Source organism: Anoplopoma fimbria, chromosome 8, assembly GCF_027596085.1.
Source record: "Anoplopoma fimbria isolate UVic2021 breed Golden Eagle Sablefish chromosome 8, Afim_UVic_2022, whole genome shotgun sequence".
Lineage (NCBI taxonomy): Eukaryota > Metazoa > Chordata > Actinopteri > Perciformes > Anoplopomatidae > Anoplopoma > Anoplopoma fimbria.
Genome location: NC_072456.1, coordinates 4,943,355 through 5,009,234, shown reverse-complemented (window position 1 = coordinate 5,009,234; position 65,880 = coordinate 4,943,355). Strand labels below are relative to the sequence as shown.

The 65,880-nt window shown below is 40.0% G+C and overlaps 1 protein-coding gene across 5 annotated transcripts; it reads left to right on the top strand.

Moving 5' to 3' along the window:
* Positions 1–6,747: 6,747 nt before the first annotated feature.
* LOC129094457 (solute carrier family 12 member 7-like) lies at positions 6,748–52,549 on the top strand. Of its 5 annotated transcripts, none has more exons than XM_054602636.1 (27): positions 6,748–6,808; positions 17,547–17,711; positions 26,226–26,317; positions 27,085–27,216; positions 31,865–32,011; positions 33,986–34,040; positions 34,760–34,890; positions 34,998–35,116; positions 35,225–35,329; positions 36,450–36,661; positions 36,795–36,962; positions 37,154–37,252; positions 37,444–37,501; positions 37,749–37,923; positions 38,846–38,964; positions 39,109–39,207; positions 39,328–39,447; positions 39,580–39,684; positions 43,389–43,557; positions 44,521–44,716; positions 44,818–44,987; positions 45,520–45,651; positions 45,826–45,933; positions 47,671–47,840; positions 48,431–48,445; positions 48,756–48,889; positions 49,989–52,549. In XM_054602636.1, exons 2-27 carry the CDS (start codon positions 17,564–17,566, stop codon positions 50,078–50,080), a joined length of 3,270 nt encoding a protein of 1,089 aa, XP_054458611.1. In that variant the 5' UTR covers positions 6,748–6,808; positions 17,547–17,563; the 3' UTR covers positions 50,081–52,549. The 5 variants fall into 5 exon arrangements, with proteins under 5 accessions (XP_054458611.1, XP_054458613.1, XP_054458612.1 ...); XM_054602638.1 differs by lacking the exon at positions 6,748–6,808 and adding an exon at positions 17,101–17,156; XM_054602637.1 differs by lacking the exon at positions 6,748–6,808 and adding an exon at positions 17,289–17,377.
* The last annotated feature ends 13,331 nt before the right edge of the window (positions 52,550–65,880 follow it).

The window sequence follows — 65,880 nt, the reverse complement described above, 5'->3', positions numbered from 1 at the left end:
AGTCATATTAATAAGTAAAATTACAAATATTAGTTTTCTTTGTACTGGCAGGATTTCTCTCTCCATCAGCAGAATGTATTGTTTTACTTTAACAGGATTGTTTTAATCTTTGTGACCTGATTTATTTGATCTTCCATTTGTAAAACAATTCATTTTCTTTGTTTACACAAACTATGAGTCCATATTCCTGCTTGACATCTGTTTATACATCTTATCACTATATTGATGTGCGATCGGGTAGTTTTACATTTAATTGATTTCTATAACATTTTGCAACAACAATAACCACCACTGTATTTAACATTTATTGGCATGAATTGTAATCTTCTGCTGTAGAAAAGATCTTTATGTCAAATCTTATTGCAGAAGTTGCAATTGGATGATTCTTTTTATGTTCACTGACAACTGGTTTTAAAGTTTAACTCAAACTTTTTTTTATTATTATCCATGCATTGGAACTAGAGTAAATGGTTTTGGTAAAGATATTGTAAATAAACTCTGGCTACGGTGAGGTTATAGTTAGGGATCTCGAATCCTTGGTCAAGGCTAGAGAAAGTTTACAGTTTCACATTTAACATTTATTGTTGGTCTGAAAGGGGACATCTCCGGTCTCTTGTAGTCAGGCCAACACGTAAATCATATCCCGTCACCAAACTTTGTTGGTTTTCACGCTTACCTGAGCTGTCTAGCAGCATCATTTGTGTTGAGAATGACCCATGGGGCCTAATTTCAAATGTTGGATATTGAAGATAGAAATAATTATATCATACCATTGTTTAACTATTAAATATGAGCTACCATAAATCAGGCCATGCACACAAGGAGAGGGATTTTTAAAATGTATTTAATTCCTATAAAGTCTGATTTTGGCCTCCATAAATCCTTTTCGTTACTGTGGTTATATAATATAGCAACAATGCAGGCAGTAAAATACAGATTGTATATTTTTGTACATAATAATGTTGTAAATTATATTGAACACTTTGCTATGTAATGCTTGCTACTGTTGCCTTTTTCATTAACATTTCTAACACATTGCCAGCCATACAAAGAGCAATATAAGCAATAAGCAGTAGATGCTAAAACAGATTCTGCATGCAAATCATATATTTTTCACTCAAGCTTCTATTTTTATAAAGGACAATGGTTATATTCATATGTTTGTAAATATTGTGTATGTAACATATTGTTTTATTTTATGCTGCATTTCCCAACTTTTGTTAATAGATTTATATAAATGGACCCTGGCTGGCCAGGAATGTGCATGGCAGAATCACAATTAAAATACTATATAAATTCAGATGTGTTCTTTTGTCATGTCTTATTGTTTTAAAGAGTCAGTTTTATAAAAACAATAAACTATATTCTCCTGCTCAGGATGTGTCAGAAAATTCTAAACCTAAATTCTACAAACCCCAAGTTACAGGCTTGACTCTGCTACTTAGTTTACATTGTATTATATTACACTTGTTTTCATTTTTTGCGGACATATGGTTACAGACATATGGCTGAGTGGCCACATTATTTTAATATTAGTCCCTACAGCTTCCAGATAGCCTGAGGAATCTGGGCATTAACATTTCAACAACGTCTCAAATTCAGCTGCGGATCAAACTTTCAAGCTAAATTTCTTTTTAGAAAGCTTTTTTCCAAGAACTGTGGGGAACACAGAGGAAGAGAAAGCTGCTGGTTTCAGGTCCAGGGAGATCTTATCTACCAGTGGGCTTTGAATGTTTCAAGTAAAAGGAAAAAACATTGTCAGTTCAGTCAAAACAGTAGATACAGCGGGTAAAATAAGTATTGAACACGTCACCATTTTTCTCAGTAAATATATTTCTAAAGGTGCTATTGACATGAAATGTTCACCAGATGTCAGTAACAACCCAAGTAATCCATACATACAAAGAAAACAAAACAAATAAGTTCAGAAATGAAGTTATGTGTAATAAAATGGAATGACAGGGAAAAAGTATTGAACACGCTTACTTAATTTAATGCTTCGTACAAAAGCCTTTGTTGGTAATGACAGCTTCAAGACGCCTCCTGTATGGAGAAACTAGTCGCATGCATTGCTCAGGTGTGATTTTGGCCCATTCTTCCTCACAAACAGTCTTCAAATCTTGAAGGTTCCGTGGGCCTCTTCTATGAACTCTGATCTTTAGTTCTTTCCATAGATTTTCTATTGGATTCAAGTCAGGTGATTGGCTGGGCCATTCTAGCAGCTTCATTTTCTTTCTCTGAAACCAATTTAGAGTTTCCTTGGCTGTGTGTTTGGGATCATTGTCTTGCTGAAATGTCCACCCTCGTTTCATCTTCATCATCCTGGTAGACGACAGCAGATTCTTATCCTTCCTTCAATTATATGAAGTTTGCCAGTGCCGTATGCTGAAAAACAGCCCCACACCATGACTATATTCTCCCAGTATTTCACAGGCTTGTCTAAATGTTGTGCAGCAAAATTTAAACAAGCTTCAACATGCTTTTTCTTCGGCAATGGAGTCTTGCGTGGTGAGCGTGCATACAGGCCACGGCGGTTGAGTGCATTACTTATTGTTTTCTTTGAAACAATTGTACCTGCTAATTCCAGGTCTTTCTGAAGCTCTGCATAAGTGGTCCTTTGCTCTTGGACAACTTATTTTCACTCCTCTGTCAGAAATCTTGCGAGGAGCACCTGGTCGTGGCCGACGTGTTCAATACTTATTTTACCCGCTGTATGTCATTGCAGTTTATGTCCTACCATTCCAACTTAAAGAAACAGTTTACCCCAAAATAAAAAATGACCTTATAGTTTTATATATCCATCTTCTGTGGGCACCTCAAGCGGAAAGATTTTGGATGGAGTGAAGAGCAGATTTTTTTTTTTTGCCTTTTGTCTGCACCCAACCCAGAATCTGTCCGTGTTATGCACATGGCAGTTGCGTAGGATTGTTTCCGACTTGTGTGATACAAACATTTCCAATAACTCCAGGGCTATGTAAAGTCCAAAAGCCAACATCTATTAAAAGATGTATTATTATTCCAAAAATCACATTTTATCCAGCAAAATATTCTGTTTTATTCAATATGTATTGGTGTTTAGCCTTTCAAAAACAATCAAATAAAATGAAACTATATGGTACATTTTTGTAAAACTCAACAGCAAAGTCTCTTTGCAGAAATCCTGACCCAGTTTACTCAAGATAGTAAGTAGACTTTTTTGTGAGCAGTATCATGTAGGAACTATTTTCTTTCTACTGCACTACACCCACCAACCGAATCACTGCGCACAAGGAAGCGTGCATCTACTCAGGGACGAGAGGTTTGTGTTAGTTTAAAGCTAACCGGAACTGCAATCTAGTCCTAGCACTGCTGAGACAGCTAACATTTCAGCTCAGCCAAGGATAGAGCCATTAATGTTCACATCTTGCGAAGTCACGATCAAAAGGATGAGAGCAAACAGTTTTTTGACTGCAGTGAAATTGTTTTTGAAAGGCTACACGCCAACAAATATTGACTAAAGCATAATTTGTTGTTAGATAAAAACATGTAATGTATTTTGGAATTGATTACATCTGTCTGTTTTCAATAAATGTTGACCTTTGGACTTGCTCTGGCGTTATTGAAAAGGTTTGGATCCCACAAGTCTGAAACAATCCTACGCAGCCACTGTGCACAATACACAGATACATTCTGGGTCGGCTCAGAGATACTGGAGATATAAATAAATATCACTACAGTAAAGAGGAAAAATATCTATTTCTAAATTTGGGGCGAACGGTTTCTTTATTTTCTGTTCATGCTGTACCCAAATGCCGAAAATAATATCACTGCGTTCAATTCAAGATTCACAACATTTAACCTTTTCGGAATAAAAGGGTCTTAAGTTACAAAGTTCAATGAGGAAAATAAGCAATTTTGATACAACCAGCCTGACCTGAACACGAAGGTTTAATCTTTCATTTTTCACCTCCTATCAATCAACGAGATATTTCAAGGCATTACCACATTTGTGTATGTTTTGTATCACTTCTCATTTTTCAGTTGAATCCCAGTGAAGTGAGTTAACTGATATGAAAGTGCTCAGGACCACTGACTGTGCCAGCGGCTGTACACACACAAAGACCGGCTCTGTGTTTCGCTGATCTCAACATCTCAGGATGCATTTCCGTTCCCTCATCTGGACGGGCACAGATGTGGTCAGGCTCCAGTTAAAAAGTCTCTGTCAGTCACCCCTTAAAGCTACATGTGGTCTTTTAATAAAAATAACTTTTTGTCATATTTGCTCAAAGTGTCCTGAACGTAGTACGAGACTGATATTCTGGGAATAATATCTGGTTCCGCTGCCTCATCTTAGTTTCTTAATATCATTTGCAAAATTCAATTGCACCTGAAGGAAACAACCAATCAGAGGTGAGTAATATCTAACGGTGCTGTCAATCACCTTTGGTTAAGTACAACAATTCCAATCAAACTGCTAAACTAGGCAGCGCTGATCAAATATTCATTAAGATTTTGTTACCGTATTGCCTATTGTTCACCTTTATTGTTTTCAGAATCAATTTTTTGTGTACTTTTAATTTGTAAAATCAGAAAGTTTGCTCCTGTTGGTGGGAGGGGCTTTGTGTGTGCTCGACTGCTTTCAACATGGCGGGCCGATCCCAAACTTACCAAAATAAACAATTTCCTTTTGTAGCTATTGATATTTTTGATGCTAATATTCAAAAGTATGACCATTTTAATGACTATAAGATACACAATTGGGAACATTTTACCCGAAATTGGCTTTAAACATGGTATAGTATCTTCTGAAACAGCATTTAATAAGTCATATGGTTCTGAAATGGACATGACCCTCTTCCCTGAATGTGTATCACATAAAGAAATTATGAGCCAAGATGAAATATGCTGGGTTTGGGCCGGGTCTCCTGGAGAGAAAGGGCAAGCATCGCAGTGCTGTCAAAATTCACACAACCCTGTTACAGAGGCGACCATTGGCGCAGGACTTCTGTGATCTGCTGCAGTCAGTTAGCCAGCATGTCAGTTAAAAAAGAGTCAGTCTACCATCATGCCAGCCAATTACAGTTTTTTCCAAGCATTTAGAGTAGGCAGGGAGCACTTCATCATCGTGAAATTCTGTTTGTACGCCATAACTCTCAGTCAGACAGGCAGCTAGTTTGGTCAGACATATAGCCACCCACTTAGCCAAAAAGTCCATTACAGTAAACAAGGCTGTCATTCAGGGAAAGGCTTTCCAGGGTTTTCAGAATACTGGTTTCTTAAAGGAATAGTTTGACATTTTTGGAAACCTGCCTATTCATTTTTTTACCGGGAGTAAGAGCGATCAAGATCGATACCACTCTGGTCTATATGTTTATTTGACAGGGACCACATATAATGAACATAGACTCATATACTTGAAATTCTATGTATAATATAGAGATATAGCTTAAAGTTAAGTTTCATCCCCAGGTCCCGGGAAGGTGAACAATAATACAAACAGTATATACAGAACATACAACAAGCACTATAAAATACTGTTCATACATAGTCACAGGATGAATATGGTATTTATAGAACAGTTGTGGTTGTTTGATTAGTAAATAATTTAAATGAATGATTGCATTCTTGATTCTCCTTCAACTACCTTTTTAGCATAATAAAAAAAGAATGGGCAGCTTCTAGAGAAAGGTAATGTAGAATGTGTCTTGAGTTTAACATTTTGAGTTTTAGATGTATTTTTAAAAGTTGAGGTTGGATCTAAATTAAATCTCAGATATTTAAATTGACAGTAACACATTTTTATCTTTAAATGTAACGATAGCATTGGATATTCTCTCTGATGGGAAAAAAAGCATGGTGATGAAGTCAATCTGCTACTTTCTCCATTACTGATGGGAGCTTGTTCATTATTCTCTACATATTGGCTTCTGTCCTATAAGTATGACTCCATCCACTTAATGGGATTTGAAGAAAAGTTAAAGTCAGAACTTTGGAAAATTAAGTGGTATCCATCTTCTCATCTAATATACGGCAAGAGAAAAATAAGCGTATTGAAGAAGACGGTTACAAACTGTTCCCCTAAAGTTAATTATTCAACTTTCAAGTTAGTTTCTCTGTTGTCTAAAAACTTCTACAGCGTTTCTCTCCTTTCTGTCCTTCTGTTATTACTGACATGTCTGAGCTAATCACGACGCCTGGCTAGACTCCATGCACTGGAGTTTTTGAGGAGCTATGACGTTTAGCCTATGAAACTCTATGGCTGATAGGACTGTACTGTGTTAATAGTACAATACATCACATATAATACATCACACGCATAGATTGCTGAGTCCTAAAACCTGCAAATGTGTTCCCGTTTTTCCTTTAGTTTCCCCAAACTCAAAGTCAATGTTTTTTTTGAATTTTTGGATAGATACCTGATATACTGTAAGGGCTGCGGTGAACACAAGCTCAAGAGTTTTGTTCTACGATATAAAATCAGTCAGTAAATACCCCACTCGTGAATTTGACTCTTCCAGTTTCTTAAAAAAGATGGTGGCTAAATACAGAGGTTGTCGAGGACATTAAATGTCATCACTCATTGTAATGTTACATGCATTCATTTTGTTTAAGTGTTTCTAGCACCCTCTATAGGCCAGTAAGTAAATGCAGCCTATTCCTGTTATGTTAGGTGTTTGCATTCTCATTGGTTGTTTAAAGTCACATTGATTGTTAGTCACATGATCAGAGTAGCCATTTTTCCTGTAAAACAAGCTAGAGAACAGCATGATTCAAGACCTCATTTATTCTTGCTCCATCTGCCTGTGTGATCCTTGGAGAAGCTTTGTTTGTGAGTAGATTAGTTCATCTATGTTTCTAGAAATTATTTCTGCTCATATTCATTGTATTTCTTAATATTTGTTTACATTATTTCATAGTCACTTTTGTATTATTTACAGTTTCACACTACAACAACTTGACCACATGGAAGTGCTATATCTTCATTAAACGGACGTACAAGTGAACGTTGACAACTTACTTTATGCTCCTTCATCATTGAAGCTACCTAGTGCTACTTCAGTCAAGTCAGTCAATAGTGTTTAGCTATCTGGTGATGTGTGCCTCGATACGCGCTCAGGTGCCAGAATACTCATATTAGTCCGCCTTCATAGCCTCGTTGTGTTAACTAGCGACCGTTGTTTGTTGGTAGCCTAATGTTAGCTTTTTTTTCTCTGGAAATTGCATTTAGCCTTTAAATTCTCTTAAAGTGGAGCCCCCTGACAAGAAAGGAAACATGGCCCCTTGACCTTGTTGTGTTGAGCTTAGCAGAGTATAACCTGGCATCTTTGAGAGGGCCCCTACCAAGTTCGAGGACGTAGACTCCACTCCGTGAGCCAAACTGCTCAGCAAGCCACCGCATACATTGAATGCTTCAGTAAATCTGCGTCAAGGCCAAAGTGTTCATAAAGTTCACTCACAAACCAAACTAAACTGGGTCACCCTACTTTGGTTCTATATTTTGCACCCATACTCGTAGCTGTCACCTCATGACTCTCTAAATGATGCTAGTTACAGGCCTTGAACGCTTAATCCATAACATCAGGCTGTAAGGGAAAGTATGAGTCTTTTCATAGCAAATGAATAAATAGTCATGGCGGGTATTTGTGTAAGTCTAACAGCACATTCATGTGTTGCCAGTTTTAGCATTAAAACCTTTTTGATTGTGTGTGTTGGTCAGTAAAATACAGAAACGTCAAATGGATGTAGCAATTATGGGGGTTTTTGAGATGTGTTTGAAATTTGGACACAGCTGCCTGTGCATGAAACACACCGTGCCTTTATGTGTGTGTGTGTGTGTGTGTGATCTTGTATGAATACACTTCTGTAGATGAATGTGTAGTTCTGCATTTGTCCGGTGTTGAAGCTAGGCTCTTTCTAAATATGCAATCACTCTCATGCTATATAGCTTGCTCCTCAGGCGGTTAACTACTGGGTGGACACACACTGTGCATGTGGGCGAACAATAACTCACAGGATGAGAAGCAATGTGTGTGTGTGTGTGTGTGTGCTGGTGTTTGAATGTGTGGTTGGACTTCCTCCTCTCAGCCCTCCGCCACTCATAGATTTAGACGTTATTATTTCAACATAGTTAGCAGCTGTGTTTTGGTGGCGAAACATGGTAATCATCTCCCCACTGCAGGCTTTTCTATCGGGTTGAGGTGTATTTATAACCGTGAACAGTTTCACTCCACTCTCTCATGACACAACACAGATGGGAAAGCTCTTCGAAGTCACAAAATCCTATTTGGTGGGCCTTTGTGTAAGTTAATTTGCCCTGATGGAATCATTTGGCATAACCCCTTCTGTTTGAGTGACGAGATCTATCTAGGGATTTTATGTCTTTTCTCTCTGATAGAAAGACAATATGGAAAATCCAAGAGACACTGTTTAAACCTGCAATTCACAAACAGATTAAAACGCTGCAGCTATATGCTGGTGCAGTTTAGAGAAAGTATATTCAAATATAGGTCATTCAAATTTTCTCGCGATTTACCGGGCTAAGAGTTAATTTATCATCAATTAACGTGTTAGCATTGCTAATTAGCACTAAACACAAAGTACTGCTGAGGCATATGTGGTAACTATAGCAGTGGACGAATTAAAATTTGATGGTGGTAGATGCAGAGTCTGTACAAAATTTCATCGGAATCCACCCAGTAGTTGCTATACAATGCATTAAACGTACAAACCTATACACATGCTACATGCAGATTGTAATTCTTATAAAAAATATTAAATTGGCGTAAAGGTGCTAAATTCACAATTCAGAGAATATCTCTTAACATGGTGTGTCAAGGGCGCTAACATTGCAAGCAACGGCAACAATGCTAACAGTGCTAACAGTGTTAACCTGAGGGGGAACCATATTGAGACACCTCCTTACTTTAGTTAAATCCATTTCCAAAACAACATGAGTGTTTTCGTTTTCGCGCCTACCGGTCGTCCCAGTGGGAAACATGGTTGCTGCCAATGCTCTGCCCCTCTGCAAGTGAGTGGGTGATGACAGGTGACAGAAATATATGCGAGACAGATATCTCACTCAGTCATACAGTTTCTGAGCTCCCTCTACAAACATTTCTGTTGGACTGCATACAGTAATCGGCCACAGTTTAACACAAGTCAGTACATCTGAAAGCTTGTCTTGCTTTAAACTGCCTAGCTTCTTCTTTGACCAATTATCTGTCTTCCTGGCACAAAAGGACTTCCCTTTTACCCACCAGGCTGTGATTCCAGTATCCTTTCCACCCATCTTGTTCTCCTTTCCTTTCCTTTCCTGGCACTTAATATTGCCCATCTAATAAGACTGAGCTGACTGATTACAGATGGAAGGTCGAAGTGTTAGAGGTTTAAATTCCCAAAGCACACTACGACTCTCAGATTCTGTCATTTGTAGTCATAGTGGTGCTTGTTTGTCTTAGGCTATAGGAAAAACTGGAGGTAAGCTCGCCCACCCTTTTAAATACTTTGTATACTGCTCATTCCTCATTTTCCACTGACAGACTTTCTCTGCATCGGTCTTTCATTCTCTTTGCCAGCAGCCCCTGTCTTTTCCTGTCCCCTCCTCCCTTTGATCCATCCCTTCTACACTTCTCAAGGGACAGTGTTTGATACAAGAGGAGTGGTCCATCATGTCTGTTTTATTTCAAGACGTTGACATAAACAATTTATTTGACACGATCTCACCCTTTGCAGATTGTACTACTTGTTTCTTGAAAATAAAAAGCATTTTGAAGGCGTTTAGAGGACGGGGAATTTTGGCTACACCAGAGTTCCACACCTACTACCCACCAAATACACACATACTGATCCCAAACTCAAATTATGGGCTTGGCAGCTCTCCCTCTCCTCCCGTTTTGTTGGTAACCCACATGCAGACCTCCAGTGCCAGCAGAGTGTGGCAGAGGGTCACTGTTTCCCACAGTCCCACAAGATTCACAGACTTTCTTCTTACCCCCCGATCCTCTGCTGTTGGTCCCCGCCACCATAGAATCCACGTAAAAATTTTCCACCCGCACCAAAAATAGTTGTCTGACTGCTGGCCACGCTAGCCTGGTGCCCTCCTGTCGCTTACGGCAGACTGAGCACACAGAACCGACGACCAAACTGTTTTCATCTTAATTATCAAATTGGTGAATTTGTGCATCATGAATTCGAATGATGAATGAGCATCCAGTTTTTGTAAGACGTGTGTGAAGAGCATTGAGAGTTGGAGAAAGAGGGATAAAAAATAAATGAAAATACTACTGGGTGTTCTGGGCATTGCTGTATGTAGAGTGGGCATCTCCCTAAAAAAAGATGAAGGGCGAGGACAAGGTAGGCACTGTATATGATCTTCAATGCTACTATACAGCATACTACTTTGGCCAAAATACCCAATTTATTATTAAATGAAAAGCTAGAGTTTTAGAATAATATGGTTGAAGGTTGCCCACATTGGTGTCTTTACAGCACTCTTTACAAATACTACACTCTTAAAAATGCTCTCACATCAACCTATGGGTTCTGGTCCCCAAACCAAATAATCTTGCCCAAAAAATGTTTAATATTAAATTTGTAGAGAAAACCGAGCCTGTTATGTTTAAGTGTTAGTTAGCCAACAAGACTAAACTGCTAGCTAAAACCAATAATTATCGGCAAATAACGTAACAACGTAATATAACTGAATGGGTCACCAAACAGCATGTGGTAAGCAATGTAGAATTGGCAACAAAGGTCACTCAGCGGAGTGCAATAACTTGTTAAGCTATATGCAAGGGCATTAACCACCAAAGATCGCAAATGCAACCTAAGCAAATTGACTCTGACAAATGTTGAACGACTCCATGTGCTATTATCAAGTTGGTAGAAGACATTAGCAAGGGACCTTATATTGAGTGGCTAGATATATTCATGTATTTGGTGGCGACACCCATTACACCAGATAGTCACTAGATGCTTACGTTATCTGACATGTAGGTTTCCTCTTGAAAGCCCTTGAATACATTTTAAAGACTCATTTGTGTTTATTATCTACATACTTTAATATGAGCAACCATGGACGCAATCAACTGGAAGTGACGAGTTAACACGGTGACTAGTTGAACTGGAATGTCTGTTGCTCAGGTCAATATCCAGTCGCGATTCTGAAGATGGGTCCGCTGTTTGAATATTGATTCTGACAATCAAACTTGCATCAACCAGACCTTTTGATGCTGCTGACTCATCTGGATGGCTGGGGCTCAGACGCCACGTCCGTTGTCAACAAGTGCATGCATATTTTTGATGATGTCGGCTGTAAAAGGGTTGATAAACCATTTTTTTACTTATCATTATGGAGTTAATGTTGGTTGCACAATGTAATGGCTATAGAAAAATGACATCATCAACGTTGAAATCGGTTCCCTATAATCCCCCCATCCACATAAATTAGCGTATATATGCAGGTTTTTTAAACATAAAAAAGGGGATGGACTCTTTTCCCATTGGCAGTAGACTGCAGGAATGCCGAACAGTTTATTATTTTCTTGTGTCACGTTTGACATAGAGAACTCAATGGAAAACAGGGTTGGTAAACAGTGAAATTGTAACGTTGGTTACTACTTTCAACCTTTATACAGCGGGTAAAATAAGTATTGAACATGTCACCATTTTTCTCAGTAAATATATTTCTAAAGGTGCTATTGACATGACATTTTCACCAGATGTCGGTAACAACTCAAGTAATCCATACATACAAAGAAAACAAAACAAATAAGTTCAGAAATTAAGTTATGTTTAATAAAATGGAATGACACAGGGAAAAAGTATTGAACACATGAAGAAAGGGAGGTGCAAAAAGGCATGGAAAGCCAAGACACCAGCTGAAATCTATCAGTAATTAGAAAGCAATCCTGCCCCTTGTCAGTGCAAATTAATATCAGCTGGTTCAGTCCCAACTGATGGCCTATAAAAAGGTGTCTCATTACCAAGGTGTCACACAAGAAACATCTCATGATGGGTAAAAGCAAAGAGCTCTCTCAAGACCTTCGCAACCTTATGGTTGCAAAACATACTGATGGCATTGGTTACAGAAGGATTTCTAAACTTCTGAATGTTCCAGTGAGCACTGTTGAGCTTCAGAAAGACCTGGAATTAGCAGGTACAATTGTTTCAAAGAAAACAATAAGTAATGCACTCAACCGCCGTGGCCTGTATGCACACTCACCACGCAAGACTCCATTGCTGAAGAAAAAGCATGTTGAAGCTTGTTTAAAGTTTGCTGCACAACATTTAGACAAGCCTGTGAAATACTGGGAGAATACAGTCTGGTCAGATGAGACCAAAATTTAACTCTTTGGATGCCATAATACACACCATGTTTGGAGGTCAAATGGCACTGCACATCACCCCAAAAACACCATACCAACAGTGAAGTTTGGAGGTGGGAACATTATGGTGTGGGGCTGTTTTTCAGCACACGGCACTGGCAAACTTCATATAATTGAAGGAAGGATGAATGGAAAAATGTACCGAGACATTCTTGATAAAAATCTGCTGCCATCTACCAGGATGATGAAGATGAAACGAGGGTGGACATTTCAGCAAGACAATGATCCCAAACACACAGCCAAGGAAACTCTCAATTGGTTTCAGAGAAAGAAAATAAAGCTGCTAGAATGGCCCAGCCAATCACCTGACTTGAATCCAATAGAAAATCTATGGAAAGAACTAAAGATCAGAGTTCATAGATGAGGCCCACGGAACCTTCAAGATTTGAAGACTGTTTGTGAGGAAGAATGGGCCAAAATCACACCTGAGCAATGCATGCGACTAGTTTCTCCATACAGGAGGCGTCTTGAAGATGTCATTACCAACAAAGGCTTTTGTAGGAAGTATTAAATAAATTTCAGTAAGCGTGTTCAATACTTTTTCCCTGTGTCATTCCATTTTATTACACATAACTTAATTTCTGAACTTATTTGTTTTGTTTTCTTTGTATGTATGGATTACTTGGGTTGTTACCGACATCTGGGGAAGATTTCATGTCAATAGCACCTTTAGAAATATATTTACTGAGTAAAATGGTGACGTGTTCAATACTTATTTTACCCGCTGTATATATATGTAACTTATTTGGTCTATCTTTTAAACTTGGTGCCGATGAAAAGAATATGTGGCTGAGATAAGAAAGAGGCACAGAACAGAAGTCACCGCATAGCATGCAGCATCAATTTGTTTTATATATTTGGAGTTTAAAAAATGTATTTCTTTAAATGAAGTGTATGAAACTACTACTACTTCTTAAAAATAGAAACTATAAATGTTGTGTACACAAAGAACTCACTACAGTTATTGGTCAGACGTTGACAAAACTAATTTGATAAAACTTTACCTTTTCATGTTTGTGTCTTTCTTAGATAATCCGAGTAATGCTGCACTTTTACTACTACCTGTGTTTTTTGTTACCTACCCATTTGACAATTTTGTCACCAACACCATTTACATATCATAATTTAATCAAATGGTGAATAAAAAAACTATATGAACTAGTAGAATGCTTATAAGACCTTAGGGTTATTATAAAAAACATAAAGAACCCAAATAGAAGAACCACTTGTTTCTATAGCTTGTTAGTTATGCATAGCTCAACAAAACACTGGAATATTGCTTTATCTAGAAGGAAACTGCAATTCATTTGCTATCAGTATTATTAATTCAAGGCTGGATTTTCATAGAAGATAATCAGGAGAAATGAGGATCCTGAAGCCAATCCACAGAGTGAATAAAGTGCACCCCAGCCCTGATAAACATGCGTCCTTTTACCCTGAAATTGTGTTTTGCGGTCTGACAGCACAGTGCAGGCAGTTAAAATGTATTCCCTGTGTGATGACACAAGAGGTCGTCCAAACCTTCCAGTATGTTTGCACAACTACCTGGTTTTGGACTGGGGGAGTCAGTAAACAGGTAAAAATGCTACAAATAGAACCTAGCCACTTAAGAATATAGTCTTGAGGGAGGGCAGCCTGTTCCCGTGTCTGCGTCAGCACTGACCTTTTGCTGTTTGCTAAAGGGATTTGATTTCAACTCGAACTCTCTCGCTTTCCCCTTTTTTTCTTTTTTTTTCTCCACATTCACACTTAAGCCATCTGAGAGGTATAAAATGGCAGTTTTGTCCACGGAGGAGAAGCTAGGATAGTTCAGTCGAGGGCCAAGTGATATCACGCCAATGACAAGCCGATTCCAGCAAATAATGGTTTGGCATTTTCAAGGTGTTCAGAGGTTTTGCATCTTGCAGAACACATCTACAAGCAAGCATGCATGCTTGTAAACATGCATGCGCTTCAGCGGGAGGTCAGTGGTCAGGGTCAGCAAAAAACATTGATTGAGTGCCTTCAACAGTGGCTTGAGGACTAGTTGTTGCAAGTCCTCAAGCCACTGTTTGATGTGACTTGTTTGACTACCTCCTGCTGTGAACCATTGCTAAAACATATTTGCACTCATCCTGCTATTGGTTGCTTACAAAGCTATAATTGTCCTTTCCTCTGAGTTGGACATTGCCCGAACGTCTCTCAGTCTCTATTATTCACTGTCAACTTAAATGTTTAGCCCTCCATGATCCGACAGCACCCTCTGCTGACATTACAGAGACAGACCTTGTCACTATCACTTGATGTTTGTCTGTGATAAAGCAAATTTAGAATTTCTTTAAAAACCTAAAGAGCTGGTTTAGAATAAGAGCTATACAACATTAGTCACAAAAGATTCATGGTTAAAGTGAAGATCAACAAGAATAAAAAAAAAAAGTAATCTGCAATCGTACACCACTTTTCTAAACAAAGCTGAACAAATAACTGTTTTCTTTTGTGGTATTCAGTATGGCTTTCGTGTCCGGGAGATTATCTGGTATTAGGCCAGCTGTAGAAGGGGTGTCTTTTGCTGCTGTTCTGATCCAATTCTGTCCATTCAGGTCTACATTTCGTGGCAGGCTATATTTCATGTTAACTATCACATGGCTCAGCAGTTTTAATATAGGCCTGGGGACGAATACTCATTCTGCAAAGGCAAACATCTGGTGAAACATCTGGGAGGCCTGCATTTTTTAAATTCAAGATCACTTTACACTGTGGTGTGTTTAATTAAGTTAGAGAATGTTGGGGAAGTGAAACACATATGATACAGATTCGAACTGTGTCTTGATTCCTCTGTCAAACAAAAGCGCTAAAAAAAGTGTTATGTAAAGTGGGAGAGTTTTCAGATCCAGAGACCAAAGTAAAGTAAATGTCATGGACCAAAGCAACACTGTATCCCGAGCCAAACACACACACAGACAACATCATTAGCACAGTAAATATGTAGAACAATAGTGTAGAAATATATGGCTCCACACTGACAAACTGCAAAAATAAATAGAAATGTTGGAGTCCCTTTAGGCCCCTTTGCCCCTCGTAGAACAATTCATGACTTAGAAGAATTTCATTTTTAAAATGAAAATGTCATGGTAATGCCCCATGCTTTTACATATTTGTCATACTGAAATAATTGCATTGGGGTAGGCTATTGCTATAACCAGTTTAGGACCAAAGTAAAACCATAACATTCTGTAGTATTTGAGGAAGGTTTAGCTAAACTGTGCTAAACTAAGCTAAGCTGCCATCGTATAAACTAAGTTGAGCTAAGCTAACGTAGAATACCATCGCTATCGTTTTGCTAAGCTCAAATACATACTGTATGTCTATGACTAAAGCTAAGGAAGCTACGTTGAGGTACAGCAGAATATTATAAGCTAAGCTAAACAAAGCTAAGAAAAGTTAGCTAAGTCAGAAGTATCTCTGAAAACGTTGCAGCAAATTTCCAAACAGACATTATTTGGATAAAGTGACCACACATCCTTGCATCAAAACCTGGTCAAAACATTATAAAACTTGTGACACATACTAACAAAATCTCATAAGGTCAGTTGACATGTGCAGTAAGCCAGAATCTCATACTCAGAAATTCTTGCTAATGTAATATACGTCCAGGAATTTCTCTCATGTATGAGTAGTATGTTAGTATGCGATTTGGAACACAGCCTTTCTCTGCTAAGGGAGCAGGGAGCAATCATTTCAGGTTCAAAACAATGATTTGAGTATTAATGTAGCCCCCATTTTCATTTAAACATTCCAATATTATTATTATTGTTAGATTTGTTAGAAGTGACAAGCATTATGATGTAAAAATATGGTAAATAAACTATGAAAAAACAGGACTACATAGTGGAAGGGTGCTATGAAAAGTAGAATTTGAATGATTTGCTGTATTACCATACTATCCACCAGTTACAACTAGAAAGGCAAGGTATAAAGAAAGAGTCAGGACAAACAATGTTTATTATTATTGATTTTTCTATTGTATAAATCAGTCTCAACCTGACAACAAACATGTCTGGTACCTACTCTGGTATATTAACTGTACCACTGTACTGAAGTGTCCAAACACACAATGATACAGAAAAATCAAGGCTGAAAAAGCCATGAGACATGCAGAAATACACATTATCACTGTATTCATTACTCAATTGCTTTTACTTGCGCTGCTGCATATCCTTCTAGAGGAGGTTTTCTGACAAGCTCACAGTGCATCAGGACAAATGTCCCAACTTCTTGAGAAAATCTTGCGCGAGAGTGCCAATAAAATCATTCCCACAAACAGAAAACAATTCCTGTTTATTGGTGTCCATTGTTAACCCAAGCTCGGTCCTGTTCCCCTGTGACTGTCCATTGTCATCTATGCCAGAGAATAGTCACTGTCCTCAAGGTTCTTAAGGTGTTTCCTTTGCCAGCACAATGCGTTTGCGCAAGTGAGCATGCAATGTCACCACCGCTACCCATAATGCACTGTGGGGAAAAAAGTAACGCCCTTTTTGTTTACCTGGAGGAAGCCAGAGACAGAAGCTACTAGCCTGAGGAGAGGAAACAAAAGGAAAGCCTTCAGGAACGGAGGATTGAAAAGGAGCTTGTGCTTGGATTGCTCCTTCTTAAATATGAGCCAGCTGGTGTCAGTCAAAGTGGATTTTATAGACACTCTGGAAACGTTTATAGATACTTTGGAGCTTGTTTCTCTGCCTTTTGGCATGACAAAGGTGTGAGTCAGAGAAGTGGGACGGCCAGAGCACTGGGAGGAGCTGCAGTGGCCTCCATGTATGGACTCTAACTCTGTTCATATGGTAAACACAGGGTCACATGGGGCAATAGTCTTGGAGTAGTGTGGGGGGGGGGGAAAGGGAGGGAAAGGAACAAGGAGAGAGTGAAGAGGTAAATGCAGCAGGACTTTGGCCTGCCTTATGCGAAGGAGGCAGCGGCATTTTCACCCTGAGTTTAGAGGACACTGGATCCCATTACAGAGAGGAATGGAACCAAAGGTTTGGAGTGAGTGCCATGTTGAGGTCAAACTAAAGCTCTAACTGCCTCACCGGGGCCTTAGTTTGACTTACTTTGGATGTTTGTTTTTTTGTCTCTTCCCTGTGGGGCTGAAAGTTGCACAACACATAGTGCCATCCCCGGATACCCACTTTCAAACTTTTATTCCAGACATCTGAGGAGACAAGATGCCCACCAACTTCACTGTAGTGCCAGTGGAGGATGAGGAGGGCGGCGGCAACAGCGCGGCCACGGCTAGAGGCAGCAGACCTGTCAGTTTGGGCAGAATCTTTAGGGAGGAAGACAACAAGGACGACTCACAAGAACCGCACTCAGGTAAGGACACGGTGTAAGACAAAACCTCTACTATGGACTGTAGACATGCTCATACACCCCCTCATACCCTCTTATTCCTGGAACCTAACCCAGCATGCACTGGCTGTTGAAATGTGCATGCTTGATAAACTGAATGCGTCAGTGTGTAATTGAAAATGTACAAACAGAAGCACGCTAACTCAAGCAGTTGGCTACATGTTATGGCAGGCACTACATGTTATGACAGCTTTCGAGTCTGACGTCGTTCAACTAGCTAGAAGTGTGTGGGGGGGGCGGGGTGTTGTTACTTAGGTCTTTGAAAAGGCAGAGAGTTGTAACTACAGAAGTAGTAGGAAATGTTTTTTAACATGGGACATGTTTTTGGAATATCTCCATTTTATCCCTTTTGGGGCTGATTATTTTACCTCCACATCAACAGTGTCTGTCCACTGCCAAAATGCCAGCTCTGTTGCTAATTTTTAACTTTTTTGCATAAAAAATAATCTTCAGATATACAGGTTTCAGAGCATTACTATTGCAGCCACTAACTATTGCCACGGCCCTGTCAGCACTTTTAGCGACGTTAGCCGCGTTAGCCACCGACTCAGTCTTCTCCATGTTGAGAGCTGTTAAGGCAACGGAAATGATCCCAATCTCCTATATAGCACCTTTAACATGTATTATTTACAGACCATGTATCTCTGTTTTGCTAGCGGTCTGACTATTTGCCTACAATTGCTATTTATATTCAGACAAAGATAATTGATTCAGACATGATTCAATAAATTAAAATATGTGATTTAGCTTAACTTCACCGAAATAGTTTAATAATTATGATTATTTTTATATTGCAAGTCAAAAGCTGAGATGGCAGCTACTGAAATCTGCTAAGGTAGTTTCCCCTAGCAGGAGTTTAGGTAACCATTTTTTCATTTGGATAAAGACATTGCCTCTTTGAAATATGTGGAATGAATAACAAGTATGTTTAGTTTCAGCTTAAACTAACGTCAGAGGTGGGTTTGGAAACTTTTGAATGACGGGCCTAATATTGTGATAGAAGTATGTGAAATGATAATAAATTGCTGCTATTTGTTACACCTGACAGCCTACAGCTGTGGACAGATTATGAGACAAGATGGACACAGATATGTAAAAGGCACCCCACCTACATAGGAGCAAGAAACAGACAGAAAGAGATGCAAAAAAGACCACTAACAGAGACACTGCATCATCTTTTTGCAATTGTTTTGCATTTCTTTTGTGGCCATTTTGTGTCTCTGTAGTTGTGTTTGTTTCGCTCTGTAGTTTTTTTTGTGTATCTTTGTGATTGTCTCTCTTGTTGTTTTGTGTTTCTTTGTGGTTGTTTGCCGTCTCCTTGCGGTCGTCCATGTGTCTTTAGTTGTTTTATGCCCCATTTAGCCTCTCTTTAAGGTCATTTTGTGTCTCTTTGTTTAAACCTGGAAGATGTGGTATTGTCATTTTGTGCTTTGGGAAAGTCTCTTCATTTGTTCACTCATTAACTTCTCACGCTAACTCGATTTGCTCTTATACAAAGTATAGACCAAACCTACTTTAAAGTTTTGTCTCCAACAATCCTGCTTTCCTTAAACATTAATAATTCAGTGTTGTTTGTATTGCAACTCAACATTTCAACTTTACATTTCATCAACAAAGCTTAAACTTGTTATTAGCTCTCTTTCTATCTAGTTGGCTATGACAACTTAATGGTTATGACAAGGATGAAGAAATGTGCAAATGAGTGAGTCTTCCTCATTTACTTGGGGGTAATAAGCACTGAAGGTGAAGCAGCAAGATCAAACAAAAAATTCCATTAAGCAAGGCTGAGCCACACTGCCTTCGGAGTGATCTACTTTGGCAACTACTCTGATGCAACATACCAGAATGCGGTGTGTTCAGTTGCCATGGGTCTGCACTTGGCGAATTTCACGCTACGATGACCACATGCCTCTGTTTGAAGGCAATTCCTGTTTAGCAGGAAGATATGGCCTCCCCCCACTGCAAACTTTTTTCAGTTGGTTGTCCACTGAGTTATTGGGTTATTCAAACATGTGAATTGTTAACTGAGCTGTGGCTTACGTGGTAACACCTGGAAATGCAAGAACAAATCACTCATTTCCAAGACATTATGAAGGAAAAATGTTGACAGAACTTTTTTTTAATGCTATTATATGATCTTATAAAATATCTTATTTTATTGTTGAAATAATACCTGCAACAATCTCAGTTGCAGATATTCTACAACCTGTCCCTTTAAAGTATTGCTCAATTTGTAGGAAAATGTACGACAACTTTAATGTATCTTTATGTCACCCAGAAGCCTCTATAGAAATCTAGTCACTATGCTAAGCTTGATGTTCAACATACCTTCAAATTTCTCCTTGCAGAGGTACTTAATGCAGCAGAGGCCCAGATATTCTGGTGTTTAGTCCTTATGGGTTTAGCGCCAACAGCACTGGATCCTACATTTCCCAGAATGCAACTCAGTATCACACTATTGTTAAACCGAGCCTCTAGCCTCAAGCAGAGGTGAGGTGTGGGCTTCACAGGCCTGCTAAGCTCACTTTCTTTCTGACTTCACACTCCCAGAGCCACAGACCAATAGTACAACTGTAGATGATGAGGAGGAAACTGAACTTATTTGAAAGGGAGTGACCCTTTCGAATATTGACACGTTTTTTTCCCCACTGTGAGCCATTTTCTAAAAACCAAACTACCCCTTTAATGGAAGCCCTGCACTATCAGCAAACATTGTTTTAGTGGCAGTACTGTGGGTACTTGTACTCTTCATGTGTTTCATTGTAAAGGCAGAAGTCACGGAACGTTTAGCGCTCAGTGCTGATTACACAAGATGTTATCTGTATAAACAATAGCATCTCAGTACCATCATTTTCCAAAGCGCTGTCCTATGACTGGTGTCGTGTTTGGTGTTGTTCCACTTACTGCTTGAAGTATTGTTCCTTAGACTACACACAACACATATGTTTTTTGCGTTTTGCAGGTCTTGCGGAAACCTTTATAAATGTATTTATAGATTTGAAATAAAGCAAAAGACTTGAAGCTAATCAAAAACATGCACAATCCAAAGTATCCTATTTCAAGATTACTGTATTGGACAGAGATAGCTGGTTACTAAATGTATGGTTGAACTTCATCAGCTGAGATCAAATATTCAGTCATTCAGAGGATGTGAATTCATATTAATATACAACTTGTCTTTGACTAAAAGAAAAAAAAACAGAGTTTTGACAACCCACTGCTTAAACTTGGCAGCAATAAAGTTTTGAACGTTTCTCAAATTTGACATTTCTACTAAAAAAAGGTGCTATGTTAGCACGTCATTAATTAGCTATAGCACTTCGATGCCACACTAGCTGCAAAAGGTATACCGAATGTATACACATGATGCTTTTGCCTTTTAACGATTGTACCAGTGAACAAAGACTTGCCTGACTTCATGAGAAATGTTGTTGTTCCTAAATATGTGGAGGTTCACTTTTTCTCTGTGATCTGTAGACTTTAGCTTCCTTTTTATCTGTTTAATCTGTTTTTGCTGCTGAATAAGTTTGACTTCCTGGATATATCCTTCAAACGCATATTGCATGCCCTTCTGGCTGTTTCTCTATTATAACCCTTTTTTGTTTTTTTTTAATTAGATGATATTTATACAGAGGGTGCAGTTAGTTACAGTGTGGGTTCTATGGTAGCTCTGACTGCTTGATGAGCTAGCAGCAGGGGGCGGGGCTTAGGGAAGGGTCAATGGGTCTTCCGTGCTTCATACCAGAGAAAACCAAAAATAATAACTCAGCTTTCTCTGAAAGATAAACACTCTCAGTGCATTTAGCATAGTGCTAAGATAGAACTGTGAAATGAGATCAATCACAACCAAAATTCAGAATCAGAATTCTTAGTACCCTGGTTGTTAATCATTTAGCAACAGTTTGTACATGCTGTGATGTAGTTGATGAACTGAGCCTCTACCCTGCTGTTGAATATAAAGAAATATGGACATCTGCTGGTTAACACATTTACTACATGGGAAGCTTTTCATCACGTTGGATAATGTGTAAGCAAATGAAAGCAGTGTGTGCGACTAGAGGGAGGGATACTTACATCTTCAGAGTCTATTGTGAATTCATCAAACTGCTGCATTCATTGATAAAAGGAAGTTATCTTTCTTTCAGTATAGCATTTAATAAAGGTTTAGGAGAACTGAAATTACGACATAGCTTTCACTTACAACTTGATGTTTTCACATCGAGACTTTAGGTTAAGTAGTTAGTTTTGAAGGTCAATATTAACGTTAGAGGGAGTGAATGTTCAACGAAGGTCCGCATTCCTGCAGTGATACGTATTTGTGTGTTCAACAGACAGCTCAGCAATACTGTGACTTTGTTTTAAAGGAACATGCTAAAGGAGCTGCGGGCGCACTTAACTGTACTTGTGCTTGTTACAAAGTAGACATGAAGGAGACAGTATGCTGGGGAGCTAGACAATCTTTGTGTATGTTTCTCTAAAATTATGTTTTCACAGGTATTGTATGCTTTGCTGACAGAAATACAGTATTCAAGGTAGAGAGGCAAATCTCCACCTTCCTACAGTGTGTGTGTGTGTGTGTGTGTGTGTGTGTGTGTGTGTGTGTGTGTGTGTGTGTGTGTGTGTGTGTGTGTGTGTGTGTGATAGACCTTTTGTCCGCCATATTTTGGTGGTCCCTGTGGACAAAAGTGGTAGTGTTTCCGAGCACCAGGGTCCTTTTAGAGATCCTCTCATTTAACTGACAGTCTGCTAAGTGCAGTCCTGGTTCTGGTTCTCCGGTGCCTCCCTCCCCTCCACGGGTCCCAGCAATATGGCGTAAATGTTGTCCTGTCTGGGCTGCACGGTGGTGTGGTGGCTAGCACTGTCGCCTCACAGCAAGAGGGGCCCGGGTTCAGTTCCCGGGCTAGACGGGCCTTCTGTGTGGAGTTTGCATGTTCTCCCCTTGTCAGCATGGGTTCTCTCCGGGTTCTCCGACTTCCTCCCACAGTCCAAAGACATGCAGCTTAGGTTAATTGAAGACTCTAAATTGCCCCTAGGTGTGGATGTGAGAGTGAATGGTTGTCTGTCTCTATATGTCAGCCCTCTGATAGACTGGCGACCTGTCCAGGGTGAACCCGGCCTTCGCCCAATGAAGGCCCCCCGCGACCCTTAACAAGATAAGCGGTTACGAATAATGAATGAATGAATGAATGTTGTCTTGTCTTGGTTTTAAAGGCTACATTACATTTAAGTGAAGGAATTTTCTGATCTTACCAGACTGCTCTAGCTGTTTTTTTATTTGCCTTTACCCTCTGAGTCATTATATCCACATTACTGATGATTATCAAAAATCACATTGTGTAAATATTTTTGTGAAAGCACCAATGTTTAACCCTACAATATCGTCGCAATATCGATATTGAGGTATTCCGTCAAAATTTGATTTTCTCCATATGGCCCAGCCATGACAATAATTACAACGTCATGGTTTTGTTCACACCACATCCTGCCTCCTGGTGGTTTTATATCACTGAGGTGATCATTGAAAGGTTATCCAAAATGAATTTGCTCATCAATGATATAGTTTATTACGGCTGACTTATTGTTGCCCCAGGTGTTTGTTCATTGCATATAGGATCATATACCGTCATGTTCCTGACACCGGGATCAGACCTACAGTGTCTTTCAGATCATGGTGTGTCACAAACATTCTGTGATGTAGTCCGTTGAGATAATATCTGTTTCAAAGGAAGGCAGAGAAGTTGTTGTACTTGTTCAATGTATATACAGTATATCAAAGCTATCACTGATTACAGATCTAAACCCTGACCGTAACCTCTGCACCACTGGGGTTTTAGATCTCCATGAAGATCCTCTCAGTTTGTTTTGAGGACTGATGTTTTTGGCTCGGAGCCCTCCAAGGGACTTCCCAGCTCATCGTTACATGCTAGATGTGGTTACAACCCTCACCATGTCATGTGCACAGATTGTAAAGCCCTCTGAGGCAAATTTGTAATTTGTGATTCTGGGCTATACAAAATAAACTGAATTGAATTGAATTGAATGTGCAACCACAGTACACTGTTCTTCTTATTAAACGCTCCTCACTGATCTCTGAACCACTGCTAGGTCTTGGGTTCTTCAAGGCAACAAAGATGGGCCGACAACAGTGTGATAACATACCAAAACTAATAAACTGAGACCACTGTATGACAACCAGGGGCTAAAGAGACCAAACAGAGGAAGCCTTTTGAAAGGCACACCACTCTATGCTGCTTTGTCTACGAAAGCTACTTGAAGCATAGGCTAACAGGGGGCGGAGCCATCATTTGTCCATCTTTTATAATATAATTGTTTCAACTTGCACAGTAATCCAAAACAATATCTCTGGTTCTTATAATGTTATCCAGGTTCCTCAAGGTCAACGTTCTGTTAATTTCCCCGACAGACCGTACTGGACGTAGTTAGATAAAGTCGATCAGAAGATGGCCTATTAATAGAAGCACATTATACCGTTTTGAGAACATGCATTCTACAGCTTTCGGAATCCGTAAACCAACTGTGCGTGGTTCAAACTATGTCTTAATGTAAAGTATTTGAATAATACAGTTGTCCAAATGTAACCTTCGGAATATACAGTGGGTACGGAAAGTATTCAGACCCCTTTAAATTTTTCACCCTTTGTTTCATTGCACTTGTCAGAATACTTTCCCACTGTATGGTTCTTGGGAATGATGTCTTAATGTAGTATTTTCAAAAAGCTGTGTGCTTCGGGTCATTGTCTTGTTGGAAGGTGAACGGAACAACTGTCAGTCAAGTACTTCCGTACCATTGATTCATTAATGTTGAATTCTCCAGCTGCTCTATTCCCATGTTCTCCTGACTGACTGATAGCCTTGAGTGTTCAGTCCGCGTCAGCGTGTCTCTTGACAGGAGCCATGTTGGGTCCTTATATACTGTAATGTGATGGTTATTTCCGAACTATTAGCCGTAAAAATCTTTGTAGTTTACCAAAGTCAGTATTAAAACATGCAGAGCGCCGTGTACCACACAAAATCGCATTGAGGTCAAAGCACAACCAGAATTAATCCATATATAAAGCGCTCCGGATTATAAGGCGCACTGTCGTTTTTTGAGAAAATGAAAGGCTTTTAAGTGCGCCTTAAAGTGCAAAATACGGTACTTGATATTGTTTGAAATTAGAAATTCTGAGCTTTCTAATGCAGGTGTACGCACCTTGCGTCAAAACAAAAAATCTTTGCTCCTGGCAAAGTATTTCACTGACGACTATGTTATCTTAACCAAAAACAGCTTGAAAAAAACCAAAACATTTTGTTACTTACATATTAGCAGCATTGATTCACAGAGATTGGCTGTAGAAGACAGGCTGCAATTTTGCCTGAGACTGCAATTCTTCTCCACGGGACCCTAGCTCCAGGTACTTACAGATACGGCCACCAGATGGGGACAGACAGAAACAAGTGCAATATCACTGTAATCCCTTGAGCCAGAGGCTTCCAATGAAATCTGTTTCATTTATTTGTCTTAAAGCATGGAGCTCTTCGGTTATATATGGATATTGATCAATATTCCTTGTGTTTATTCCTATTTCATTGTTTTGGGGAATTGATGTTATTTGTAATATGGCTCTATAGAAATAAAAAGTATTTTGAAGTAAAACTCCCAATAAATAGGCAACATGTAAACAGTAAACACAGCCAACACATGGAACCCGCCTAAGTAAATCTTTATCAAGTGTATCATAAATGTTGAATTTTAGCTTGCAACTTCCAAGTTGCAGCAAGAGCTTATTATAGGTTTCCATGAATCGTTGTGGTACCTGGACCGTGGTCGTGCCTCCTGCTGTGACCCGGCTGACACCCACTGCTACTTCGATTATTATTATTAGTCACATTACTATTACTATTCCCTATTTCATAATTATAATTCTACTATAATAATTGCTGCTGTTATTATAAGTAGTCTTAATTTTTTCCTTCGTTACTCTGCTTACTACTCTTATTATATGAATCATTTATGTCATATACATTGAATGTGTTGTATCTCTGTTATGCTGTTCATTCTGTACACATGACATCTATTGCATTCTGTCCATCCTGGGAGAAGGATCCCTCCTCTGTCGCTCTCCCATAGGTTCCTTCCTTTTTTCTCCCTGTTGAAGGTTTTTTTTAGGGGAGTTTTTCCTGTGCCGATGTGAGGGAAGGACAGAGGATGTCGCATGTGCACAGATTGTAAAGCCCTCTGAGGCAAATTTGTAATTTGTGATTCTGGGCTATACAAAATAAACTGAATTGAATTGAATTGAATTGTGTAAAGACGGAACTGGCCTGGCATTTGGTACTTCCCTGCTACTACTACAGTATACAGACCCTTCACATAAACAGATACTACACAACAACAGTACTTGGTGATCCAGCTGCCTTGGTTCCCTTGCTGCTCTATCAGTGGTGTGTGTCTTACAGTATGTGTGTATCCCACTAGGAGATGACAGTCAGAGAGAGTCCAGTCCATTCATCAACACAGACGATGACAGAGAACATTATTATGAAGGCAAGAACATGGCCTTGTTCGAGGTAAGACAAAAATTATATTTCTTCTTATGTGCTACATTGCATATATGAATGTAAAACCATTTGATGCACATGTAAAAAGAAGTCTAAGGATACATTTTTAAAGCAAAATGAGACTTAAGATTTATGAAAAACTAATAACAGGTACGTTATTGAAAGTTTCTGACACAAAAGTTCAAAGCACAGCACGAAGCTGTAGCCTATGATCAGAAGGTTTCTGGCTCAGAAAATTCAGATGGAAAAATTAGGCCAATAATAGTAATGATAATTGATAAAAACAATATTCATTCAGCAGATTTAAATCAACAATTTTAAACAGACAAAACCAATTCCAGTTATGTAAGATATAAATTTAAGATTGAAGCAAATAGAAGCTTGATTTAGAGATTAAGTTAAGACAATTCAAGTAAACTAAGAATGGGGATTAGCGCTCTGATAGAAGGTTCTACAATAAGGACAGGGCCCTGACCTTAGACCCTGTGTCCCCTCTAGTTCTAAGCTGGGAACAGATATGAGACCGCTGAATGAGTACCCTAAACTATGTAATGGCTGCTTTGTTACAAAGAAGTGAGAAATATAGCAAGGAGCAAAACCACAAAGGGTCTTTAAAGTAATCAATAAGATCTTAAGATCAATAATAAACAAACCGGGAGCCGGTGGAAGGAGGCCAAAACAGGAGCGATGAGGTCACTCGTCTCGGTTCTTGTTTTTAAAGTCAAAATGCACATGCTTTGTTTCATTCGTGCATTTTGTTCTCTGTCTCTCTGCAGGAGGAAATGGAGAGTAACCCTATGGTATCATCTCTTCTCAACAAGCTGGCCAACTACACCAACCTGACCCAGGGTGTCCGTGAGCACGAGGAGGCCGAGAACGAGGATGGGGTCAGGAGGGTCGCTGTCATGGTGCGTTTTTTAGCCTACGTGATGTTTAGTTAGGGATCATCAGTTCAGATTTTTTTTAAGCAGCCGACATGTACCAATTCTAGCAGCTTTCTTATCCTCTAAGGGACACTGAGAGCTCAGCAAGGGTGCCATTGCAGGGCAGTCCTTTTTTGGATTGAATGCATTCTGTTACTCCAACTAGATTTCTTGGTGCCTATTTCATTGTCTCACTGGCACCTGAAAACAACAAGCCCCCAAATAAAGCAGCCCACTGTGTCGTTATGTCGCAGAACCCCCAAAAACCCTAGTGTGTCCTGGTTCTGAGCTGCTTCATCTTCCGCCTCTCGTTCATTGTCTTGTGTTAGCAAACCACATTGCAAAAGAGATAGCAACAAGCTGTTGGTTATCTAATTCATCTTTCAGGAATTGTTAAGAAAGAAAAAGGCATGATGAGAAACGTCAGTGTATAACCTTCTGATTTTAGATATAGGATGAAGAATGATTTTCTGCCCCCAAAAAATTATCTTCTTTTCAGTTTAGCATTCCGTCAAGCTTTAAATACAGCTTGAGTACAGTTTGCTGTAGGCTTTGATCTTTGGGATGATATCACGAGGAGATAAAGCAGCTTGTAAACATCTCCAGAGAATAGGCTGTATTGTGAGAGACGTGTCATGATCTTTCATCTTGTGGGATATATTAGCAACTCATTTGTGTATTTTGCATTGCCTGTAGTACAAAATACATTAAGTGAACTCTATGATTTTTAGTTTTTATTTTTACCCTGTATTACGCCAGCATATTGCATTATGATTACACAATAACTATGATGATAAAGTGCTGGCTTTTCATTTAAGAGTGATGTGAACATAAACACACAACAGTTTAGGAAATGTAACCTCTTTTATGCACAGACGCAAGATTTCTTACATAACGTAATTAGACAACTTAGATTAGTTCCACATGTGCATCAAAATGAATGGAAAGTTACTCCTTTGGTATCTCCTTTGGTCCAACCAGCAGAAACAATATTTTTTTTTACATGTTTGCTTTAAAAAGTGACCAATCTATCTATCATGAAAGTGGTTGGCAAGAATTTCAGTCCTAGAAAGATACATAAACAGTCTGTTTATTTTTCCGAGTGGTTCTCTCTGAAGGCAACCTCTTCATTATGCTCCCATTTTCTAGATTCAAATGTTGAATTCAGCACAAATAGCAACAGCATCCCCCTCAGAGTCCTCATTACATATTAAAAAGGCGCATTCCGATTTTCCGAAACCTGCTTTTCAAATGTGTACGCCCCTTATAAGTCCTACAGATCGGGTAGCTTTTCATAACCATTGTCAGGGCTTCACAGCCCTGAACTCGACTTGACTGAGAAAGGTTTGCTAAATGTAACAAAAACAGCGTTAATAAGAAGTGGAAGTGGGTCAGATACCAGGATAAGAGGGAGAACAGAGGTAATATGGGGGCAGATAGGGAGAGACAAGACATTCTGACTTTTACTAAATCTATATTGAATTACTTGAGGTTCATGTGACCCACTGAGGCTCTTAGCAGAAAGTGGATACGGGTAAAAAAAAAAACAGCGTGCTGGGCTTCAAATCAACAGCATTTGACTAGTGACATTCAAAAGCAGCAACTTTTCTTTTTTGCTCAGAAAGAGCGCATGTAGCAGACCTTAGTGTGTCCCTCTCCAGCTGCCTTCTCGCTGCTGGTCGGCTAGATAAAAAAAAAAACGGTTCAGTCTGGCTGGTAAACTTCTTAACCATCATGAAAAGGAGAACTACTTCTGTGGTGTGGGAGGTGGAGAGTGGAGGTGTTTCCTTCCTTTTGTGGCACACCTGCTTCTGACTGTGGTTAAACTGACACGCAGAAAGATTTTCACCATTTTTCATTGCAGTCTGGGGTGATATGCAAGAGTTTATGTTTGATTTGAGTATCATCTGGTGTGAGGGGTAATAAATGGGCGGTCTCCATGGGTCATAGGGGTTAGAGAGCTCTGTAGAAACCAAATCTCTGAATTGGTAGTCATGAAGGGTGAGAATTAAAAACAATTAGAAGAACAGTTGGCCTACCCTCTCTTTGGTTTATCCCCACAAAAACCCCAGTGTAAAAGTTGTGGTTTTGACAGAGGTTCATGTTCTGGACTATTCTTTTTTATTGTGTTAAATAGTGAGTTTTAAAGCTGCTGGTTGGTTGATATTGTTATCTTAAGATAGAGTAAAGCTAGCTGTTTCCCTTTGTTTCCATTATTTATGCTAGGCTAAGCTAACAACAAGTCTTTTAAGGACCGACCCCCAGGTGAATAGGGTAAAAACTTTAGCTATATATCGGCATGAAACATTCCCAGTTTCTTAATTAACATAAAGGCAACTATTTTGTGTTTTACAAGTTTTCTGAAAATGGATGCTTAAAAATGCAAATGAAGCATTATCTTTATTAAATATGCAATACTTTACATACATTCCCAGAACAGAATAGATATAAATGTATGCTACTGATGTGGAGATTTCTGGCTCAGAGTATGAGAAAATAATCAATTTGAGAAAACTGCCTTTAAAGATATGTATTGTAAAAATGACATACAATTTGAAGACACTAAAGGTGAATATGGTGAATAATTAAGTTAAAAGTAGCACCATGAAACTTTACCAGTTGATTCCTTATATAAAGAAAATAATTTTTTGTATCACAATTTTCTGAAGTGGTATGTTTAAATATACAAATAAGGCATTATCTAATGCTAACTTCTGGTGAATTTAGGAGAAAGTTACAGACGCAAACAGACGTAGTAAGATAAACACCTAAATGTGTGTTTTTGGATGTTTTCTTTCCACTTGTCTACAAAATAGCCACAAATCTCAAAATTACAACCAAAAAGTGCCTGAAAAGATCCCTGGGGTGTCTCACGTATAGGGATGGAAGACTTGTGACACACAAAGCTGCATAGGACTTGTTTTTTGTGTTGTTTTGAGGGGCGTGGACTGCAGAAGTTTTAAATCAGATAAAGGACAGTAGAGGAATCAAGCCGAGTGAAAAAAAGCAGTTTTTAACAATATGGCAAATATGACTTGAGTCAGAATCTGTTTGTCACTGACTTGAAATAAAAAGTGCCATTTATTTGCAATTTTTGCCTAAAGAGACTTACACAAGAGGAGCAGATTGAACCTGGAGGCATTTTCATCCTCTCAATGTCAGCTTCAACAGTGGGACCTTGGACTGTAGCTTTGTGTTAGAGGCACTGATGATGTTTTAGTGAAACCCGCCCCCTGAATGATCTGCTTCTCCTTTAAGAGCTGAGATCTGAGACTTTAACAGAATAAGACAGACTCTCAGAGGGAGAGTGAGGGGGAGAAAAGCAGACAGGAGGAGGAAGACGGACTAACACGAGAGATGTGGGATATCTGGAGATCAACATCAGGAACGTCACAGTATTTAGGCAGACAGCTGAACGCAGTGGAGAAAGGGCAGGACAAAGTGTTGATAACTGGGAAAAGGGTACGTACATTTGGGTGTTGGGAAGAGAAGAATGTATATGGTAAGTGTTTGTGCAGCGAGATGCATCGTGTAAATATCATGGAACATATGAAAAATGATAGTGAGAGTTTAAGCACAATAATGGTACTTTGTACCTAAAGCTGTTGTCTGGATCCTGGACAATACGTTATTTATAATATTTGTATTATATTTTGCTTTTGGATGTTAAATTAAATATAATAAAACTTCCACACCGTCAAAGATTAGAGTTTAAATATACTCAGTGTGAAACTTTGAGATTAAGCATTTTCTAATAAGCATATTATCATTATTATTATTATTGTTATTATTATTATCATTATTATTATTGTGAGAAAGGTTAAATAATGTATTTGTGCTCTGATTACACCAGGGTAAAAAAATGCAGTCAGGACAGCAACTAACATTTCTGACAATTTCAGTGTCATAAGAACCTTTTATTTGTTATTTTTGATGCCACTCTGTTGTTACTGAAATTAGGCCCAACATGCAACTTACAGAGGTTGTGGAAATTTGAAATCTCCACTGAGAAATGCCTTTTCAGTGAACTAGGAGACACATTGTGTCCTGCAGTTAAACTTTTAAAATAAGCAATATTTTTATATTTTTCAATCATGGCGAAGGAATATATGCGAGTTTAGCAGCTTGCTTAACTTCAGAAAATTTAAACTTTAATGTTTTTAGGAAGTTCTGTACGGGATCTAAATAAATAATTTCTCACAGAGCAGTTTATTAATATGAAATGCATCAATGTCTCATTCAAGTCATTGAGCACAATATGACTCTTCCGCTACATATAGCCTGTAAAAGGAAAGTCTAAATCACATGAAGTCCCCCAGTAAAATCTGCAAATTGGGCTTAAGTTGCAATATTTACTATTATTTACCAGTTTTAAAATATTAAATGACAAATGCACAAAGGAAAAGTTATTTTCTTTTAAACCTTATTTTCTTTAATACCTCATAACATGTCCAAAGCACATCTTTAGTAATTTAATATGAATGAAATGTATTTAACTCTCCGTGCATAATGACTTAAAGGAGGCCAAAGGTCACATACTTTTTTGGAGGCATTATTTCAGGAGTCTAACTCATCTGTTTACCCCGCTGATCCTCACCTCTGTGCATGTGTGTGCTTGTTTGTCCGTCCCCAGGTGCCCCAGATGGGAACCTTCATCGGAGTTTACCTGCCCTGCATGCAGAACATCCTGGGTGTGATCCTCTTCCTGCGTCTCACCTGGATCGTGGGCACAGCAGGGATCCTGGGGTCCTTCGCCATCGTCTCCATGTGCTGCATCTGCGTGAGTGATTCTCAAAACCAACCGCCGAACGTACTGAGTTTCTGCTGACACAGACGCAATACGCAGGAAGTAACGGGTTGTCAAACCGAGTATACTTTTTTTTAACAAAATAAGACTGGTGTCACTAACGACACTGTGAAAGAGGGAGGGACAAACAAGCAAGGTGGTAATTCTATGAATGCCAAAACGGAACAATGACATGTCTGAGGTTCAGTCAAAGATTTAGAGCATTGCAGACAACTCTGCAGGCCAATCAGCACACCCTCTTCTGGGTCTGTGATGTCCATTCAGACAGTTTGCCCGCAAAAAAAACTAAAAACCAAGCAGAACATTTGTGTCTCATTTACAGCCAGGGCTCATACGTCAACGGCTCCGCGGCCAAACAGAGAGCTGACTGTTTGAAGAGTCTCAACTCAAAATGCTCAGCACTCATGTGATGTGAACAGATGGCACTCAAAGCCCTCCTGCAGTATACGCACACCCTGTCAGGCTCTAATGCCTCAGACCAAAAAGATGACAGGCTGAGGATGTGATGGTGTTGTTTTTGTTTTTTTTTGTGCAGAGAAGATACGTTTCAGAGAGTGTTTACCATGACCAGACACCTAATGATCAATTTACATGCAAAACAAGTTTTACTATATGAAAGTATATATTATTTTAATCAAATTAAGGCAAATATACTTTACGCTGCCCTTTAGTTGATGGTTTACCATTTCAAAAGTGCGCTTCCTTAATTATGTGATGTCAGAGAACCCAAGTTTACGAGAAGGAATTCTGACTTTGAGTTGTGTTCCATTGTACTTTTTCTAGGAGGGGGTCAGCAATTTGTCAGAGTTGTCTGGAACTGAGCATTGAACCAAAACACTTGTACATGTAATGACTGAAATGTGTTCATAGCGCTAGGTATGAAAAAACTCTCAAATTGTAACTGTGAATCACAATGATTTTGAAAAGCGTTATATATATAAACTTTCCATTTTTGATCATTTTTGCTAAACAAAATTCTAACACAGCAACATCCAACATTTGTAAAGTCCGTTCCTCTCTCCTCTACCCTTCGGTTAGCTCTTAAGCATGAATCCAGATAAGGTCAGAGGTCATTCTTGGTTGTAAAATACTCATTACATTTTTGGAGATTAACAAGGAAGTTTGGGTACTTCTGTAAACCACCAAACCCAAACCCTTTTCCCCTTGGGGGCAGACAGAGAGATCAGTGAAGTTGGATATCTAATCAAGAATAAAACTCTGATGACCTCTAATATTCTTAAAGATAAGATTATTTTTTTCAGATTACTCCAGGTATAAAGCTTTGTCCCATCTATCCTCTCGCAAATTCCATTTAGAGAGAAAAAAATTCTAACAACAAACTAGATAGATCCAAACTAAAAACTGGATTCTACAGATTCTCTGAGAAGACCAGAGATAATTTAGGGTCTTCTGTAGGTGTATGTGTCTGGGACATGATGTGGTCAGAATTAACTGGATATAGAATCATTAATAAAAAAACAGAAAAAATACCTAAAAAATAACACATAGCTTTTTAAGTCCTTTCTTCCTAAACGACACGCCATTTCAGTTCTACAGTTCTCTGCGTTTCTTTCCTATTCTGGAAAATACGCGATCTGGACTCTGAAAGGAGGTTTTTGTGAACCTGCATGGGAATGACTGTGATACGTGATTGTTGTGGACGTATCATTTTTTACTGTATTTACGTGTGTTACTCTGTATGTCAGCAGCAGCCTTTCTTTCATTTCCCTACCTCTCTTTTTTAAACTTGTTTAACTGGTTTAATAATAAAAGAGGAGTTTCCAAAACATTTTTCTACAGAGGGATAAGTTGTTTGTTCAATAAAACACTGGCAGTATTTAATGAAAAAAATGAAACCATTTGACACAAATAATTCATTGCAGCTGGCAAACATCTGTCTTGTCTTCCATCCATAACTTAACCACTGTCCTCTTTGTCTCCATGCAGACCTTGCTCACAGCCATATCAATGAGCGCCATAGCAACCAACGGAGTTGTCCCAGGTATGTTTACAAACATTGTGTTCTTTATTATTGAATGATTAGTATTTTTTAATTTTACACTTGAAATATTTAAAGGCAACGACTTAGATAGAGTGATATAGTGTTTTCATTTACCAGGCAGAACTTTATGGGACATTCTGTAGATATGTTAGGGTGATTCAGCAAGACACAACAAAGACTTGAATACATTTCACCCTTTGTTCAACAGCGTTTCTGTGTCGTCACAGCAAATTTGAAAAAAGTGGTTATACCTTATTTTACTGTTCTGTAATTTCATAAAAACTTCAGAGGGTTTGTTTCTGGGGGGGGTATTAATAGAGACGGTCATAATGGCAGTATACCCTTCCCAAATGCCCTCTAAATTGTTGCATTTAATGACTAAAGTCCCCTAAAATCTGCTCGACAAAGACTTGATACTTCCTGATAAATATTCTAATATGAAGTGTTTCACTGAAAATTTGAACTTCAAGTGTCAACAGTGAACCTTTAAGATCAATTAATAATGTAATGTTTTTTACTGCATTGCCGTTTGATTGATGATTAATTGCTGCAATTGTAAGGTAAAGAATCAGATGAACATATTAACATTTTTGATCAAATCAGAGCCTCTCCCATCATCACCACGGAAACCTATTTTTTCTTACAAAATGTTTAAAAGTTTAAAATAGCAAGAAATACAGTCTAACAGTCTAACTAACTGGGATTACATTTCTCTGAAGCTGGCGGCTCGTACTACATGATCTCCAGATCTCTGGGGCCTGAGTTTGGAGGAGCAGTGGGTCTCTGTTTCTACCTGGGAACCACCTTCGCTGGATCCATGTACATACTGGGCACCATAGAGATTCTGCTGGTACGTTACCACTCTGGTAGATAAGAGGTCGGCCGTGACGGCAGTCACTTCTGCTGCACATTAATGACACACTCACTCTATCTCTGATGTCTTCCTTCCACTGCCAGACCTACATCGTTCCCACAGAAACCGTGTTTAACGATAGTGCAGCAATGTCCAACCATATGCGGGTTTATGGCACCTGCTGCCTGCTCCTGATGGCTCTGGTAGTGTTTGTAGGGGTGAAGTAAGTATCCACGCACAAACACACACACACACACACACACACACAACACACAGTCACACGCATGCACATTTGCACGCAGACTCCCATGTATTCCCGTTCTTTCTGCAGGTATGTGAACAAACTGGCTCTGGTGTTTCTGGCCTGTGTGGTTCTGTCGATCATGGCCACTTACGCAGGAGTCATCAAGACGATCATCGAACTACCGGAAGTCAAGTGAGTTACTAAGAGCTGAATAATAATTTTGTGTGATGTTATTCAGGACTGAAATGTTCTTATTAGCGATATGCTACATTCAACTCCTTTGAGTGTCGGATATTTATGCAGAAGTACAAATGGGATGCACTTCATTGCATACATAGTTTGTAGTATTTATGGTCATGGCTGTGAACACTAACTGTATTCAGGGATCGTGTGTGTGACTATGATAGCTGTATTGAAGCTCCAGTATTGCTTGACTCCTGCTGTACATTACTAACACATCTCTCACATTCATCAGAAGCATTGTGGCGACCACACTCGAGTCGCCAAATACGTCAGCTTGGTCATTGGCCCCACATGTCAAACTGGAACACTTTACTGGGCCCCAGTTGTGCTGGGAGTGAAGAAGAGTGTAAAGAATGTTTAAGTTGCTATTAGGCAGGAGGTCCGCATTGGATGGATGGAAGAGTCCAATGTGGAACCAATAGTCCTATTTTAAGATTCATAAGTAAGTTAAGTTACATAATGTCATGTAACATAGTCATCTTGGGTTGCGTAATTAACTACGTAACAAACGTTAGTGTATGTGAGCTTGCTACTGCTCTACTCTGCTTTCATATGGCGGTTACGGCTGATAACAACGCTTTTGTAGCACAAACCCTCCGGTTCCCACCTCGGGTAAATAACGTTAGCTCTGTCAGCGCTGTTATCACTGTTACCGCTGTTTGCACTGTTCAGAACAGCCGTCGCCACCATGTTGAGAGCCGCAGGGGGGCAATCTCTTATACTTCCTCTGATAATCGTATTCAGCGGCATTAATTCAAACCACAATCTTTTCTTCGAACTAACAAAGTTGTTTTTTTGTAAGCATAGAAGTGTATTCTCAAAAGTCAAAACAATCCTGAGTTTAAGCATAGGGCCACTGACCAAGCTGCTGATTTGACAAGTTGGAAGTATGAACGTGTTATGCAAAACACAGCTTTTTTTCAGCCACTTTAAAAAAATAAACGGCAAATCCCTCTTTCATGCATTGTACTCTAAGGCATCTGTTTCCCAGGGAACCAGAGCACCATCTTCCATAACAGATACAGCAGCTTCCATCTAACCACACTGCACTTTTCTCTCTCTTCCTCAGTGTCTGTCTGTTGGGGAACCGATCCCTGAAGAATGATATGTTTGAAACGTGCGCCAAGACGGAGGTCGTGAAAAACGTCACCATGTTCACAGAGCTATGGGGCATCTTCTGTGACAGCAAATACCCCAACGCAACCTGTGACGAATACTTCACCCTCAACAACCTGACGGAGATACAGGCCATACCTGGGCTCCTGAGCGGAGTTATCAAAGGTGAGAAGGAGCAGATTCTTAGTGTTCATCGATCATCTTGTGCCACAAGGCTAAATGATCAGCTCTGTCCAAAAGACTTTCACTGCCCAACGAGAATGAATCCTCATCTTCATCCTCTGTGTCTTTCTGCTAGACAACCTGTGGGGCGACTACGGTCCAGCTGGTACGTACATAGAGAAGAAAAGCCAGCCTTCAGTACAAGCCCAGGACTTATCCAGTGACATAGATAAGCCCTACGTCTTTAATGACATCGCCACCTACTTCACTCTGCTGGTGGGAATATACTTCCCCTCCGTCACAGGTAGATCACATACTATTGATTTGTTAGGATTCTAAGATCATATTGATAAGAAATGATTGTGACCAGGAAATCAATAATATGTTAAATATTGAAACGCTTTGAAAAGAGTCTAACATAATGTGCGCTCGTACCTACATTTAGTAAGGGATCCTAATACATTGTAACTTTTGCGTGTGTGTGATTGATTTCAGGTATAATGGCTGGTTCCAACAGATCTGGTGATCTCAGAGATGCCCAGAGGTCCATCCCAGTAGGAACCATAATGGCAATTCTCACCACCTCTTTCATCTGTATCCTCTCGACATATATTCACACTACTGTACAAACCAGCATATGCATGTGTAGGAAGTATATCAGGTGATGACAGATCGCTGCAACTCTGATTTTGCCAATTTTATTAGGCAAATAAGGCTTTAGGCTTGTTCGTTTACTGCAAAGTAAATAAGACGTGCAAGTATTTCCATCTTAACCTCATGCTCAGACATCTCCTGCGTGGTCTTGTTTGGAGCCTGTATTGAAGGAGTGGTGCTGAGAGACAAGTAAGTGTATTTTAACCTCTGTATCTAAAACAAATGGTGGCAACATTGGTATTTTACAGCTCATAGGTGATGGAACGCTTTTTAAAAATTGGTTTTGAATGGAATGATGTAGGTACAGTTCACAAAGAATACTGTATCAAAGATCAGCCAATGGTTTGAAATGTGGGCGTGGTCATGGGCTGACTCTCATTGGGCCGTCTCCTTTCTGAACTGCCTCTGATTGTATCTGTGCTTGTTGTCGTTTCAGGTTTGGTTACTCGGTGAAGAAGAACCCGGTGATTGGCATTCTGGCCTGGCCGTCTCCCTGGGTGATTGTAATAGGCTCATTTTTCTCCTGCTGCGGGGCGGGGCTTCAGAGCCTCACCGGCGCCCCACGGCTGTTGCAGGCCATCGCTCGGGATGGCATCATCCCATTCTTGCAGGTCAGTATTAGTCAGACCTCTTACAGTCCTGTGTGCTTTTACAGTCAAGCGTCACCCAGCCACTAAATGACTGTTGGGTTTTTCTTACTTTTTGATCTGGTCTTGAATGGATCTTTTCAGCTTCCTCGGATGCCCCATGACACTGCCGTGTGTTGGTGTAATTGCATTACACAGTAACAGCATGTTTAAAGGTTTTTCTCACCTTTATTTTGCGCTGGAGGGTTGATCCAGCTCACTTTTGCTGCAGTAATTTAGTTTACAACTCCCAAATTTAGACCAGCTTCTAGACTAAGCCACTCATTGATGATAACTCAAGACAATGAGCCTCATTCACCAATATCTTCCTGAGTCTTTTTTTTAATTAGAAAAGTCTGTCAGATTCATGACCTGTTCTTAAGCAGCAGAATTGTTCACACCTGTGTTTGTAAATTGAATGTGCATGCCAGTTGATTCTAATTAGGAGATAAACTCCCCTCCAATCCCCCAAAAAGGCCAATAGACTGCAGGGCCGCATGCACACACTAAGAGAGAAAGGAAAAGTTGAGAAAAAATGAGGTCAAGAAAGCCAGAACAACAGTCTGAAGAGAGTGGAGCAAACCTCACAGAAAAAAGTCCATCATGGAATAATCTTGAATAATTGTTTAGTCCATACAATGTCAAAAAATAGTAAAAATAATCCCATCACAATCTCCCAGACCTCAAGGAGATGCATTAACATTTTCTGGTGTTTGTGCTTGATAAATTACCAAAATAATAAATCAGTTATCACATTTAAAATATTCTAAATATGCCACATTGGTTAAGATCCAAACCAAAAAGCAACCAAACATGTAATGCTTCCTATAACATATGAAATTCTAAAGTGTTTGACCTTGATGATAAGATGTGTCAGCTTCTCTCTCTGGTTGTGTCTCTCTCTCAGGTGTTCGGTCATGGGAAGGCTAACGGTGAGCCCACCTGGGCTCTGTTGCTGACAGTGGGGATCTGTGAGATAGGAATCCTCATCGCTTCTCTGGATGCTGTGGCCCCCATCCTCTCCATGTACGTAGTTTAACCCTGTAGAAAACACCATCAGCTGGTCCGCTCTCCATCCAACCTGCTTCCATTCGGTGTTACTTTTTCTTGTCAATTTAATTAGTTATTTCTCTTTTTAATAATCGTTTCTGTTTTTTTGCTACTCTTCAGGTTTTTCCTCATGTGCTATCTGTTTGTTAACCTGGCCTGTGCTGTTCAGACTTTACTCCGCACCCCCAACTGGAGACCTCGCTTCAAGTTTTATCACTGGTAAGAACAGCTTCCTACTAAACGCAGGAAAATGTAAGATGTAAGCTTTCCAACGCTTGATTAAAAACACAGATTTTGGTCCTTACACTTTTATTGATTTGTAGTGTGTGTGTCCCGTAGGACCCTGTCCTTCTTAGGGATGAGCCTGTGTCTCTCTCTCATGTTCATCTCCTCCTGGTACTACGCCCTGGTCGCCATGGTGATTGCCGGTTGTCTCTACAAGTACATTGAATACAGAGGGTAAGTCTGTCAGAGGAAGCTTTACATATTTCAAGCCACTGAGACCGGATAAAACATGTGAACGTGTTATTTTACTCTTAAACATTTGGAAAAAAGGTGAAACTTTTCCCATTTGGACTTTTCTGCTTGCAGGGCAGTGAAGGAATGGGGAGATGGGATCAGAGGTCTTTCCTTAAACGCAGCACGCTACGCTCTCATCCGGCTGGAGGAAGTGCCTCTACACACCAAAAACTGGAGGTGAGAGTGTGTGTGTGTGTGTCCGCTGTGATTTGCTTTAGTCCTAACGAAGCCAGGGGAAGGGACGCACAAAACTTGAGGTGCTATTTACGGGATCTTTATTTCTTGTCATGCCTGGATTGCTTCTGAAGTTACTTACCCTAAAAGTCTTAAATGAAAATCAGTGCAAAATATAGTCCAAACAACCAAAAATAGATCATAAATTCAGTTAAGAAATACTAAATGATGGCACCTATTTAGAGTCGCAGATACTTTGTCAGACTCACGACGGACAGTTAAAAAGAAAAGGATCAATAATTGATGCAGCGGAAATATATGACCTTTTTTTATTCCATTTGTTCTTCTCCCTTGTTATAACTTTGCGCCTCCATTACCCACAATGCAGCTCAACTGCTGACAGTTCAGTCTCGGATTCAGGTGTGTTCTGCTAGTAGTGACTGAAATAGCCTTGAGCCCTCTAGCTTTCAGCAGTGTATTTGGCTTCTGGAGGGATACTGAACTACTTGACTCAACTAGAATAGACTAAGTATATTGTTCTTGCTTTTACAAGTTGATTTTAGCTGTACCTAGGCTGCTTCAGTGTTAATGCTTTTGCAGTTTCTGTTTGTGTAAGGGAGGTGTGGTTTAGTTTCACTAGGTCAATTGCCCTGTTAAGTGCCAGGGGGAGTAGCAATCAGTAGGTAGGTCCTTAACCACTGCTTGTGGCTGGAAGCGTTCTTCCAAGCAAGCGTCGGCAACAGGGCGACTTTTTCAAGCCAGACTTCTTCAAGCAAAGACTTCTCGAGCGTGTACTTGTGGGTCAGTTTGTTTATATTGACTACCATGTGTTTGCATCCTATTTCCGTCCGTTCCTCTGTCTGGTGGTCACGTAGACACTGGGTCACTCCCAGGTGCTGTGACCCCACTAATCTCATCTATCCTACTCTCTCAGCTCATGGTGAGCAAGTGGTGGCAGGGGGTATTGGAATTGCCAGTCGGCAGTGCCGAAAGCTGAGTTCATCTCAGGCTACGCATCCTTGCTCTCCCTCAATTTTCTTGCTCTAACTGAGACCTGGATCACACCAGAAAACACCATCACACCCGCAGCTCTGTCAGATGTGTACTCTTTCTCTCACACTGCCAGAGCTGCGAGGCGAGATGGTGGCACTGGCCTGCTAATTTCCCCAAAATGGAAATACTCTCTTGTCTCTGTTCCACAGTTCTCCCTGTCCTCTTTTGAATTTCATGCTGTTACTGTCACTTATCCAGTCAAGCTCACCATTGTGTGTCAAGTTCCTGGAGGAGCTTGACACACTAGTCTCGCACTTCCATGACGATGGCTAGGCACTCATCATGCTCGGCGACTTCAACATACAAACTAATAAGTTAGAACCTCTGCTTTCCTTCCTCTCCTCCTTTGACCTTTACCACTCCTCTTCTCCTCCTACCCACAAGGCCGGCAACCAGCTGGATCTTATCTTCACTAGACACTGTTCTACTGCTAACCTCTCTGTCACTCCCCTCCAGCTCTCGGACCACTATTTCATGTCCTACTCCCTCTCCCTCTCCTCTCCCCCTTACTTCCTCCACCTACCCACATGGTTTCTACCCGTAGTCACCTCCGCTCCCTCTCCCCCGCTGATCTTTCCTCTTCCGTTACCTCTGCCCTCCCTGACCCTGAATCCTTCTCTCTCCTATCCCCCGATACTGCTACTGATCTTCTCCCCTCCACCCTTTCCTCTTCTTTGGACAACCTCTGTCCCTTCACCTCCAGGCCTGCTCGGCCAACTCCACCTGCCCCATGGCTGTCGGACTCAGTGCGTACTGATAGACGGAGCTTAAGAGAGGCTGAGTTTAAATGGAGAAAAGGCAAACGCCCGGAGGACCTTCTTAACTTCCTATCTCTTCTTTCTACTTTTTCCTCCTCTCTATCTACTGCTAAAGCGGCTTTCTTCCGCTCTAAAATCCTAACCTCTGCTTCCAATCCTGAAAAACTCTTCAAAACTTTTTCTTCACTCCTCCAACCCCCACCCCCTCCTCCTACTTCCTCCCTTCTCCCTGATGATTTTGCCAACTTCTTTGACAAGAAGGTAAACGATATCAGATCCTCCTTCTCTCAGCCTCCCTCTCCCTCTCTACCCTCTCCAGCTCTTCCCCCTCAGCTCCCCCTCCCCTCTCCACGCCCCATCTTACCCTATCTTGCTCCCCTCTCCCCTAACGAGGTCCTCAACCTTGTTACATCTAACCGCCCCACCACGTGCTCCCTTGACCCGATCCCCTCCCCTCTTCTTCAATCTATTGCGATTGAACTCCTTCCTTTCCTCACCCACGCATGCTGACTACGGGGGTTCCACAAGGTTCAGTTCTGGGCCCCCTTCTCTTCTTGCTCTACACAACATCTCTGGGTTCTGTTATTCGCTCGCATGACTTCTCTTACCATTGTTATGCCGATGACACCCAACTGGTCTTGTCATTTCCCCCCGGTGACACTCAAGTGGAGGCACGCATTGCTGCGTGCTTGGCTGACATCTCGAAGTGGATGGCGACACACCACCTGAAGCTCAACCTGGACAAAACCGAGCTACTGTTCCTCCCGGGGAAGGGTTGTCCGCACCGAGACCTGTCCATCACCATTGATGATACCGTGGTGACGCCAACTCGGACTGCGAGGAATCTGGGTGTGACCCTGGACGACCAACTGTCGCTCTCAGCAAACATTGCATCGGTCACACGCTCCTGCGGATTCCTCCTCTACAACATTAGGAGGATTCGCCCCTTCCTCACTGACAAGACGGTGCAGGTGCTCATCCAGGCTCTGGTCATCTCCCGTCTGGACTACTGCAACTCACTACTTGCTGGAGCCCCGGCGTCGGCCATCAGACCTCTGGAGCTTGTCCAGAAAGCTGCAGCTCGTCTGGTGTTCAATCGCCCCAAGTTCTCCCACACAACTTCCCTTCTCCGTTCTCTACACTGGCTCCCTGTAAGAGCTCGCATCCAGTTTAAGACTCTGGTGCTAGCCTACAGGGCAGTGAAAGGAACAGCTCCTTCCTATCTCCAGGCCTTGGTCAAGCCCTACACCCCCTACACTTCGCTCTGCTGCCTCGGGGCGACTGGTTGCCCCGTCGCTCAGAGGTCCCTGTGGCCGATTGACCAGGTCACAGCTTTTTTCTGTCCTGGCCCCACAGTGGTGGAATGAACTCCCCATTGACGTCAGGACAGCAGAGTCGCTGCCCATCTTTCGGCGCAGGCTGAAAACTCACCTCTTCAAGAAGTGCTACCCTGAGCCTTCCACTTAGCACTTATTGTATTCGTATTAGTTTGTTGCACTTATTGTATTAGTTTGTTGCCCTTATTGTATTCGTATTAGTTTGTTTCTGCACTGTACTTTTGCTCTGGTTTATGCTCTTAGATGCTTGTTTAAGAAAGGAGATGCACTTGTTCTCTTGAATACCTATGTTGAATACACTTATTGTAAGTCGCTTTGGATAAAAGCGTCTGCTAAATGACTGTAATGTAAAATGTAATGATGAGCTAGTACACATTTCCTTCTAACGCCAACCCCCCCAGATTTATTTAGATTTTTAAAACACTTGTAGTCTTCAGCCCCGACTGATGCTGACTCAAGTGACATCACTTGAGGTACATATAGAAAGCTTGTAATACTTTATTCTTATTGCTTTTTCCCACCTTGTATTCTACTACTGACATTTCCTCTCTTCCTTCAGGCCTCAGCTGTTGGTGATGTGTAAGCTGGACTCAGACCTGGGGGTGAAACACCCTCGTCTCCTGTCCTTCACGACGCAGCTCAAAGCAGGAAAGGGCCTGACCATCGTCAGCTCGGTCCTGGAGGGAACCTTCATGACCCGGGGCAACGACGCCAAGATGGGAGAGAAGGTTCGTCATGTTAAAGCTACACACTCAGTGGCCATTTTATTAGGCACACCTTTGCAATATACTGCAATTCAATACAACAGCAGAAAGACATAAATTCTTCCTTTATTAAGTTCAGTTTTTCGCAAATGTGTGAGAGTACTGAGTTCATAGTTAAAGGCTTTGTTGTACTCGATTACATTATATTACAAGGTGATTATATTTTATTTTGCCCTTGCTATGTGCATCTACATGATGTGGGCTGAATATTGGAAAATAAACTTGTATTGAACAGTTGTAGATGAATCACATGGTGACCGGTGTTTCTTCTAAAGTTGCCACTGAGTGTATGATATATAATTCAGCATGCAGCTGCAATCATATTAAAGTGATATTATCTGCAAAACAAGCTCATATGCATTAAGAAAACTATAAACATGTTAAAATGAATAGGTGTAATGCAAGATTTACTTTACTTCTGACTCCACTCCAAAATTGTATAAATGGTTTTTTTTCTTTAAAATGATATTTCAAAATTTTCCAGCGAGCGATTGTGTAGGTGTATCATTTGTTTTCTTATCTTTCACATTCACTCTAAATTATGTCAAAATATTTTTTTGAGGCTGCATTAAAAGATTCTCTTTGGCCACTTGGTGGCAGCAAAACAAGCTGGAAACACAACTTATATGAACATTTATCAAGTTATAATTGTTACAGTGGGAAAAAATCAGCCTTGAGTTTGGACTGATAGATGATTTGTTATGTAAGCTAACAAGACAGGATTCAAATCATCATTGGTCATGCTTGAGTGTGTTTATGTTTTGTTTTTTTTAAGTTTCAGAAAGAGTTCTATACGAACTAAAGTCATGTTAAAAACAGTATAGAGTATATTTCAACTTTAATCTAAATCTCAAAATGTTGCTCACAATTCAAACAGTTTTATCGTCCTTTCCCTCTCCTTTCCCCCCCTTCACTTGGTCCATGCAGAACTTGAAAGCAGCCATGGCAGCAGAGAAGATGAAGGGTTTCTCCCACGTGGTGGTGTCCTCCAACCTGAGAGACGGTTTCTCCCTGCTCGTCCAGTCAGCGGGGCTGGGAGGAATGAAACACAACGCCGTCCTGATGGCCTGGCCGGCTGGCTGGGGAGAGGCCCGGGACTCCTCTTCTTGGAGGAACTTCATAGGTAAAACACACACAGCAGCGTCGCCAAAATCAAATCAAACGTGCAAAGACTACAGAACCCTGACATAAAATACATTTGAAATGCTCTCTCTCTCTCTGCAGAAACAGTGAGAGAGACAACGGCGGCCCATCAGGCTTTGCTGGTTGCCAAGAACATCGACCATTTCCCCGGCAACCAGGATCGTCTGAAGGAGGGAACCATCGATGTGTGGTGGATCGTACATGATGGGGGACTTCTCATGCTGCTGCCATTTTTACTAAGTCAACACAAGGTGTGTGTTGTATAAATTGTCTTTTCCTTTTGGATTATTTAATACATTTTTATGAACTGAATTTTTCACATTTTGATAAAATAGACTTTAAAAATGTAATTAAAACTACACTGTACATAGACGCTTTAAGCATATTTTACTGTGTGCATAATTAAAATGATTATTATTTTATGAAACAATTTTTTTTCTTGAGGTCCGTCAAAATTAAGATTAAATTATCATTCCTCTATAACCTTCTTCTTCTTTCTTCTGCTGTCTTCTATCAAGTAGCTTATAATAACGGATTTTTAGCTAAATGCAGCCTTCTGTAATATTAATTAATTGATATGTAGAGGCTGTAAATCTTCACTCATAATAATAGAAAATGGACATTGTATTGCTCTACGTGATTATTTTGAGATTGCATAATTGCTGAAAGTTTTCTGCTCACGTGTCCCTCCTAAAGTAAGGTCCCAGTTAGGATTCAGTGCTCCCTTGTATTGGCAGCTTAACTGTGTTTAAACAGCAGCTGATTTATCTCTGATCTCTGCAGGTGTGGAGGAAGTGTAAAATGAGAATCTTCACGGTGGCCCATATGGACGACAACTCCATCCAGATGAAGAAAGACCTCCAGATGTTCCTCTACCATCTACGTCTGGATGCGGTGGTGGAGGTGGTGGAGATGGTGGGACGGTTTTTTCTATTCAGTTGTATCTAATGATGGTTGAGCCAGTTGGTTGTAGTCTTACCTGCCCTAGGGCAAGATACGGAAAGGCTACCTGTTTCTCTAAACTGCCCTTAATGGGAACATTAACCAAATCCATCGAGTACTACAAATCTGTTGTGTGTGTCCCTCCAGCAAGAAAGCGACATCTCAGCCTTCACCTACGAGAAGACGCTGGTGATGGAGCAGAGGTCTCAAATGCTTAAACAGATGCAGCTGTCCCGCACTGAGAGGGAGAGAGAGGTACGTGACACTGTCGTTTGACACTGTAAGAAGTCTGGTAAAAACATAATGTTGAAAGTTGATATCTATTTCATTACACAAACATTATAAGTGTTTCTAACCAACAGCATCAAGATGTAGGAGTGAAAAATCTGCAATGTTAATGTAATATAATAGTAATTAAGTTTAGTTCAACTGAGCCTTTGCTAAGCCCCCCTTGTGATTGGACAACGGGCTCAGATTCAGAGCATCACAGATGTATCGCGCGGCTCCATAAAGAGGAAGAAGCCTTCAGGTGCCCCTTCCTTCAACGCCCTGTGCATACAGGAAGACGAGGTATCTGCGGCGACCAAATGGCCCGTACAAGCCAACCACGATTTCATTGGTCCATCCATTTATCATGCCATCCTTTCCTCGCATCATAATCCATTCACAACACCTGCGATGCTTTCAACAGTGAGGTCATTAGAATCTGAACTCAGGGATAAAATATTTATTTCGATGCTGATTGGGCAGAGACGAAGGGACATGAAGCTGCCACTAGAGGGAGACAGATTCCTCACTGAGTGCCTTTAAATGTGCACCAGACTCTCAGTACTTGAAGTCTACATGAGATTCAATCCAGTTACTACTAACCACTACATCCTTTCCCTCAGGTTCTAACACACAAAATGTGTCAAAATGTTATGGATCATGTTTGTTTGTAGCAAAAGAGTTGTGGGTCCTGGAGGATTCCCAATCCATTTAGTGGACATATTTTTGGGGACCAAAGTGAGGAGTAATGTGATGTTTAAAACTAAAAAGTCTGCATTATAGAATATAAATGATTTTATTGTCGTGCTTGAATATTTTTTGCACGAGGCAGCTGGATCACCAAACTACTAGGTAAGAGAAAAATAATAAAAACAAGTGCCTGGATGAGGCTCACCTGATTTTGCTTTAATTGTTGTTACAAAGGCACTTTAAATTGAAAGATATACTAGATTTCAGTGTTTCTGAAGTGTATTATAACTAAGATTTCACATGATAATTAAATTAGTCTTTAGAACTTTTAAAAATGTCATCAAAAGGAGTTGCACAAGCATCTGTCTTGTCATTTTTAAGCATGTGTGTTCATTTCCACCGTGTTTTCTACACCAGACATTTAGACGTACCATTAAAAGAAAAGTTAGAGCGTCTCAAGCTTCAGTTATATGAGCCCTCAAAAGTATTCTGATCTGTAAGAGGAAGAGAAAAGAGAGAGATTTTATTATAAAATATAGTTATTTTGCATATAACAAGAGTTCACAATTGACACAGACAGGCAGAATTAGAACTTGGAAAATGTCCTTTTTTTATATCACTGTCTTTAAAGGGGCTCACATTGACAGAGTAGGACGTTTAGTATATTGTAAAAGACAGTGTGTGTTTCTGTGTTCTTTTCCTGCTTGTGCTGTCATCACCATAAACCTGTCTGCCCTATAAATAACTACATCTACATTTAAATAATTTGTCATATCATCTTCTGGTCATATTTTCACATCCTGCATAATGACATAGTTGCAATGACAATTAACTTTGTGGTTAAAATGTACACAAATGCTAAGATAAAATACAGGATGCGACTAAATAGTAATATAGAATCATTTTGATCGTTTGGCCTTTTCTAGAAAGGATTTAAATGGAGATCCAATGCTTTATTACTAGGAGTTAGAAAGATTGAGGATGTTACATGGCAACAAACTGACTTTTTAATCATCTGACTTCTCCTTTGTTTAGGCCCAGTTAATCCACGACCGGAACACGGCGTCTCATTCCGCAATGAACGACAGAGAAGCAGGCGCCACGCCGGATCGTGTCCACATGACCTGGACCAAAGACAAACTGGTCAATGAGAGGAACAGACAGAGAGAAGGCATGGGAGTTAAAGACATCTTCAACATGAGACCGTGAGTAGATCTAGCAGCGCTGCTTTGTTAAAGTGCCCTCAAACATTATGTTTATTTTCAATTCAACACAAACAATATGATAAATCTGTTGGGTTAAATATTTTTATTATTATCTTAATGTATTGTACTTTTATAATTATTGTTATTATATGTATTGTATGTATTTAGCTATAATGCAGGTACTACTTTTGACAGATTTGAAATTGTAGTTATCAAGAGGCTTCTTGCCATTTTAGAAATTATAGCACTTAATTGACCCATCACTAAGTCCCGCCCCTCGATCGCAGACTGGCCAATCGGGGCGTTCCATCGACCACTTACAACAGTGATTGACGGAGTAGCAGCGGGGGGCCGGGCTTAGCAAAATGGACATATCCCATTGTATCGTTCAAGGGTTGTCCCCTTAAGTGCATTCAATAATCTTGCCATTGGCTTGTAGTTTATAATGTATTGTGTTAATTGTTTGACGGCAGAGGATTGCTTATTATCCAAGACCTACCTACATCTAGATCATCTAAAAATAAATCAGGGAGCAGTCCTTATTATTGCCTTAATGTTTCATATGTTGTCTTTTTACTCCATTCCTCCAGCGAGTGGGAAAATCTGTAAGTCACTTTATCTTTTGCTTTTGTTTGCACGTGCATTCGCTCTCTGTGCATATGCGATGTGTGAAAATAATGTCTGTGCTGGCATGTTTGCTTTAAAGTAGATCACCAGTTCAGTTTGCATGCTGCTGCATGATGACAAATATGATGCTGCATGTGCATTTACCTCCAAGATCATCAGATTCCCAGCCACTCATACTGTGCTACCTGTAGATTGATCATACGATTATCAAACTGAAAACAGCCCTCTGACCTTGAGACTAATGGCAGGATAACCGATGCTCTCATACATGTCTGTGGTCCAACGTAGAAACCAGTCCAACGTGCGGAGGATGCACACAGCTGTGAAGCTGAACGAGGTGGTGCTAAAGAAGTCCCGCGACTCCCAGCTGGTCCTGCTCAACATGCCGGGCCCGCCGAAGAACAAGAAAGGGGACGACAACTGTATCCTTTTTCAGCTTATCAGCCATTCATTCAGTGAACAAGTCATTCCGTCATTTAGTCAGAGAAAGTTTGACGTATTAAAGGAATAGTTCAAAGATTTTAGGAAATCCGCTGATTCGCTTTCTTGTCAATAGTACACAACATATCAAGCTGCAGGCGGTTAGCTTAGCTTAGCACAAAGAGTGGAAATAGAGAGAAGCAGCTATCCTGGCTGTGTTCAAAGGGAACAAATTCCACATACCAACACCATGAGACGTCACTAACAATATTTATTTATTTATTTATTTAAAAGGATCCCCATCAGCTGATGCCAATGGCACCAACTAATCTTCCTGTGGCCCGAAATCCAGAACAAATTATAAATTTTATACGTACACGATACATGATGTATCTTTTTAGTTTAAAGCGTAAAGAAGATTTGAATAAGAGGTTATGTGGGACAAATCCATACCACAAATAAGGCAGATATTGTTTCCTTAAGGTAAAGCCATGCTAGCTTTTTCCCATTGTTTCCAGTATTTATTGCTAAGCGAAGCTAATAGAGTAGCAAAAGGTCATGAGCGAGACCTCTCTTGTGTCCTTTTCCAATGGCAGTCATCTTATCCATTCAAATTAAGCCATTAGGCATATCTTTCTCTCTTTGGACACAGCCATGCTTAATGCTATGCTAAGCTAACCAGCCACTGGCTGTAGCTTCACACTTACCATACATTAGAATGCTTTAGAATCGATCCTCTAATTTAACTCTCTCCAAACTCTTAAGTGAATATTTGTTTCTCCCAAAATGAATCACTATTTCATTTAGTTTAATCGTAAATAAACTAATCCAAAAATGAGGTGCATAGTTCTCTAACAATTTAGAGAACTATGTAGTGAAGTTCAAGTTTAAAGAAACATCAAATTTAAATACTCAATTAGAGTACAAGCACTTAAAATTTGTGCCTAAGTACAGTTCTTGATTAAATTCCATCACTGACAGGAGCATTTTTCACACCCAGAATTTGAGGTTTTCAAAGATGTAATAAGTGAATAAATCTGAATATAGCAGCATGTGTTGCTGTGACGTGCAGTATGTCCTTAACCAGAATGTGCCTCACAGATATGGAGTTTCTGGAGGTCCTCATGGACGGCCTGGATCGCGTCCTGTTGGTTCGTGGTGGTGGTCGGGAGGTCATCACCATCTACTCGTAGCACCGAGAGGTTCATAAATGTTTTTGGTAGAAACACTGTTGGGCAGTGGGACCCCAGAGGGCCGGGGGTTGGCGAAGGGAAAAGGCAGGACTTTGAGATGGATCATGGACAAAGATGTAGGACAGAGGAAGTACAGTACCCTCCCTGTCACACTGTTGGGGGGAAAAAAGGAGGACCATGATCGCTGGGAAGGACAGGGGGGGTTCTACCTGCAGCACAGCCTGAGCTCAGTGCATGGTCTGGGTCCACAGAGGGCTCACTGCACCCCCCTATTCCTAAGGCTCCATTATCCCACCACATCTTTACAATGTAGAACGACAGCTGTGTGGCTGCACCGTGGAGATGTTCTTTCCTCAGCTGAACTGTGTTTTCTGAAAAAGCTGTCATTTCAGTACCTTTGCTGAAACTTTTCACTGATGTGCCCTGACTGTAGAGTTGAACATGTTTTTAAGCCATTATATTTTACAGAATATCATATGTGCCTCATGTCAATGCATCAGAAGCCAAAGTCCCATTGATGAGTAGACAGTTTAAGGGCAAACATGGCATAATTGATTGTGATATATATATTGTCTTGGACATTGCTTATAAACTGTTTGTGTTGTCACAGATAACATTAGTGTGCCTGGTGGTTTTGAAAAGGAGGTGAAAATGCAAGAGCAAATGCAACTTTTGTGATTTTAGCAATTTAGTATATTTTTAGTTAAGTTGACGATGTATTTGACTGATAAATTTGTATTGGCGCAAAATGTTAAGGTGTGTGCTTGAGTACATAAAAAGCTGGTATGCGCTGATGAGGAAAACTGAGCAACATGGAGCCTATATAGTAGTATTTCATTTAATATTGTTACTGTTTTTAAGTACAATGTGTCATGTGTTGCTTCAACAAAAAAAGACACCAACAAACCGAGAAAGTCTGGAACTCTGACAAGCTAATTCACAAAGAATGGATTGCGGCTGCTGATAGCACCATGAATTTAATCATTTGCAACCGCTATCTAAGGGTTTAATTCACTAGAGATATAGGCTAATGATATAGGCTCAAACACACCCATAATGTTTTGAATTGAGTTCTATTAGCCACTTTGCTTTGAATCTGATTGAGATTGTCCATTTGGCAAAGAATGAATGTTGTCTTTGCGCCAGGAACTCTGTAGGCAGAACAATGGAGGCGAGAAAAAATGAAATGTTCAGACTGCGAGCTACAGGCCTGGACCGACGAGGAGCAGAGTCATTCCTATAACCTTCAGTCAGAGAATTTAAACGTGACGGAGGGAAACCCTAGTTGGGATTATTTTTCATTGGAAATTTGCCGAAAATAGGCTCTGTTACAAACACAAAGTCTTTGATACTTAAACATTTTTGTTCGGCAAGATAATTGTCCCAAATGACCACCACTTTAATGATTCCTGCGCGAAATGTATGAATATTTCTACTTTAAATATATAAACGTAGCACAATTTCTTGGTAGGGCAGTAGGCGGTGCATTTGAGAATTTTAACATTTATTTTGTCTTATTTGTACAGGTTTAGCGACCTGCAAAGGCTGCGGAATCCCTTTGTGAATTCGCCCTTTAGTCTTTAGTCTGCAAAATACAGAAACACTCGTGTGTTGGGTCGCTTTGTATGTTTCCTGTGTCCCCGTAGAAGGAGGACTTCAACATAACATACAACACAAAATAATGAAAAGTAGTTGATGCTTTGGACTTAACATGAGAATGTGGCTGTTTTTAAATTACATCTTCTGGTTGATATGCTGACACAATGTCTCCAGACACCCAAGAGGTTTGCATGCCTGTATTATAAAGATGGTTGCTGCTGATTCGTCTCACCCTTGAAAGTAAAGAAAAAAACACAAGCACAGCAGTACTTTAGGTAAAACTACTTGTTTAAAAGTGGAAATATTCTAGTTTTGTTTGTTTCTGGGTGTGTAGGAATAACTTGTTTCTTAACTCTTTCAAAGTGCTGGAATATAAACTGTACAAAAGCTGAATGCAGAGTTCCTTTAACTAGGAAGCATGTATTTTACAGTTATCAATCATCCACCTGGGTTTTCTCCAGATAATATGAGATTATCTGTTCTGCCATCAATTATTCTGCAAAATAACGGCACCAACAATAAATCGTGACAACAGATTATACACTTATGTTCATCTCTATCGGTGCTTTAGGGACCATTTGTTCCTATAAATAATAACCCACAGGTCTGTTTTTATTCAGAAAAACTCCCATAACATGACATGAAACATGCAGAAAAGAGGCGGGAAAATGCCAAAGCAGGAAGTAAGGAGACAAAAGGAAATGAAAAAGGAAATATGGCTGAATGACTAGTTGGTCAGATTTAGATCACTGTGATTTCTCAGATTTTCCTCTTCTCATCTTTAAAATATTCATCCTATTAGCAGTTCAGTAATTGAGACGTAATAACGTTTCTTTATTTTTTCATTTCTGTAATTGCAATCGTTATTAAAAATCCCTGATTTCCTATTGTAACATAAACCAGAAGGTGATTCCTTTTTTTGTGCGGTGAAATACGTTCCCTTCTGACCCAGATGGGAGCCGAGCTGGATCGTTGTCACCTCTTACGTAACTGACCGAGGACTCAGTCTCCAAAAATCAATTTCATCCCAAAATCATCATTGTCTGTTGGAACAAAAAAGGACAAAGGCAATCTTGGAGCTGCAGTATGAAGCTTGGCCTTGGATAAATGGCTTCCTGTTTGAATGGTTAGCTGGGTCACCATGCATAGAACAACAAAAACAACAACACCGACCTCGGTCTGATGCTCTGATCACTGTCTGAGCTACATCTCTGTTACACTCTGTGCTGTCGGTACTGTTCACTCTGCACTCACTTTAAAGCACAGGCTGTGTTTTGCTGAGATTCAGGACAGCTAACTCAATTTGGACCTTTATTGTTTCCCCAAATGGGAATCTTGTATGTTGGCTAGGATGCACATAAAAAAGTGTCCCTGTATAAAACAATTCATAGAGCTTATAAAAAACAAAACAAGGAAAATGATGGGTTCGCATCTTACTTCGTGCAAATGTGGTTTTAACATCCAAAGATTTGCAGGAGCTTTGCCGACTTGCTTCTGTCGTATGAGTTCAGCTCAACAGAAGTGCAGCATGCAGTCATGATGCTTCATGAGAGATGTCCTCTACTGGCCCTGGCTCAGATGTACATATTATGAGATTATGAATGGCACAAGCATGCATATATACAGTGGATATAAAAAGTCTACACACCCCTAAAAAATATGAGACAAAGATAAATCATGTCCGAACTTTTTCCACCTTTAATGTGACCTATAACGTGAACAATTCAATTGAAAAACAAACTGAAATCTTTTAGGGGGAAAAATAAAAAACTTACAATAACCTGGTTGCATAAATATGCACACCCTTAAACTAATACTTTGTTGAAGCACCTTTTGATTTTATTACAGCACTCAGTCTTTTTGGGCAGGAGTCTATTAGCATGGCACATCTTGACTTGGCAATATTTGCCCACTCTTCTTTGCAAAAGCGCTCCAAATCTGTCAGATTGCGAGGGCATCTCCTGTTCACAGCCCTCTTCAGATCACCCCACAGATGTTCAATTGGATTCAGGTCTGGGCTCTGGGTGGCCATTCCAAAACTTTAATCTTCTTCTGGTGAAGCCATGCTTTTGTTGATTTGGATGTATGCTTTGGGTCGTTGTCGTGCTGAAAGGTGAAATTCCTCTTCATCTTCAGCTTTCTAATGGAAGCCTGAAGGTTTTGTGCCAAAATTGACTGGTATTTGGAACTGTTCATAATTCCCTCCACCCTGACTAAGGCCCGGTTCCAGCTGAAGAAAAACAGCCCCAAAGCATGATGCTGCCACCACCATGCTTAACTGTGGGTATGGTGTTCTTTGGATGATGTGCAGTGTTGTTTTTGCACCAAACATACCTTTTGGAATTATGGCCAAAAAGTTAAACCTTGGTTTCATCAGACCATAACACATTTTCCCACATGCTTTTGGGAGACTTCATGTGTGTTTTTGCAAAATTTTGCCGGGCTTGGATGTTTTTCTTCGTAAGAAAAGGCTTCCGTCTTGCCACCCCACCCCATAGCCCAAACATGTGAAGAATACGGGAGATTGTTGTCACATGTAGTACACAGCCAGTACTTGCCAGAAATTCCTGCAGCTCCTTTAATGTTGCTGTATGCCTCTTGGAAGCCTCCCTGACCAGTTTTCTTCTCGTCTTTTCATCAATGTTGGAGGGACGTCCAGTTCTTGGTAATGTCACTGTTGTGCCATATTTTCTCCACTTGATGATGACTGTCTTCACTGTGTTCCATGGTATATCTAATGCCTTGGAAATTATTTTGTACCCTTCTCCTGACTGATACCTTTCAACAATGAGATCCTTCTGATGCTTTGGTGCTCTCTGCAGACCATGGCTTTTGCTGTAAGATGCAACTAAGAAAATGTCAGGAAACTCCTAGTAGAACAGCTGAACTTTATTTGGGATTAATCAGAGTTACTTTAAACGATGGCAGGTGTGTACTGACTACTATTTAACATGAGTTTGAATGTGATTGGTTAATTCTGAACACAGCCATATCCACGGTTATAAGAGGGTGTGCACACTTATGCAACCACATTATTTTATTTTTGTATTTTTTATTTTTCCCCCTAAAAGATTTCAGTTTGTTTTTCAATTGAATTGTTAACGTTATAGGTCACATTAATGGTGGAAAAAGTTCTGAAATGATTGATCTTGGTCTCAATTTTTTACATCACAAAAACCTGGCATTTTAACAGGGGTGTGTAGACTTTTTATATCCACTGTATGTATTATTTATGTGCTACTGTATGTGCGTAGGGTGGCAGGTCGTTGGTGTGTTTTTTCAACTAGACAGGCCACCAAAAACCTAAATTGTTGTTTTATTTTGAATAGATCTGGGTTGATCCGTCTTAACATGGAAGACGAGCCAATACTGGCTCTGAAGAGAGGGTTTTATTAACCCTTTATATAATTGAATAGAGCTGAAGAGGCTAAAATGACCTTACAAAGATAAATGAACACAAAAAGAAGTGAACACAAAGAGGAGAATGTAAAATGGCAGACCAGACCATTTTAGACACAAAGGGGTAACAAAGACACACAATACCAACTAAACCACGATTAAACAAAACAGGACAGTTAGTCTATCAGTATAAATATGTTTGGCAATTAAAAAAATACAAACAAGCTAATGTACTCTGAACAAATAAACTAATATCTACCAGAATTTATAATCCCAACACCCCCCCATGATGTGGCAGTCTTTTGGTACAGTCTGATTGGCCACTTCCTGTATTTTTAAGCTCTGCTTTAGATGGCACACCTTTTGCTCCAGCTCAACATGAGGTCCATCCAGCTGCAACAGCAACAAGCAGCAACAGAACACTCAACTCTGGTAACTCAATGAAATAGAAGTTTGGACAACTTAAGGCAAACCAAAGTGACTGAAAAGATATTAAGTAAATGTTTGAAACAAATAAAAACCTATGTGCTGCCAATAATATTAAATCAATGAGGAAAAACTCTGTCTTTATGTTATCTTTTTGCTGATGTGTCCTCAAAGTGCATGAGGTCACAGGGTTCACTGTATGCTGGAGGGTTACAGACATCAGGTGCGGCCCTCACAAACAAGGCACAGTGCTTCACATCAAACCCTCCGTCATACAGTCATGAGAAATAACCCACACCCATTCCATGTCAGGCTGAAGGTTAACCATTGTCTTGTCCCCCCTCAGGATGAAGTGTGACTTCCTGTTTAGCGCTACTTGGTAAAATGTTTGCAAGCTAACATGAAAAAGTAAGTAAATATTACACCTGCCTATAAAGTTAGTCCTGATAAAGGTATGTTTTTTCTCATCCTAGTGTTTTGCATGTTGACATAGATAATAACTTTCTTCGATGACATCATATTCAGTATATTTATATTTTATATTCCTAAATGTATACAGTTTTTTCTAGTCCATTGATTAGCCCACAGTGTTTTTACTCACAGGGTCTGCTAACAGTGCATCATCTTCCCACAGCTTTCTCTGACCTTCCGGTAACACCAGAAGCTTTGGCTAAAAAGCTTTTTTCTTTTCTTCCACTTACAGTGGTACGGAAAGTATTCAGACCCCTTTAAATTTTTCACCCTTTGTTTCATTGCAGCCATTTGCTAAAATCGAAAAAGTTCATTTTTTTTTCTCATTAATGTACACTCAGCAACCCATCTTGACAGAAAAAAACAGAAATGTAGAACTTTTTGCAAATTTATAAAAAAACCAAAACTGAAATATCACATGGTCATAAGTATTCAGACCCTTTGCTCAGTATTGAGTAGAAGCACCCTTTTGAGCTAGTACAGCCATGAGTCTTCTTGGGAATGATGCAACAAGTTTCTCACACCTGGATTTGGGGATCCTCTGCCATTCTTCCTTGCAGATCCTCTCCAGTTCTGTCAGGTTGGATGGTGAACGTTGGTGGACAGCCATTTTCAGGTCTCTCCAGAGATGCTCAATTGGGTTTAGGTCAGGGCTCTGGCTGGGCCAGTCAAGAATGGTCACAGACTTGTTCCGAAGCCACTCCTTTGTTATTTTAGCTGTGTGCTTCGGGTCATTGTCTTGTTGGAAGGTGAACCTTCGGCCCAGTCTGAGGTCCTGAGCACTCTGGAGGAGGTTTTCTTCCAGGATATCTCTGTACTTGGCCGCATTCATCTTTCCTTCAATTGCAACCAGTCGTCCTGTCCCTGCAGCTGAAAAACACCCCATAGCATGATGCTGCCACCACCATGTTTCACTGTTGGGATTGTATTGGGCAGGTGATGAGCAGTGCCTGGTTTTCTCCACACATACCGCTTAGAATTAACGCCAAAAAGTTCAATCTTGGTCTCATCAGACCAGAGAATCTTATTTCTCATAGTTTGGGAGTCCTCCATGTGTTTTTTGGCAAACTCTATGCAGGCTTTCATATGTCTTGCACTGAGGAGAGGCTTCCGTCGGGCCACTCTGCCATAAAGCCCCGACTGGTGGAGGGCTGCAGTGATAGTTGACTTTGTGGAACTTTCTCCCATCTCCCTACTGCATCTCTGGAGCTCAGCCACAGTGATCTTTGGGTTCTTCTTTACCTCTCTCACCAAGGCTCTTCTCCCACGATTGCTCAGTTTGGCTGGACGGCCAGGTCTAGGAAGAGTTCTGGTCATCCCATACTTCTTCCATTTAAGGATTATGGAGGCCACTGTGCTCTTAGGAACCTTGAGTGCTGCAGAAATTCTTTTGTAACCTTGGCCAGATCTGTGCCTTGCCACAATTCTGTCTCTGAGCTCCTTGGGCAGTTCCTTCGACCTCATGATTCTCATTTGTTCTGACATGCACTGTGAGCTGTAAGGTCTTATATAGACAGGTGTGTGCCTTTCCTAATCAAGTCCAATCAGTTTAATTAAACACAGCTGGACTCCAATGAAGGAGTAGAACCATCTCAAGGAGGATCAGAAGAAATGGACAGCATGTGAGTTAAATATGAGTGTCACAGCAAAGGGTCTGAATACTTATGACCATGTGATATTTCAGTTTTTCTTTTTTAATAAATTTGCAAAAATTTCTACATTTCTGTTTTTTTCTGTCAAGATGGGTTGTACATTAATGCGAATGGCTGCAATGAAACAAAGAGTGAAAAATTTAAAGGGGTCTGAATACTTTCCGTACCCACTGTATGTCTGAGAGCTTAATCTGGGAAAAGAACTAAAGAGGGAAAGACCTCACAGACTGCATTCCCTTCCTAAAAGTGGTTTAGGAAGGGAATGCAGTCTGTGAGGTCAGAGGATGAGGGGGGAGAGGAGGAAAGGGGAGAGTACCCTTTCTTTTCTTTCCGAGCCATTATCATTCCACGTGTGCTAATAGTGGGGTGTTAACATCACAACATGGATAATTCCACTGAGACTCCCTCTGATCTTGATGACCCCTGATGCTTGGGACATACGTCCAGCTCTAAACTGGACCAGTTTCTGTACGCTGCTGTTAAATGTAAAACAAAAGACTAAACACTAGACTTAGACTTATGGGTATTTGTGCGTTGTAAAAAAAAAAAAAAAAAAAAAAAAAAATCTGTTTGTGATCAGTATGGACAGAGTGTAAGGGTGTGACTATAAAGGTCTAAAAATATTTTCTTGTGTGACTGATTAAAGCACAGAACAATTGGGTGATGCAAAATTTACATGCCTGAGTCAAATTACCTTTCTGGAGTGAATGGTCTCTGTTTAAATTTAAAATATTAATTTGTTCGTAGTTTTGGAAATCAATCAATAACCGTCAGACAGGCTGTGTTCCAAACAAGGTGGCCCCCTTCCTCACAGCCACAGATCCATAATGATGGTCCTGCCTTATGACCTGATGATGGGGCCCTGTATCAAAGTCTAGTTTTAAAGGTGAAATGATGCAACTTTAAAACAAATAATGAACTCAATCATCCTCTTTCAAATAAAAAGGTAAATTCAAAAACCGTTGCTCAGTTCCATACATAGTTGACTTTAGTTATTTTCACTTGTGGTACCTGGAAGCGGCTCGTCGACCTCCAGGGTCCATATTATTACGTATGTTTGCATTCCATCCATGATATTGTGCTTTGATTTACCCATAAATAATTTTGTTATTTTTGTCTGTACTGCACACATGACATCTTTTGCATGTTTGTCCTAGAAGAGAGATCCCTCCTCTGTTACTTATTTGTCGGTTTCTCATTTCTGAATAGAGGGTGTATATTGTACAGCTTGTAGAGCCCCTTGATACAAAGTTGTAATATTGGAGGATACAGATCAAATTGACTGATTTTTCAAATAAAGTTATTATTGTTCAAATTATAACTAATTAAATGAGTAAATGGGATCAGGTAGTATTATTACACCAACGTAGACCTACTGGTTGTTTAATGGTTCTCAGGGCATATAATGAAGCTGCCATTTGTAATTTCCTGTTTGCACCATACCTAATGAGAATTTAGAGGCTATACACAGAGTGCATACATAGAAGATGGGAAGTGGGTTGACAATAAAAACAGATTAATTTGGCCATGCCATTTGCTATACAACCCTATTCATTAATTCACAATTCATTTATTTATTTTATTTATTGATTGAAGTGTTCTTGGAATATTTAATCTCAGTCTAATATTAGCTGCAATTATGAAAGAAAAAGGTGAGGATAGAGTTGGAATGGTACCCATATATTTAAGATGGATACAAAAGTGAATAGATTAAACATACATGTATATCATAGTATCATCATTTAAAAGGAACTTGAGTCAAATAGCAGGTTAGGAGAGAGGGTCCACTCAGTGAGTAAGGGGGGAGTTTTCTTTCCTTCAAGAGAGTCAAATTTCCCAACTCAGTGGGTCTGAGAGTCACTCTGCTCCGAACTGAGAGAGCCTTTGTACACACAGAGAGAGAGAGAGAGAGAGAGCAGCAGTGTGACTTGAGGTCTGCACAGTGAGGCAGAGGGACCACGGCGTTTGACGGGGTTTCATCACAAACATACACTTGGAGTTCACTTCCAAACCTGGATTTTTATTACTTTACTCGCTAAAATGTTTCAAGGGTAAGGCAATTTAATTAAACTTTTACATTTACATCTTCTGTGCGTAAAGAAAGCAGATTGGACTTTACCTGACTTTACCATCCATTTCTTTATCATCTTTACTTCAGCCTCTCCTCAGAGTGGACCAACAATGTAGCAACATTTATTCAGCTTTCTTAGGTTGAGAAACATTTCAATCGTAACGTCTGCGATTGTAAATTATTGACCTTTTTACACATGTTTTTGGCATTATGTTTTAAGTCTGCATAAAATGCAACTTGTGTGACTGATGTGTCTCCTCAGGTGGTCTCTTGCCCTGCATCCAGTCCTGCTGTGTTGGCTGGCCGCTGCCCTGCAGGTTATAGAAGGTAAGAGCCATGCTGACGCTCTTTACCGACACTATAACGAAATATACAGGAGAATAGGATGGCTAGAACAGTTTTAAACTGTTGACATTAAAGGAGCACTTTCTCATGTTGATAAAGCCCCAACTAATTTAATTTAATTTCATCCAATACCATTAGAAAATGTTACAACCATGAAAAACAATTAAGTCTTATTGATCTACATTTTAAACTAATTACATTTCTTTGATGGGACTGTATTTGCTTCAGATGACTGCCCATGTATCATGTTAGGGGTCAGTGAAGTTTTAATGTTGACCAGGTAAAGTAATAATATTAGTCAACTTGTGGCAGTAAAAACATGTTTCCAGTTAAAGTTAAAGGCAAAATTGATGACCATATAGATTGATCTTGACTAATAATCCAGACGTCATAGTTTTTAAAGCGCAGATGTAGCCTTTATTAATTCAAAGTTCAACGTGAAAATGTTGTATTGTCGGCTGTATTTTATCCTCTCTAAATCCAAACGGAGTAAAAGTCTAAGAACAGGATTCATCAGGTGAGCAGCTAGCTGCGGTGGAGGAAATTTGCGAGTAACAGAGAAATGAGAATCCTGCTGAAAAAGTTTTTCTCATTTTTAAGAAGAATTTCACTCTCTAAATCTGACACTGTTCATCATGGTAACCTGCATATTTTAATAATAATAATAATTAAGCCTTTATTAGTCCCACAACGGGGAAATTATTTCTCTGCATTTAACCCATCCCGGAGGAGCAGTGGGCTGCAATGAAGCGCCCGGGGAGCAACTTGGGGTTAGGTGTCTTGCTCAAGGACACCTCGGCATGTTGCCGGTAGAGGGGTTTCAACCACCAACCTTGTGGTTACAGGACAAGCGCTCTACCTCATGTGCCACAGCCGCCCCATATTTGCAAGAAAACCTCAAAATGCTACAATAGCACTAAACCCATTTGACTTGGTGGACTTTGATAACAACATGCATGTACAATGTAACCCAACTTAAGTCAACTTGAATTAAAGGCCAACACATTATTTTAAAAATAAAAATAAATTAATTGATCCGGTTTGAGGCTGAACGGACCTCCAGCATGAATTTTTTAAATTCATAGCCAAAGAGCTGCTCAGTCTGGGCCGTGATACCCAGTCAGGTTTAAGAAGACTGACCAAAACAATGCAGTGCATTAGGCTACAACAATCCCAATAACTAAGTTAAAATGTCAAAGGCAGGACTCGAAATTCATGTCATCCACTCCTCCTCCTCCAGGGTCAGTCCCCTTTACATTTCCATTTTCACACTTCTGTCTGCTGCTGTGGTTTTCGTTTATTTCATCCCTGCTGTGAGGCTCCTATTATACAGCTCTGTAGGAGAGGGATAGTTTGTTTATTTGGCAATAGAACAGGCTTCCTCTGCCCTCTATAGCCTCCTCTGTGTGTGTGTGTTTGTGTGTGCGCGTGTGTGTGTACAATGAGGTGGCTGGGAGTGGCAGTCAAACGCTGCACCAGGGTGAGAAATGAAGTGTTTAGTGTGTATGGTAATGGTGTGAGGGGTTTCATCCGCACTGCACTTGCTGTTTGTGTGCTCGAGAACATCAGACAGGACCAGTGTGGGTTGGTTCACACGGAGTTTAGAAGTGGGACCTCGAGAACACACTTGTGCAAGTTTAATGTCAGCATGTGTAGGTTAGGTGAGTATGTGTTTAATGACAAAAATAATGACAAACAAATTTTCTATTTTGAACATTTACATAAAGATAATAATAATAATACAGAAATAATCCAGGAGTCAAGTTTTTTTTTATTCACACTGAACACAGTTAATCACATTGCAGACTGCCACAGGCTTGACGGTTAGAGATTGTCTTGTGATTAGAAAATCATATGTTTAAAGTTCAAAACCAGCTTGGAATATCACAGTGTTCCAAGTCAAGTATACCCTTAGGCAAAACACAATACATGTCATCTCTTTGACTCCTGTGGTCCTGGACGCAACCCTTATTCCAACTGTATTAATTTATATTGGCCGTTGGTGTTTGGTAGTTATAACTATCATGTTCTGGGGACTTTTACCCAATATGACAATGTTTAGGCTTTGCATGAATCAAATATCTCACTGAAATACCTTTGTACCTTTTTATCAAGCCCTGCTACATGAGACAGAGTTGTTTTCTATCGGTTCACACTTATAGGCTGCCTTTATAAGGAAGGGCAATACACAATAATCTTTCAAATATTTGGCGAATACAGGCTTTTATTTTGAAGGCATCCACAGTGATCATTCGATTGTACACACTAAAAGTGGCAGTTGTGTTAAAAATGAGAAAGTGTTTGAGATGGTCAAATCCTGCCCACTTTTTAAACCTCTGCACACCTGGCCAATCACTGTGCATGATTGCTGGATTGTCCAAAGATATTTGGACAAAGCCCCTCCCATCCAGACCAGCACTTTCAAAAAGGTGATTGGATGAAACGTCTGTCAATCAAACTCTTGCGAAGCCCATCAGGCAATGAGCGCAACCAACTTTTCGGTCAAGAAAAACCTCCAGTGCCGTTCTTTGCTCTTCTTTGAATGAAGAAAACTCTCCTGATAACCGATGCTATTGCAGAGTCCACGCTAACCTCTTCTGGAGACTCACCAAACCACTCCCCTAGCTCCTCACGGGATGACGATTGATCCGGACACTGGTGATCTGGACACAAATGTATTACCTGAATCCTGATGAGATGGATTTTCCTGGGATCTTGTGATCCTGCCATAATCCGATTAATAATAAATAGCAACTTTAATGCAGGAGACCATAGCTGCTTCCTGTCGCATGCAGATCTACAATTAATGTTTGTCTGTGTATTAAGGGAATCACAATCTTTACCTAAACTCGACAGAGTGTTGTAGATACCTAACCCAACAATACGTTAACCACGTTTTATTTGCCATTTACACTTTACCTGACCTCCAAATAATACGCTGTTTTTGTAGACATAGGATGTAATGAAATTCATCCAACATCAATGTTCTTATGTTGCAAAGGGGTTGGTTTTACACTCAGCTGGTTAAATTGAAAAGCCTCTTTTTCTCTTTTGTTGCTCCATCCACATTAAGGTGGTGTTTTCAACACCTTTGTGGATATTAGTCTTAAATCCTGGCATTGCATTTAAACGCTTCTTTATGGACAGATATCCTTACAAAACAATCTGAAAACAATAGTGTGAACTTCAACAATTTTCACACATTTTAAACACCTTTTTAGTTGGTTCAGATCCGTTCAGTTTTGGTGAGCTTCATCGTTTGCATCTACATTTCCAGATTCAATACAAGCTGAAAGAGCAACTTTTATCTTATTGTTTTCCACACTCCAAACTTCACCCTGTCCCCCCCAAAAAACACTCTTATTCCTGCCTGCAGGAACCTTCACTTTCCATTTACCGTTGGTTGAGTTGCTCTGAAAGGATTCCATGTTTAGCCAATATAAATGATTGTGAGGTGAGCCCAGTAGGAGTCTGTTTTGGACGAGGCGCGCCTCTGTCCTGTAAACTGTGGTCGCATTATTTTACTGTTGAGACCCACAATATCAGCCGTATTTTGGTTCCATCTGTCATTTAATGTTTGCCCTATAAACCATATTCACCTTTAGAAAATAGGTTTCCTTTCAAAAACATATTTTAGTGTCAGCTTTACCTAAAAGCCTTTCAACTGCTTCCACTGTTGACCTGATTTGGTCTCTGATGTTACGGGAATAAAACTCCCACTACCCTCCATTTAATGTTTTATGAGTCTAAATACCTGGCATGCGTGAATGTCATAGAGCTGTATGAAAGGGCCTCCATCTAAATGTTTTCAGTATATTGGAGAACCGAACGCCCTCGCTGCAGCGGCGTCCTGTCTGGAATGTACTCACTCAGCCAGAGTGACTTTGATTCGAACAGAGTCGGGCACAATGGGCCAACTGTAAAAGGTGTCATTGCTGTATGTGTGTAACGGCCAGATCTATGGGATGGGGAAAAAATCAGTCACTGGAAACTTGAAAATAAGAATGGGTGTTTCTTTTCAGGGTCTCATGACTTTCTGTTTTTCCATGATGTGATGCTCACTGAGATGATGTAGTTCTTCAGCCTTGGTTCCCATTACCGTATAGAGGAGAACAGAGCTGCCAAAATGAAGAGAGAAGAAGCTGTTGTGTTTTTACAGAGGAAGTTAAACTTGACATCAGAAGCGTGTGTTAAATTGTGTTATTATTAGATAAAAACTCAAATTTACAGCTATTCTCTAATGCTTTTTTAGACAGGAAACAGAACGTTTTCTGTTGTTGCTGTTTGGGTACACCGTTTCCATAGTTACTGTCTAAAAAGTGGAGCATGAATCATTATCATTGTATGTCTGTTCCATCCTATTCGTTGGGCCAAGACACATACAAAGAAAGTATTTCAAGTAAGCAAGAGAATCAAAAACTCTATTTACTTGGTTAGAGGATTACCATTCTGTTTATGTGCACATTTTATGGCTGTTATCTGAAACTTTTACATGCATTTTTATTTTATTCTCTACATGTGAATGCACACAATAATACTAATACTTATACAAAGTCAAATTAAAACAAAGCTAAAAAACTAATTAAAACATTTGATTGTTGCAACTATTTTTTGTTTTCATTATCAGTTAGTTGTTGAATATTTTATCAATTAATCAATTCATTTTTTTTCTGTCAATGTTAGAAAATAGAAAGAAATGCAGATCCCAGAGGCCAAAGTGATGTCTACAAATGGCTTGTTTTGTCCCGGAACCAAAGTTGTACTTACAGAAGAGACAGCATCCTCACATTTGAGAAGCAAAACCTAGAAAATATTTGGTATTTTTAACATGAAAAGTAACATTTCAAATCTAGAATTGAAATCTTTGCCAACACCAGTCATATCAATTCTTTAATATTTCAAGAATTTTAAAGGAACAATGATCTCGAGAATTTAGAAAAGTTTAATAATTTGAGGCCTTAATGTTTGATGCAGCCTGAAGATAACACAGGACAACATTCCATAATACCTCTTACTGTCTTTGTCCTCCTAACACACTTACACATCTACACCCATCATCAGTGGCGGCCTCCTGCGTCTGCCGTCTGTCATGTAGGAACTGTCGCTCCTCAGGTCCACAATCATCCACAGCATCTACACTGATAATACAGTAAAAGTACTTACATGACAACCAAACTCCTCTGTACAGAGATGGAAGTGAGTTAAGAGAGCTAATGAGATGGTATCAGCCAGTAAATAGTTGGCAGTCTGACAAATGCACGCAGAAGACATGGTATATTGATGCACGTACTGCTGCGCAGATTCCTCTCGGAAACCTTTAGCCAAACAGTATTAGCAACATGTGTTGATATTAGCACAAGCTAATCAGAGTGCGAGCCAGTCACACTGTGGCAAGCGAAAAATGAAACATAGGAGCTTTTGGTACCCGGTCAGCTAAAACAGCCAAGGAGACAGTGAGTTTGTCTGAAAAGAGGACTGTGTGTCAGATTTGCTCCCATTTTGTAGCATAGCATAAGAGACTCATAGCCTATTGGCCATAAAAACCTGTTGCCTTTTTTTCAGTGTCCATACAGTGTAATACAGAAGTGTTTGAAATGTTCCTTATTTTTGTGATGAAAATTGTTTACCAACATTGCATCAGTGTCCAGAAAGAGGATTTTGTATGACACTTGCTCTACTGTTTGTTAAAACAGACAATAATTGTCTGCATTTGGGGTTTTTCCCACTGTACAGTACTTGCAACAAACTGTGATTCTTAAATTCAGGCATGAAACAAACTGTAACTTCTGTGTCTTGTTAAATCCCTCATCGTGTCACCCGAGCAAATGTTCTTGTAC

Bases quoted from the DNA above. Each gene is read 5' to 3' on its own strand.
- LOC129094457 (XM_054602636.1), top strand. From the start codon at position 17,564: ATGCCCACCAACTTCACTGTAGTGCCAGTGGAGGATGAGGAGGGCGGC. The intron at 37,253-37,443 runs GTATCCTCTCGA...CCTCATGCTCAG, and splicing joins TCTCACCACCTCTTTCATCT to ACATCTCCTGCGTGGTCTTG. The intron at 39,685-43,388 runs GTGAGAGTGTGT...CTCTTCCTTCAG, and splicing joins CTACACACCAAAAACTGGAG to GCCTCAGCTGTTGGTGATGT.